At 39.4% G+C, this 72,089-nt stretch overlaps 1 protein-coding gene across 1 annotated transcript; it reads right to left on the bottom strand.

The window, feature by feature from the left end:
• Positions 1 to 12,618: 12,618 nt before the first annotated feature.
• On the bottom strand, positions 12,619 to 69,203 carry caln2 (calneuron 2). The gene is made up of 5 exons (XM_060935161.1): positions 69,088 to 69,203; positions 60,956 to 61,099; positions 50,828 to 50,940; positions 21,447 to 21,603; positions 12,619 to 14,778 (listed from the first exon to the last, which is right to left on the bottom strand). Exons 1-5 carry the CDS (start codon positions 69,200 to 69,202, stop codon positions 14,651 to 14,653), a joined length of 657 nt encoding a protein of 218 aa, XP_060791144.1. The 5' UTR covers position 69,203; the 3' UTR covers positions 12,619 to 14,650.
• Positions 69,204 to 72,089: the final 2,886 nt, after the last annotated feature.

The raw sequence follows: 72,089 nt of genomic DNA, 5'->3' as shown, positions 1-72,089 counted from the left end.
TCCCGGGTCACGCTCCCTCTGCTCTCTCTCAGCCTCCTTAAATAGGGAGCGGTTTACTGGGAAAACACACACAAAACACAGGTTAATTACCGTCAGGTGTAGCGATTCTGCCACTCACCTTCCCTGGCTCCACCCTCCTGTCACAGACCGGCACTTGACCACGCCCCTGCTGCCACACACATATCACTGGGCTGCCAACTCTCATGCAATGAGCGTGAGACACACGCATTTAATTGTCTTCCCATGCCCACACGCCATACCTCCAATTTCTCACGCTAGAAAAAAATCTAGTTTATTTATCTAATCTAGGCTACCCATTGCATTGCGCCAACCACTTGCGATTGATCAATTACGCCTTACGCATGGCTAAACAGGCAGAGAGGTGTTCCCTTCTGTACACACTCCCCTATGGTAGGTGGCGCATCTAATGATGCTGTACTCGCCGGAAGTTGGATAATTGCCTACCATCAATTTAGAGGAAGAGGGGAGAGAAGAAGGTATCCGAGTTGAAGACGGGTGTCTCAGACAGGTTTGTACATATGCACGCCAATGTGTGGTGTTACTGGCATAATTATGAACTTATATAAAGTTTCTTAATCGTTTTAGCCTATAAGTGTTGTGAGAATATTTAATGCCATATCGAGAGCTGTGTACTAGGCATGCTAAATCATTATAGGCCTACTGCCATGCCACAGCCTCTATCTTCCCCAACAAGCAGCACGGGAAAGCACCTCCTTAGCACACGTTTATTAAGGCGCATTTTTAGTTTGTTTACTGTATGTTATCATACTTTATGACTTTATTTGAAGCCATACTGGAAATGTTGTAAAATAAAGCAAGTAAGAGATAATCATACATGTCAACCTTTGGTCAATCAAACCTGTATAACCAACCTCCAAAATCCATATTTCCCTTATAAAATCCGTATAAGATGCAAATTAAAATAATTTACCTAAAATTTGAATGATAATTAACAATGATATATCCCAGTTACTTTTTATTAAATATTAATAACAATAAACCTTCAGAATGAATACAAAGCTCCAATGTTTGACAAAAACACAAAGTGTTATCAGCGTAGTTATGAAGGAAATACTTCGTTGTTTGGAGACAGGTTTCACCGAGCGGCTATTATGCACGAGACTTCATATTAGCCACAAAGTCAGAAAAATCTGTTTGTAAAATTACGTTATAATGACCAAATACAATGAAAAATATTTTTCCAGTCTCACCTGTGAAAGGTAATCCCATGTGATCTCGTTTGGATGGTAAACCTGTTGGTACAGTTAAACGCAGCACATGAATGAGGCATCTTTATTCTCGGCTACTGTCTAGACGCTATACCAGAGACGGGTGAAGAATCTCCACTTTGCCACATCCAATATGGCGGTGAGGATGACGTATGATTATACGCAGAAGGCAGCGTCTATGTTTATATGTCTATGACTTCACGGTTGGCGGGATTCTCGCAATGCGGTGTGCGCATGATCAAAAGTGGAACGAAGTCTCGCTACCACAAGATAACGCGCGATTTCATAAGACTCTTTACTGGCTGTCTGTGGTGTACAGTACGTTTGTAAATGTTATGCGCTCTTTTATCATCGTGGGAATTGATTATAGCTCTAAATAAATATTGAAGTTTTTTTAAAGAATCCGTATAACTTTATTTATACGCCCATATACTACGTTTATTGAATCAAATCCGTATAAAATACGGACATTCCGTATAGGTTGACATGTATGGATAATATTACAAATGCAAGAAGAGCCATTAGCCACCATACCTATTGTTTATTTACAGGGTATTTATTTTTAATTATTTATGATGTATGTAATTGCTCAGTTAAAGTAAATAAAGCATGGTCACCTGTAATATCAAAGAACTTGAACTTGTGAATAATTAAAAAAAAAGACAGAGAACAATATACTGAGGAGACAGGGTTTCAAAGAGGGCAAGACAGGTAGAGAATATTTGTCAGATAACAGGCCCTGACGAATGCTCTATTACTAATAAGAAACATAGATAAGAAATAAATTAATAAGAAATATATTAATATAGCTTATTTAAGTATGACCAAAATTTTTAAGCCCAACTTTGTGTGCACATTCCCACCTATGGCCAAGGTTCAGCTTTTTGTGTTTCAATACTGTTCAAACTTAATCATTTTAATGTTTCTTGTAGCACATGCACATTTTGCTTACTGTTTAAGCATTTTATTTGTTCTTTTGCTGTTGATATTTTTCCCCATGCCAATCTTCTGCTGAACCCGGTGGTGGGGAAAGCCCTTAAATGCATAATGAATAGTCAGTGAGGGACAATCTTATTTTTTGCAACAGTTATTAAAAACTTAACATTTAGTTTCAATTCAGAAGGTGTTTAGGCTTAGCTGATGAAATATTTTCAAACATGAACTTGCCTTTAAATCTGAAACACAGGTCTATAGGGCTACAGGAACATTGGCAGTCATCTGTAGTTTTCTAGTGTGGGGGCTTTTAAGCCAAAACTTGGTGCTTTTGTTGGCCACAAGCTGAAAGCCTGGCAAGTCAGGGTGTGTAAGAATGTAGGTATGGCACAGCAGGCCACTCCAAAAATCCACCAGAATGCAGGAACATCTACTAAATCCAAAATCTCAACACCCCCCCTCCCCCCTCATTCTCCATCTCCAGCTGGACGACCCACAAACAAAACACCAGAATGCAGGGGGACAAGTGAATATCAAACTGAATACAAAATTCCCACTTACTGCATGGTGTGCGGAAAAATTTTGCCGTTGACCCCCCCCCCCAAAAAAAAATCTCACTCCAAGGAATTTCGAAAGTTGGCAGCCCTGCATATCACATATTGTAACTTTACAAAATATTGGATATCGTGAGTCTGATGATATAACATATACAATTCTGTGCACACTCATACACACTCTCAGTCATATGCATACACACATACACTCTCTCACAAGTACGCACTCACATGCACACGCAACATCTATGAGCACACGCTCTCTCTTTCACACACACCCCTTCTCTCTCTCTCTCTCTCTCTCCCTCTGACAAACAGACACACACACACACACACACACACACACACACACACACACACAAACAATAATAGTGACCTGCTATCATTGTGCATTTTGTTGCAGACATATGAAAACTCTGCATGCGCGCACACACACACACACACACACACACACACACACACACACACACACACACACACACACTGTTACAAGTCACATGCCTGGGCATGTCCTAAACAAAATGTGGTGTCAACATGAGTTTCAGGCTTGTGACTTGTAACCCACTGTGATGAAAACAAAACACTACACCTCATTAAACTGCATTACAATCACATATCACATATTGTAACTTTACAAAATATTGGATATCGTGAGTCTGATGATATAACATATACAATTCTGTGCACACTCATACACACACTCACAGTCATAAGAATATTTATGCATACACACATACTGGAATGTCCTGGGTTGCGAACCCACACATGCGAGGGCCCATCAAGGCCGCTAGCGGCTTTAATTAGGGCCCGAGCACCGTTCGGTGCGAAGACCTTATTGTTTTTCAAAGGATTATTATTATTATTATTATTATTATTATTATTATTATTAGGGCCCGAGCACCGTTCGGTGTGAAGACCCTATTGTTTTTCGAAGGAAAACAATAGGGTCGAGCACCATTCGGTGCGAGATCCTATTGTTTTTCGAAGGATTATTCTTCTTATTATTATTTTTCTTCCGCGTTTGGCCTTATTTGAGGCATTTCCCATGTACGAAAACTCATGAACTTTGATACACACATCAGTCATTGTCACCGCTACTCAGCCTAAGACTTTTGGCCCCGGGCATGGCCCAGGGACTTCATAGCGCCCCTTTTTCCATTTCCCATTGAAATGAATGGATAGAACTTTGGAATGATGATGTCATAAGGCCATTTGGACTGAAATTACACATGGTCATTTTTAACGTACTCCTCCTAGATGGTTCATCAAATTCATGTCAAACTTGGCAAACATGATGCCAAGATATTGCTGAAGTTGAACTGCTAAGGGATTTTTGATATGTTGTAATATGTTGAGATATTATAACATATAATATGCCAAGATATTGCTGAATGTTGAACTTGATATCTTGTAATATGATTCTGATTCTGAGTGTTTTGACACATGATGAATTTTAACATGCTCCTCCTAGAGAGTTCATGAGATTCATGTGAAATTTGTTACATGTGATGCCAAAATGTCGCCGATATTAAATTGTGAAGGGATTTTTGATATCTTGTAATATGTTGAAATGGCCTTATGATTTTAATATCTTGACACATAAACAGGAAACGTGTCAGAAAGCCACAGTGCATTGACTGTATGGTCGGACACTTCTTACTTCAATAGATATTATTATTATTATGATAACCTGATGCAGGCGGCACGGTGGTGTAGTGGTTAGCGCTGTCGCCTCACAGCAAGAAGGTCCTGGGTTCGAGCCCCGGGGCCGGCGAGGGCCTTTCTGTGTGGAGTTTGCATGTTCTCCCCGTGTCCGCGTGGGTTTCCTCCGGGTGCTCCGGTTTCCCCCACAGTCCAAAGACATGCAGGTTAGGTTAACTGGTGACTCTAAATTGACCGTAGGTGTGAATGTGTGAATGGTTGTCTGTGTCTATGTGTCAGCCCTGTGATGACCTGGCGACTTGTCCAGGGTGTACCCCGCCTTTCGCCCGTAGTCAGCTGGGATAGGCTCCAGCTTGCCTGCGACCCTGTAGAAGGATAAAGCGGCTAGAGATAATGAGATGAGATGAGATAACCTGATGCCCAATGGGCCTGCCTGTTATAGCGCCACCACCTGGCCAAGCAGGAAATGTGCCAGAAATTGGCAATGCCTTAACTGATTGATCTGACACTTTACAAAATATTGTGTATTATGATTATGATGATATTCACATGTGTAATTCAGATGCCTAGCACAGCGCCACCATCTGGCCAAGCAGGAAATGGGGAAAATGTTCAATTCATTGATGGATTGATCTGAAACTTTACAAAATATTGGATATCATGAGTCTGATGATATAACATATACAATTCTGTGCACACTCATACACACACTCACAGTCATATGCATATTTATGCATACACACACTCTCTCACAAGTATGCACTCACATGCACACGCAACATCTATGAGCATACTCTCTTTCACACACACACTTTCTCTCTCTCTCTCTCTCTCTCTCCGACACACACACACACACACACACACACACACACACACAATAATAGAGGAGCTCCAGCGGAGCACCATACCTAAGAAAAAATGATAAACCCATTGAGTCGATTTTTTGTGGTTTGTCCACGTGTACCACCAGTCATACACACCGCCTAGTGGCCAGTGTTAGTAATTACCAGTCATACACACCGCCTAGTGGTGAGTGTTAGTAATTACCAGTCATACACACCGCCTAATGGCCAGTGTTAGTAATTACCAGTCATACACACCGCCTAGTGGCCAGTGTTAGTAATTACCAGTCATACACACCGCCTAGTGGCCAGTGCTAGCCAGTAAAGAAATAAAACAAAAGAGACTGGCTAGGATATAAGAAAATTCTACAACCCAGAAACAGATGGGAGGTCCGCTTTTAGGCAGTGCCTAAATCTATATAAGTGACCTGCCATCATTGTGCATTTTGTTGCAGACATATGAAAACTCTGCATGTACACACACACACACACACTGCAGACACAGGAAAGCCAAGATGACTTAAGATTACAGCGTCAGATAGAGATAAGGAGGAGACACATGTATAGTTTTGTACATAATATATATAAATGTACATTTTCACACCACAGAAACAACCACACACACATACTTACAGTCTTTGTCTATCTCTCATCCGTCAAGCAGTCATGGCATTTGCAACATGCACATCACCTTTGAACATTTGATGAATATATGACATGTGACTGTTTTGTTGGATAGAGGAATGTCCTGGGTTGCGGAACCACACGTGCAAGGGCTCGTCAAGGCCGCTAGCGGCTTTAATTATTATTATTATTATTATTATTATTATTATTTTTCTGTCATGCTAGGCTTTTTTTGAGGCATTTCCCATGCACAAAAACTCATGGAATTTGATACACATATCAGTTATTGTAACCGCTTCTCAGCAACAGACGTTTGGCCCCGTGCATGGCCCAGGGACTTCATAGCGCCCCTTTTTCCATTTCCCATTGAAATGAATGGGTAGAACTTTGGAGTTCTACCCAAAGTTCTACCCTTTGGATGATGTCACGCCCAACAGGAAGTGAGGTAATTGGGCTTATATGCGTTTGGACACATGGTCATTTATAACATACTCCTCCTAGACGGTTCATCAGATTCATGTCAAACTTGGCAAACATGATGCCAAGATATTGCTGATGCCAAGAAATTGCGAAGGGATTTTTGATATCCCTTTGGGATTTTTGATATAAATGACGGACCCTAAAATGCTTTGCAGAATCATAAAGTCAATCAAGTGTAGGTCATAAAAAGAATATTCTCCGACACCTAATTATTTTTGTTTAGTGGACCGAAAGCTACTGATAATATTGACACGTCTAATTCACATGCCTAGCACAGTATCACCATCTGGCCAAGCAGGAAATGTGCCAAAGATTTTCAATGCTTTGACGGATTGATCTATGACATGCCTGACATAGCGCCACCAACACACTCACAATCATACAACCCTGATTCCAAAAAAGTTGGGACAAAGTATAAATTGTAAATAAAAACGGAATGCAATGATGTGGAAGTTTCAAAATTCCATATTTTATTCAGAATAGAACATAGATGACATATCAAATGTTTAAACTGAGAAAATGTAGCATTTAAAGAGAAAAATCAGGTGATTTTAAATTTCATGACAACAACACATCTCAAAAAAGTTGGGAAAAGGCCATGTTTACCACTGTGAGACATCCCCTTTTCTCTTTACAACAGTCTGTAAACGTCTGGGGACTGAGGAGACAAGTTGCTCAAGTTTAGGGATAGGAATGTTAATCCATTCTTGTCTAATGTAGGATTCTAGTTGCTCAACTGTCTTAGGTCTTTTTTGTCGTATCTTCCGTTTTATGATGCGCCAAATGTTTTCTAGGGGTGAAAGATCTGGACTGCAGGCTGGCCAGTTCAGTACCCGGACCCTTCTTCTACGCAGCCACGATGCTGTAATTGATGCAGTATGTGGTTTGGCATTGTCATGTTGGAAAATGCAAGGTCTTCCCTGAAAGAGACGTCGTCTGGATGGGAGCATATGTTGCTCTAGAACCTGGATATACCTTTCAGCACTGATGGTGTCTTTCCAGATGTGTAAGCTGCCCATGCCACATGCACTAATGCAACCCCATACCATCAGAGATGCAGGCTTCTGAACTGAGCGCTGATAACAACTTGGGTCGTCCTTCTCCTCTTTAGTCCGAATGACACGGCGTCCCTGATTTCCATAAAGAACTTCAAATTTTGATTTGTCTGACCACAGAACAGTTTTCCACTTTGCCACAGTCCATTTTAAATGAGCCTTGGCCCAGAAAAGACGTCTGCGCTTCTGGATCATGTTTAGATACGGCTTCTTCTTTGAACTATAGAGTTTTAGCTGGCAACGGCGGATGGCACGGTGAATTGTGTTCACAGGTAATGTTCTCTTTAAATATTCCTGAGCCCATTTTGTGATTTCCAATACAGAAGCATGCCTGTATGTGATGCAGTGCCGTCTAAGGGCCCGAAGATCACGGGCACCCAGTATGGTTTTCCGGCCTTGACCCTTACGCACAGAGATTCTTCCAGATCCTCTGAATCTTTTGATGATATTATGCACTGTAGATGATGATATATTCAAACTCTTTGCAATTTTACACTGTCGAACTCCTTTCTGATATTGCTCCAGTATTTGTCGGCGCAGAATTAGGGGGATCGGTGATCCTCTTCCCATCTTTACTTCTGAGAGCCGCTGCCACTCCAAGATGCTCTTTTTATACCCAGTCATGTTAATGACCTATTGCCAATTGACCTAATGAGTTGCAATTTGGTCCTCCAGCTGTTCCTTTTTTGTACCTTTAACTTTTCCAGCCTCTTACTGCCCCTGTCCCAACTTTTTTGAGATGTGTTGCTGTCATGAAATTTCAAATGAGCCAATATTTGGCATGAAATTTCAAAATGTCTCACTTTCGACATTTGATATGTTGTCTATGTTCTATTGTGAATACAATATCAGTTTTTGAGATTTGTAAATTATTGCATTCCATTTTTATTTACAATTTGTACTTTGTCCCAACTTTTTTGGAATTGGGGTTGTATACATGTAACACACACACACACACAGTTGCAATCATATATACACACACATGAATACTCACGAGAATGGGTAACATATACAATTCTGTGCACACTCATACACACACAGCCATATGCATATTTATGCATACACACATACACTCTCTCACAAGTATGCACTCACATGCACACACAACATCTATGAGCACAATCTCTTTCACACACACACCTTCTCTCTCTCTCTCCCTCTGACACACACACACACACACACACACACACACACACACACACACACACACTAATAGTGACCTGTGATCATTGTGCATTTTGTTGCAGACATATGAAAACTCTGCATGTACACACACATACTGCAGACACAGTAAATGTACATTTTCACACCTTTGAACATTTGATGAATATATGACATGTGACTGTTTTGTTGGGTGGCGGAATGTCCTGGGTTGCGGAACCACATGTGCGAGGGCCCGTTATGCAGAATTTGGCATTTTTCGATTAAGACGTGGGATATACCGATATTATTTGTGTTTTAGGAGCATTCTTTGGACATGTATACAGCACATTCAGAATATACCTCTCAATTTGGGTTTTTACAGTAGTTTGTGACACACGGTCTCTTGTCTGTTTATGGTCACCTCTGGGTGTTGTACACCAACCAACTAGACAATCACAGCTGCATATAAATGGAAATATTAGTGGCTATTCATTTTCATTAGCCATGTAAACAGCTTAGTAGGAATAATATGAGTTCAGTGTTCTTCCGCGGCCTTCCCAGTCACTGGATCTGAATCCAACAGAACACCACTGGGATGTGGTAGAACAGAATATTAGTAGCAGGAAAGCACACCTGAAAAATCTGCAGGAATTGCATGATGCAATCATGTCAACATGGACCAGAGTCTCAAGTGAATGTTTCCAATATCTTGTAGAATCCATGCCATTAAAATTTGAGGCTGTTTTGAGAGTAAAGGGAAGCCCTATCCAAAAGTTTTACTTATCCAGTAAGTGCTCCGTGAGTGTGTAGACATGGCCTCAAACTTTCTGTAATCTGACACTCCTTTAACTTTAAAATAAATTTCAAGGATCACCTTATAAAACCTATATGTTTACTTCAGATTTATTTCAACATGATTTAAATGTGTGCAATGATATTTTGTCTATTTATTAGAACTATAGAGTTTTTGAAACCATCTGCTAAGCATAGATTGAGATTTGCAGGTCACTGTTGGAGAAAAAAGGATGAAGTAGTTCACAAACTGGTGCTGTGGGAGCCGACTCATGGAAGGAGAAGTCGTGGCAGACCAAGAAAAAAAAAACTACATTAATCAGCTTCAAGAAGATACAAATATGAACAGGAGAAACTTGATGAAAGCGATGGAAGATAGGAATTCATGGAGGCAGCTAGTCAACGGATTGGTTCTGAGTGAGCTTGCTTTGGTAGGTAGGTAGGTAGGTATAGAGTCTTTTTATTCATGACCTTTCTATTCACAAAACACGCTAGATTAATGCTAAAGTTATTTTATAGACTTGTTTTGGATTTGGATTAAACTCATTCAACTCAAGTGAGCAGTCAGACATACAAATAACTATATGAACTCAATAAGAAAGAAAGAAAGAAAGAAAGAAAGAAAGAAAGAAAGAAAGCGCAAATACAAGAGAAAAGAAGGAAGAAGATTCTGCATTGTAGTTGATACAAGGTGTTTATTTTAACATTCACTGTATAGGTCATTTACTCAAATACAAATGATACGTTCATAATTTCTTATAAGTTTTGTTTTTCTTATTTAAAAATCATATTGCTATAATTTTACTGCCAATCCATAACCGGCATGCAAAGTGTATACCATTATGCATATCTGCAACCCCTCTTACACTTCTTAAAAATAAAACGCATCATATACATAAGAAGAAATACATCATACAAATTTCTTCTGAACATTTCACTTGGCATGCTAAAAGAGAGGATTCTGGATTGAGAGCAAACTATATTCAAGAGCCCACTGTCCCTTTAACCAGATAAAAAAATTCCCAAAGTATAATAAAAATCTCGGGGAAAAAAAGCCAAATAATTCATAATAATTAAAAATAAAAACTGTAATAAACTGTAGTAAACAGTTATTTCAAAAACCTATACAGTCAAAAAAAAGAAAAAAGACAGTAGTAGCCTTTTGCTCAGTCTTTGTAACTGAAGACATTGACAGAAGTAGATTTAGTAGTAATGAGTAGATTAAACTCAATGATTGGGGAATAAACAAACTATTGCACTTGAAGTTTTGGCACATTTAGTCCACTACATGGCATCAACATGAATGAGACACGACAGAAGTATAGACCTTATCATAGCCTAATTTTTTTTCCTATGGACAGAACATTGCATATATTTTCAGTTGTATTTTTAACTGAAAATTTTGTTAATTTTAAATAGTTTTAATTAATTAAAATTTAGGTCATTTTAAGTAGACTAAGTGCACACAGGATCAACGTTTTCTTTCCCTCCTTTAAAAAAAAATCAGATTGCAAATTAACAAGGCTCACTAGATGGAGCCACTGACTGCTTATTCATTTAACAATAATGTGCAACTCTTCTCAGACAAAACCACTGCACATTAACAATCAAGCTTAGGAAAGATCTGACTATTCTAATTAATAATTTTAGACCAGTTTTGATGTGACGTAATGTGATTCAGAATTGTACAGAAACAGTTGGATAGCCTTGCTTCCTTCAAAGGAACTGACATGCACAGAGGCCACACCTTCACTGGGACTGGAACATTTCTACATAGGATTTTAATGGTAATATAAAAAGAGATGCACGTATAGTATTGCAATTTTTTCATATTCATTCGTCATTGCCTCCTGACTCTTGCTGAATTCTCATTATTTGGCATCAGTGCAGCCCTATCTTGGATATTCTGTAAATCTTTACACCTCTAAACATTTATCTGACCCTTGACCTTTAAAAAAAACCCCTAATTATTATTTCAAGCTTATACCACAGCACTATTGAATTCTCCAATCTCAGAGGTCATTCATTTTCTATACCGTTTATCCATTGCGGGTTGTGGGTGAGCTGGTGTCGATCCCAGCTGACATTGGGTGGGAGGCAGGATACACCCTAGACAGGTCACCAGTCCATCGCAGGGCTAACAGAAAGACAGACACCTATTAACACTCTCATTCACACCAGTTGACCAAATCTGCATGTCTTTGGACTGTGGGAGGAAACTGGAGCACCTGGAGGAAACCCACACAGGCATGATGAGAACATGCAAACTCCACACACAAGGGCCCCAGTCGACTGGCAGGTTTGAATGTAGAACCTGCTTACTGTGAGGCAACAGTGCAACCCACTGCACCACCGTGCTGCCTTCTCATTGGTCAGATGGTATTAACCGATTCATTTTCTCTAACAGGTCTGATAATGGTGTCAGCTGCAAAACAAATCACAGGGTTTTATTAATGCACTGCTTCCTAACTGGCATGGCAGATGGTCCACATAAACAGATGAGGAGTGCATGACGGGATGCTTATTTAACATTTTTCGGACGGAGTCTCCAGTGTCAGCACTTTGTAACAGTCAGAGGTAAAGCTGTAACTAAGTTTTCCAACAGGACATTGGGCTTTGCAGTTTCTCAGTAACAAATAGCATTTTGCTGTTGTTTTATTAACATATTGAAAGAGAAAAAGAGGCTTTTGAGGGAAGGAATAACTGGAACTAACTTGTTTTGTAACTATAAATGGATAAACAGTATGGCATATTGTTCTTTAATATTATAAAATTGTAATAGTTGGCAAAGTGCTGTAGTATAAGAGGAATAAGACACTTCAGAACATGCTGTTACTGGAAAATAATTAGCTTCAGAGTGGTATCACTAATCAATATCATCAAGCCGATCACTGATTATTATTTTCCTATAACATGATGCCCTGGTGTGCTTTTTTTCTTTACATAAATAACTGATAATGGCCCATTTCATTGAATTGTCATAAATTATTTTCTAACATGAGTGATAAGAGGAAGACAGCTGATCGCTTCCAAAAAAATAAACCCCAGCAAACCCAGTGCTTTACACAGATGTGTAGAAACAGTTCCTGACATGCATGGACAAGACATTCAGGTATGCATCCAACAGACAATTCTGCTATACAGCATTATATACACAGACAAGCATGCAGTGCTATATGAGAAAACATGACTTTGCTACACTACTACACGTAAACAGAGTGAACAGGCAAAGGGAATACTGACACATTTAAATATAGTCAAAAACAGTTAGAGTATTTTCACTACAGAGAAAGGGTTACATATAATAACAGGAGATAAAAAGACAAGGTTAAGAGACAGACCAGTTTATTTCAGGTGCAATTAAATGCTGCATTGACTGAGCCTGAGTCTGAACTGAATGAATAATCAAAAACGGACCAAAAACAGTCCAAAAACATGTCATAGACACTTCTGCAGAAGTGAATCGCTGTACTGGTAATCAGATAATGGTTATCAGATCTTTAGAAGACCTCATACTTGGTTTTGATCAGAATGAATGACTTTACCCCTGATATGTCTTTACATTGTTCCAAGTATGATGAGTAATTACTAATATAGCTATTAACTTTATTATAGCTACACATAGTTTTCCATTTACACATATTGGCAATTACCAATGTGTTTAATAATTGACCATATTTTCCAGACTATAAAATGCCCTCTACCAAGTTGCTGGATGTTTTGCGTTAAAGGTGGGCTCAGGGATTTGCAAATCTAGACACTAATATCTCGTCTCGTCTCGTCTTCTTCCGCTTATCCGGGGCCGGGCCGTAGAGGCAACAGTCTGAGCATGGAAGCCCAAACTTCCCGTTCCCCAGACACCTAATATCTATCTGTCTAAAATTCTCCTCATATTCAATTAAATATCTGCTCAGAGAAGAAACTCTTGTTCTCTGTAAATGAGAGAAAATTCAAACGATGTGGATCACCAACATCCAACCAATCAGGATAAGGAAGCATTTCTGCCTGTCTGTCAATCATGTTGCCTGTATGACCTAAATCTTCATGACTGCAAAGACACAATAAAATAAATATTGTCTGGCAGAAGGTTTCCCATTGAACTGTTGGTGCTCTTGGTGACTTAAAATCAAATAACAACTGAACTGCATAGAAAAAGATTAAAATAACACATCTGCTGTTTGTTAACTTGACCACCTACGTACTGCAGGTATCAGAAATAAATGATACAAATATATAATTTGAATTCTACAATTTCCTCATAGACATACCTTTTTTTTTATTCCAGAGCCACTTCATTTCTTCCAGCTTGTCCCACTTATGTGTGTGGGGTAGCTGCCATGTGGACTCTATTGAGCCACCTGTCATTGGAGCATAGATTTATGCCGGATGCCCTTCCTGCCGCAACCCTTCCATTTCCGAGCTTGGGAAACAGCCATTCACACCTACGGACAATTTAGAGTAATCAGTTAACCTAACTGCATGTCTTTGGACTGTGGAGGAAACCGGAGCACCCAGAGGAACCCCACACAGACACGGGGAGAACATGCAAACTTCACACAGAAAGGCCCCCGCCGGCCACTGGGTTTAAACCCATAACCTTCTTGCAGTGAAGCGATAGTTCTAACCACTACACCACTATTCCAGAGCCACTTATTGTCTGGAAAATATGGTATCGTCCTTCAATCATTGTGCTTTGCTACAGCTTGTGTGACTCCATTTTTTAATCAAGAAAAATCTCTCAGTAGCAAAAGCTTAATGCTGTTATTTGGACTGAAGCAAGTTTCCATGCACATGCGCAAATACAGACAATGAACTGAACTTGATGGGAGATACTGGTGAGTGGCGTCTTCCTCATGACTCCTGTTTCAGGTGGAATCTGAGTCGATGAGAAGATGAAAGAGAAACACATAAATACAGGAGGGGGCCAAAATCTTATTGCATTAAAGGGGCGCCAGTGAGGAGCCCTTGTATCTTCCTGTCAGAGAGATAAAGGGAGGGTAAACAACTGTTCTTAGAGTTGGCTCATGTCAAATTTGTGACTTTTATTCCATCTATGTGTTGGCTCCAGTTCTTCTGAGAAAGTAGTACTTCATTATATGCTTTAAAGCTGGATGCATAGAAGTCTTTAGAGTGCATTAAATCCAGAGAGTAGTGGGCTGGTGTCTTCTGCACAGTGGGACGCTTGCTCACTGCAAGTCCAATTGTAAAGCAATAAACATCAACAACATACAGTAGTTAGTTGTTTGTTGATATGTCTTGTTTGGCTAGATAAGTGGAGCAGAGGTAATATCACTCAGGGGTCACAGTGGACGGAACTAGTCCATACCCTTACGTAACATCTGGTTGGCTGCAATGAGCATGACGCTGATGATGAAGGCTATTGCGAAAGCACAGATGAGACTCTTGCGGACGCACGTCTGCCGATTCTTCCCTTTAGAATGCACTAAAGAAGAAGTCACACAGAAGAGAAACAAAAGTGTGGCTGGAATCCGATAGTGAAAACAGACAATCAGACTTTGTGAAGAGACCACATATCATCGTATTCCGTTTACTTTATGACTAGTGGTTGTAACACTGCTGTTTATTACCCAAGTTTTTTCCACAGATGTGGACTTGTGAACCAATCACATTCTTTCCTAGGTCCTCAGGTTAGCTCTGATTGGCTACTGATTAGCCAGAGAAGAAAAAGGCGACTTAAAGACAACAGAATTATCAGCCATAGGTGCAAATACTTTAACTGAAAATAGATGTACAAACATTGTCAGATGATGTTAAAAAAAGGGAAATCATTCTAAATATCAGTGATGTCATGTTTCAGACTTGACGGATATTTATAGTAGGATTGTTACTGAATATGAATACAGATAATGTGCTCTAAACTGATACAACTACAAACATGAATAAGAGAATAACTATTTATTTGTACGTTTGTTTTTGTGTTTTTAAAGAAAGCTTTCGGCCACACCCACTTCAGGTTTAAATATGATAAACTGATACTAAGCATGCACCGATACCGATACTGGCATCGGCATCGGCCCCGATACTCCACTAATATACTCATACTCGTACTTGTCAAACAGTTGCCGATACCATGAACCGATACCAGTGCCGATCCCATGCGCCGATACCAATGTTCCCCGCAGTGCTTTTTGTTCCATTCGAGAGAGAAAAAAAACCTGAAGCATTGTTGAGCTCAGGCTTGAGCATAATATGATAGGCTATACCATGCGCCGATAGTGTTCCGTGAAGCGCCTTTTGCCAGCATCCGTTCGAGGAAAAAAAGCCTCTCCCAGGAAAAAAATTGTAAATCTCAAGCATTGAGCGTAGGCTAATTTCGTCAGAAGACAAAAAAAATTGTTCGACAACAACCCATTTTTCCATGACGAAGATGTGTTTGCGTAGTCATGAAACAGTGCCGTCACAACATCTTTCCCCAACACTGTCATTTTAAACATCTCTCCACACTCCACTCCCTTTCGCTGCCATACGCAGATAGGCCTACGCTAAGATCCCCAACGTTGTCCTTTTTTAATGTTGGCTATTCGCCTAGGTAAGGGTTTTGTAGGACAGGCTACTCACTAACAAACAAATGAAAATCGGATTTTTGTATAGGTGAATCCAACCGGCAGAGTTTTTAAGTACGAGTCCAACCGGGAGAGTTTAAGAGTGAAGAGTGAGAGAGAGAGCTTTAAGAAATGGCTGATTGAGTTTTCCAACTTGTTTCAGTTGAGGGCAACGCTAAGACCAAGGAAATTGACGTCCCATCTACAGGTATGGAGCACCACGAGCACGGGACGCGATGTTGCGTTTGGTTGTAACGGCTGAGTCTTCTTCTCTATACACTCGTTCATGACTAGTTGTCTCCCTCTGCTGGGTACTGAATGTCAGTGCGCAGAGTTGTAGTGGGTGGTTGCGAGCATTGCGGCGGCCCGCGGGTGTTAGATTATAGATATGTAGGTAGCCTATATTTTAATAACATCAACAGTATCGGTATCGGTAGTACTCGGTATCGGCAAGTACTGAAATGATAGTACTCATACTCGTATCGGTTTTCACAAATGTGGTATCGGTGCATCTCTAACTGATACATATACAAACAGTGGCACTGGATTCTGCGCTAAGCTCATCTATTGCTGACTAGCATTTTTTTATTCAGCATTAAAACACATGTTGATCAATTCAAAAATAACTCTTCTGAAAGCACTTTTCATCTCTTATTTGGATTGACCCCTACAAATAACTGCAATGAGTGTGTTCTCCTTTGAATTGCCCTGCATAAGACTGTATTCCTCAGGTCAAACGGCAGCCTAGCATTCTCAATGAAGGTTTTTATCACCTGGTAACAGCTACTTAATTTTACTGCATCTCTCACCTATGGGGAAGCGAAAAGACCTCTGCTACTTTCTTATCTGTGAGGCTGAAAAAACGTAAACTCTCCTGAGCTCTGAAAGTGGGGCTGGAAGTGTATCTCCAAAATCCACTTGTAATTTACCTATTTGATTAAGGAATCAGATTTGGGCCTCCCATTCACTCTCACCAGGGGATTTTCTTTCATTCCCATTTTTCTTTTTTTTTTTGCTACTTCTCTAATATGGAGCCATATAAAGGAAAACCAGAGCTGCTCATGCGTCATTGTGAGGAAATAGATCACATTCCCTTCATTTGCCTGTCTGATCTCTGCCTTCCTGCCACATTCACTCTAATTTACTTATTATTCATCTACTGTAATGTTCAGAGTGAAACCAAAGGCCATTCTCCTCGAGCACATTGCAAATCCGAATGAAGATGAATTTAAAAAAAGCAGCATTCTGAGTAACGATGGAGGAATGAACAGTGTCAGATGAGTGTGTGAAACAGGAAATTATAGACCATAACACCTATGGCATTACTGCATGATGTAAACATCACAGTTTGAATGTAAAACTCTTTAACCTTTACTTTCTCTCTTGTGCGCGTATACTTTTTTGTTCGATTCGGCCCATACCTTTTAGTCAACTTTGAGAAAGTAAAAAAAGGCTCACTCTATTTCGCTCAAGCTAAGCAGAAAGGCAGTTCCCTGTTGATTTCTGAATTTCGTTACATGATTAGTTAATAATGCACATAATTCATCCTGGTTGGACTATGTTATTAAAGAGCAACGTTTAACTACACAGCAAATTCAGAAGTGTTAAATTTTGGGTGTTAGTGAAATTTGAGCAAAAGTAGAATTAATTTTACTTTGATAGAGTTAAATCCATTATATTTGACTTCAGTTGATAAGTAGTTGGTGTCAAAATCGGGTGTAAAAACAAAGCGTCACTAAATCAAACCTGTCAGTGTAATTGTATAAATACTAACTCTGAACTTCTAACTCTCAACTCCGATCCTGGGTTTTACACTTGAAGTGTTCATGTCACCCCACCCACTGCATAGACACACCGATTGGCTAAAGCCAGAAGATCTATGCGCGCTTCACCGACTGCTGCATGAGGGACCGTGCTAATGACCTGCGTTTATTTTGATGAACACTTTCATGCATACTGTATACAGGAACAAAGTAATGAACATGCTTTGATTTTTGTTGACCAGTTGACTTACTTTAGACCATTTCAGAAGCAATATTCTAATGAGAGTGAAAGGACATATATTGTTCCATATTGTTAAATTTTTTAATGTGACTTCATTTTTTTGGGGTGCAAATGTTTAACCTCCTAAGGCCCAAGCTGTTTTTTTACATGCATTTTTTTTATTTCTCTTTGCTATTTGGGCTTATTAGAACCTGATTAGAATAAAAACTAAGCATCATCTTTTGATAAGATGTACTTTTAGAGAAAAAGTATGTCCACATATGTGGATTCTTGTTCCGAATTTCTAAAAAGTGCTGTCCACGCATGTGACCGCTAAGCCCTAGGAGGTTAAAATAAATGTTTAATTGTAAAACACAAAATATGTCCACCTTTATTTCAGCAAACTTTAATTTGAAAATCATTTCCAGGAAGAGCTGTATTTACACCTTTTAAGTGTTATGGGGCTAACACTTTTATAGTCAACAAATGATCCTCTGAGAGAGTTAATGTCTAACACTACATATCAGTGTTGAGAAAAACTAACACTGGATGTTGTTAATAAGTGTTAACTTTTAACTCCAAAAAGAGTGAAAAATGACACCAAATTAGTGTTAAGGTACCAACACTGCAAAAAGAGTTAAATTAACACTCATGGGGTGGACCCATATAGACACTTTAAAAGTGTTGAAATTAAATCTGACAGTGTTAATTTGGGTATGCGGATTTTGCTGTGCAACATTATGTGTTAATTCTAGCCATCTAAAGAGCTTTTAGCTTAACCTGATCAGCTAATGTTATTCAGCTAGCAAACTGATTTGACTAGCAACATGTAGTTACAGGTAGTCTAGATTAAAAAAAAACTCATTGTTTACAGCCATCAAAAACACTCACATTTATATGTTCTCACATATAAATGCTAACGCATTTCTAGCATGTTAGCCTGTTATACACTACCGTTCAAAAGTTTGGGGTCACTTTGAAATTTCCTTATTTTTGAAAGAAAAGCACTGTTCATTTCAATGAAGATCACTTTAAACTAATCAGAAATACACTCTATACATTGCTAATGTGGTAAATGACTATTCTAGCTAAATTCTACTAAATGTCTGGTTTTTGGTGCAGTATCTACATAGGTGTATAGAGGCCCATTTCCAGCAACTATCACTCCAGTGTTCTAATGGTACAATGTGTTTGCTCATTGCCTCAGAAGGCTAATGGATGATTAGAAAACCCTTGTACAGTCATGTTAGCACAGCTGAAAACAGTTTAGCTCTTTAGAGAAGCTATAAAACTGACCTTCCTTTGAGCAGATTGAGTTTCTGGAGCATCACATTTGTGGGGTCGATTAAATGCTCAAAATGGCCAGAAAAATGTCTTGACTATATTTTCTATTCATTTTACAACTTATGGTGGTAAATAAAAGTGTGACTTTTCATGGAAAACACAAAATTGTCTGGGTGACCCCAAACTTTTGAACGGTAGTGTAGATGTGTTGCATAGTTCTTCCCTTACAAAAAAAGAAGTTTATTCATGTGTACTTCTAGCATACTTCTTTTAAACTAAAAATAAGAGAGTATGCTTTCAGTTTATTTTTTATTTACTTATCAGAGATATACTTAATAAAGTTATACATAAGTATACTTGGCTTATACTGAAAAGTATATAGAAAAGTCTAAGTATATTAAGCTTATACTTAAACTTTTGATCAAGACATACGTAACAAAAGTGTAATAAAGTATTAAAATATTTGTGCTTTATGTTTAAGTGTACTTGCCCTGGAGTTGTGCTTATCCTTTTGATAGTAGCCTATAAAATACTTCTTCTTCACAGATATTGGCTTCTTGTGACATATGGCAGCATGTTTTAAATCCCATCTTTTAAACCTACATGTACAATGGCAAAGAACTTGTAGTTCACACATTTCATAGTTCAGACATTTGCAATATTTCTTCCGCCTTTGCACTAGTTCTGTCACTGCTCTTTGCTGGGTTAGATGGCATTGTTGACTCTTAGGTATGTCTGTGGTTCCATGTGAGTTTTTTTTTTTCTTAATTTCTCTTGAGTGGGATAATCAAATTTTTTCTTTATTTCTTTTTCTTTAAAACTTGGATGTCAATTTCAGTTGTCATTGCCATGTTTTTATATAGTTTGGCATTTAATACAATGTTGCTTTAAATTTTGATCTTTAAAGAAAAATGAATATGTGCTTAATCCTGAGAATTTGTTGTTATTTTGTGAATTCTTACTTTTATAACTTCATTGTAACTTCAGGTACAAAACACTTAAGTTGTCTACTGGTCGTGTGCATGAGATAAGGGTTAGGGCTAGAAAACTGATAGTATACGGTACCTAGAAGGGTAATTGCAGTATACTTCAAAACTAAAAAGTGTACTAGATGTATATAACCAGTAACTAATAGTATATTTCAAATATGCTATAAAGTATACTTTTATAAACTAAAAAGTGGACTAGAAGTGTGTAACGAGTAAACCAATAGTATATTTCCAGTATTCTACAAAGTATACTTTAGTAAACTAAAAAGTGGACTAGAAGTATAAAACAAGTAAACTCATAGTATATTTCCAGTATACTATGAATATGCTTTTGTAAACTATTTATTTATTTTTTTTAAAGATATTTTTTGGGCCTTTTTCACCTCCACTGGATAGGACAGCGCAGAGACAGGACAGGAAGTGAGCGGGAGAGAGAGACGGGGAGGGATCGGGAAATGACCCCGGGCCGGAACCGAACCCGGGTCCCCGGACCCATGGCACGGCGCCCCAGCCACCCGAGCCACGACACCCCCTGCTTTTGTAAACTAAAGAGTGGACGACAAGTATAGAACTAGTAAACTATTAGTATATAAGTTTACTTGTGGTATACTTGCAGTGCAAAATAAAAAATACTAGTTGTATACTCAAAGTTTACTTCTCTTAGACTTAAAGTATACTTTTTATAAACTAAAAGTGGGCCAATTTGGTTCCAAGAAGTATTAGATTAGTTTACTTACAAGTATACTGTAAGTACATTGATATCAGTATACTTGGTACACAAAAGTATACTTCAGGAAATATACTTTAACTTTACTTAAGTATACTTAATAAAATGAACTTGAAGTATACTTCTTTTTGATAAGGGTGTGCAAGCTAAAGTCTGGTAGCGTAGCGTCTTGTGAGTGCTAAACATAAAGGCCGATTGAGTTTACAGGAAAAGCTAAAATATCCTCTTCAGCTGCTCTGAGGTCAACTGAGAACCAATAATCAAACTTCAAAATGGTTAGCCTTGGAATGTACATTTTTCCGCATTGCAGATTTCATATTTCCACCATGTTATCAGGACGTTTGGAGACAAGAAGCGATGCCAGAGGTAAAAGAACAAATGTTTCTGAAACTAGCTGGCTAGTTACAACCACGATCATTTACATTTACATTCCTATCACCAGTATTTGGTTTGCAGCACTTTCTTTTGTGCTGAAGCCATAGGCAAAAAACCTGATCCACAATCAGCCAGCGATCCTGCGAAACCAGTGAAATACTCGATCTTGCCAGCAGACTTTACCACTCACCTCCCTCAAATACAGTCTGGCAATTTCCTGAGTTGTCCTTCAGGCTCTCCTCCTCATTGACAATGATGCTTTCAATGTCCTTCATTGTCAGATGGTCCCGAAAGGCATGGAACAGGACTTGTTTCAGCTCCTCCAGAGACATCTGCTGCATGTCAAACTGCAGGGAGAGAGCACAGGCGAATGCCGTTACATCTCTCAGTAGACAGGCTACACGATAATGGCTAAAAAGATCACCACGATTATTTCGCTCAACACTGAAATCATGATGATTTCTCACAATGTACCCCATTTTATTATTTCAAATCAATAGGAAATGGCTTTTCTATCACAATGTGACCTATATTATAAGCCTGTGTTCTATATAACTCACACTGCTCCTTCATTACACTGACTAAGAGTACCTTTTAAATAATAAACATAATAAAAATAATTAGCTGATATTAACCTATCCCATCAACATTGACATTGATTACGCCTAAGTAATTAAGTGGTTGGCACAGTGGGCATCGTGGCCACCTCACTGTTTCAACATCCCTGATTCAATCCTGAGCATGTGTTATGGTCTGTTTCCCAAAAACCTGCTGACAGGCAACTCAAAATCCACCTCTAGGTGCGAATGTATGTGTGAATAGTGGTGTTGATACACTGGCATCCAATTCAGTGTGAATTCCTGCCTTGTGCCGAGTGTTCCTGGTTTTGCCTATGGATCCACCGTGACCCTGACCAGGTTGGAGTATTTACTGAAGATGAATGACTGTATGAATAATTGAAGAAACACTCAAAATATGATTAATAGTACAGCCTTACGAGAATGTACAGCAACATGCTTGTACAGACCCTGAGAATCAGATTTGCAGTATATGTAGTATTCCAAAAGGATTAATCATATCATGCCAAAATTCATTCTGAAAAGTATGAAATAAAAAAAAAAGATACTGTGAAATAAGTTATCCTGATTACATAAAATAATAGATAAGGACGAGGCAGAGAACGGTGCAATGTAATGTTACAGAAAGCAAATGGTATACTTTAATGGAAGCTATTCTGACATCATAACTGTGAAGCATGGAGTGCCTCAGGGGAGTTGCTTAGGCCCTCTCCTTTATTCCATATTTACTAATGATCTACCATTGGTGTTAACTAATGCTAATATTTCAATGTACGCTGACGACTCTACTATATATTTAGTTGCAGCAAATGTGAATGATTTAAATGCAAAACTAGCAAGTGAGACAGCAAAGGTTGTAGACTGGGTTAACAACAATAAATTGATTTTGAATGTGTCTAAGACTAATTGTATAGTAATTGGTACTAACCACTCTTTGAGTTCTAAACCAATGCTTAACATTATAATAAATAATACAGTGATAAAACAACTTGAAGTAAAACTTTTAGGAGTCATAAATGATAAATTATCTTGGGATAAACACATACATAAAGTTGTTACTAAAATGGGAAATGCATTGTCAATAATTAAAAGATGTGCCAAGTACCTTACGCACTTACTGGTTAAGCAAGTAATTCAGGCTCTGGTGTTATCAAACCTGGATTATTGTTCTATTGTATGGTCCTCGACATCTTTGAGTAATATAAGGAGATTACAATTGGTCCAGAACAAAGTGGCAAGAGTAGCTCTTTCTTGTAATTGGAGAACAAATGTTATTAAAATGCATAAATCTTTAGGTTGGTTAGATGTAAGAAATAGGTTTTTGTCTTTACTTATGGTTTTTATTAAGAATGTCATAATTACAAAATCACCGCTGATAATATATAGAAATCTCTATTTTAGCTCACTGGTCCATACTCATTCAACAAGACATGCAGTTGGTGGGTGTTTCACCTTACCTAGATCCAGGACAACATTGCAACGTTCAGTTATTTATAGGGCAATGCATGAATGGAATATACTACCTTATAACATTACTCAGTTAACCTCTCATACCTTTAAAATACAAATTAAAAATTACTATATGATTATCAACTTTAAGTGATGCAGCTGTCTTGTCTTTTTTTTCTTTTCTTTTTTTTTTGTTTTGTCTCTCATGTCATTTATGGTTTGTAACTTTTAGTGATGATTTATGAGAAAACGTTTTTGTATTGTCTGCGTTATTTATTTATTTATTTAGATATGTATGTCATGTCCATTGCCATTTTGTGTGCCTTATGTTTGTATTTGTTAATTGTGAATATAAATGACCCCAGGAAGAATAGCCGCTGCTTTGCAAAAGCTAATGGGGATCAAATAAAAACAAACAAACAAAATGTAAAGCTATTTAACAATTATTCCACAAAATCAAGTCATACATGAGCCAATAGCTATAAGCCATGTATGACGAGATTGAGTGGAATAAGTGTTTTATTCTATCCACATTCACTGGATTTTGAGAAATAGAGCATTTTTATTTTTTTGCAAATTTGATAAATTAAAAACTTTATATAAAACGTCCGACAAAATTATTTCAACTTAGGCAGACTTCTTAAAAACTTATCAATGGCTGCACGAATTGACTTTAGTGTTGTTGTTTTTTTTGTAGAAAGTGCCGTTTTGCTGTTGTGCTGAGGTATAGAATAACTTTAGACATTTATTTAATTCTTCCTTGGACATTTCAGTTCTGTAATTTTCAAACTTCTTTGAGCTTTGAACCAGTCTAAAAAGTTCAACAAATTTTCATGCTTAAAGATGAAGAATGTAAACAAATCGGCAAAATGACAGTAACAATTTGTGAAAAATGCTATAATAATTCTTGAAAAATAAAAAAGATACGTTCTTACCATCAAATACTTTCATTCCATATTTTGCTGCTTTTTTTTGTATTTTTTGGGATTTTGTTTTTGAGTAGAATTTTTATTTTGTCTTCGGTTGGTTCAGCAAAACACGCTGCCATTTTGTTTTTCTCTACTCATGGTATATGAGCTGATAGCCTAGTAGTAGAGTAACCAATCAGAGCGTGCGATTGCTCATGTCCAGTGAAGTGGATAGAATAAACTTTGATACTGGGATACCTCAATAAGAGTTGTTGCATAGAAATGAAAAGCTTTTAAAACAAACAAACAAACAAACAAAAAAAACAGATAAACTGAAGAACCTGAAAGTTTTTTCACTTTACTTCCCAACTGATTTATGATGTCAGTCGACCAGTCAACATTTCAGTACACTACACCTATGGGAACATATTCTCCTGGATGCCTGTCCATCACAAATCCACTTTCTAAGAAGAAGAAATATTGTAGGTGTTTAAATGCAGATACAAATTGCATTAGAGACAGATACATAATCTATATGTAAAACATGAAAAAAATGCATTTTGGTCTCATAAACAGGGGAGTAGCTGGGGGGGTCCTGGGGTGCCCGTGACCCCCCCTTTGTCGGATCATACATTTTTTCAATAGCTGCATAAGAATATTAGAAAAGCACCCACTGTAATTTTTCTAACTTTTTTTTAACTAGATTGTCACCTCAGCCTCATTAGGGTTTCTATAACCTTGTATGGACTTCCTGTGGTTTGCGCACGAAAACGCAGTTTGTCAGAGTGTGTGCGGGAGAGAGAGGCGGATGTAAGTGCAGATATGTTAAATAATACACAGTGCGATATGAGCATAAAGTGCATGAAACGCACGCAACAGGCAAACAGTCCGAAACAGCAGGCAAAGTCGTAATCGAGGAAACAGGCAGGAGGTCAATCGAGGCACGGAGAGAATATCAGAGGCAAAACTATACAAGGTCAAGGGACAAGAAACAGGAGTCAAAAAACCAGGAGGTCAACAAGGACAGGAAACACGGCTCTGTAAGACACACTAGACGCGGCGCAATACTTCGCATCGTCCTTGCATGGGCACAGTTCTTAAATAGCCCAAACATAGTTCATTGATTAAAGACAGGTTTTCTTTGTTAATGGTGCACATGCTGGAGCTCGTTAGGCGTGCGCGCAGCCCAAGGCGCACCTTCAGGTGCATGAGCCAAGGCGCGCAGGACTTAAACAGTTCTGCGCAAGCGCAACACAATTGCACTAGAAAGGATGGCCAAGCTGCCAGTGTAGTTGCAGTCTTTTTAGTTGTGAATTACGAGTATTTCCTCTTGTGTTAATAATTCGCCATGTCAAAACAAGCGAAACTTTCCTCCTTCTTTCGACGTGAAGAGAGGAAAGCAATTTATTATATATTTTTCCATCAAAGTTGCATTTTGTGGCTTCGAAGCTAAGTTTTAGTGTGCCGTTTCTAGAACACAACATCAAGAAAATGTGGAAGAAACAGCAATAATGGAAGAGCCGGTTTCTAAGCTGTCTAAAACTAGCAATGGTAATTATTTTTTGTTAAATAATGTACTCAGGCTGCCAGTCAGTGTGTGACCCCCCCTTTGAACAATCCTAGCTACGCCCTTGATAAAGGTTGAAGAGAAGAGACGTAATGGTGGGAGAATTTGAAAATATTTTGCAATGCTTCAATACTTTCTTACCAGAGTGAAACAGACCAGAACAGTTCAACATTCACCCAAACATCTCACAAAATCCTTGTGCCAGCCTTGCAGTGATTTCTGAATATTCTGTCCCCAGGCAATTGAGAACAGAGTCAAAAAGAGTTTGTTTTCTATGGTCTTCATTATCCACTAGCTTTACTAATGTATTCACTAATCCCTTCTCACACTTTCTGAAGCTTATATAAAGCATGCAAAAGAATCATGCACTGAATCCTTAAACGCTAAAGCACAGAGAATCCAAAGTCCTCACAGCAGCTCTTAGAATCTGTGCAGTAATTATAAAATATTGCAAACAAAGCAAGGCAGAGCAACAATCTGCTGAAATATATTGTTCTTGGGAAATCAGTGTTTTTATTATGCCATATATCTTTTTTTTAATTCAACTAGACACTTTTTATTTAGCTATGCACACATGCTGCTTTCAAATTTGAACTGAATCAGATTACATTTATTACATTTTTATCTCATTCATTAGCTCGCCATGAACATTCACATCAGCCCAACACTAGGGTCAAATCTAGTCCATATACCCACAAAGCATACTTTATAGTTTGCATATCTCAGCCTTTCACCTCGTCCTGCCCATATTCCATCATTTCCCAACTTCAATCATGTAAGAAATTTAACTCTAATCTTATCCAGTAATAACAAAGTGAAACATATCGTAAAGCCATCAGACTTTTTTTTTCTTGGTCTTCACAATACAAAACATACACTCACTGGTCACTTTATTACAGTAGGAACACCCAGCCACTTGCTGTTTTATGCAGTTATCTAATCAGCCAATCCCTTAACAGCAGCACAATGCATAAAATCATGCAGATACAAATCAAGAGCTTCAGTTAATGTTCACTTCAAACATCAGAATGGGAAAAATTGTGATCTCAAAATGTGACTTTCACTGTGGCATGGGTGTTGGTGCCAGATGGACTGGTTTGAGTATTTCAGAAACTCATACTTACCAACCCTCCCGATTTCGGCGGGAGGCTCCCGATTTTAGCCTCCGCCTCCTGATCGTACCATATTTGTTAAAAATTGGATAATCTCCCGGTTTTGGGAAATCCCTAACGCCAAGTGAAAAATACTCCTGATTATGTCCAATCAGAATCGTATGAGAAACGCTGCTGACGTCAACTGATTTTTAACCAATCGACGAACAAAATGACAGTCACTTCCATAATGTAGGATTCACCCAGGCTGTCCGACATTTTTTACAAGCAGTCATTCATTATGGCCACTAAACGGCAAAAATATGAATGCAAATACCAGGTTGCATGGGAGAATGAATTTCCATGGATAAGCAAATGTTCAACCAGCCAGACCAACGCATTTTGCAAGGTAAGACTGCAAAGCGATTCATTTATCCCAATTATTCAATTGCGGTTCAATTATCCCAATCTTATGGTGGGGTAAAAGCAGGTAAATTACATATTCTTCAAAACTACAATAGGTCATTCATACCCTTTTATGTAAATTCATAATGTTATCTTATTTTTTAATTAAAAATAGTTGAACATTTGTACATGTGTATGTAACAAGTACTTAGGAGACATTGAAATTAACTTAAGATTTATATTATGTTTTGTATTTTTTGTAGTAAGAAGTATAATTAAGGGCGGCACGGTGGTGTAGTGGTTAGCGCTGTCGCCTCACAGCAAGAAGGTCCGGGTTCGAGCCTCGTGGCCGGCGAGGGCCTTTCTGTGTGGAGTTTGCATGTTCTCCCCGTGTCCGCGTGGGTTTCCTCTGGGTGCTCCGGTTTCCCCCACAGTCCAAAGACATGCAGGTTAGGTTAACTGGTGACTCTAAATTGGCCATAGGTGTGAGTGTGAAAGGTTGTCTGTGTCTATGTGTCAGCCCTGTGATGACCTGGCGACTTGTCCAGGGTGTACCCCGCCTTTTGCCCGTAGTCAGCTGGGATAGGCTCCAGCTTGCCTGCGACCCTGTAGAACAGGATAAAGCGGCTAGAGATGATGAGATGAGTATAATTAAATTGCATATACAGTAAGATCTGCACCTCTGTACAAATGGAATATATTTATCATATTGAAATGTTTTTAACTCTTGAGAATTTATTTTTGCAGTTGTGTCACAGAAATTTTAACATCAGCCATGGTGGAAAAAAAATGATGCCAAAAATGATACCATTTCAGAAACAAACTGTACAACTTCTGAAGTGTTTAGTGAAATTTTGCATGACAGAGAATTTGTTTGGTGAGTGTATTTGAATAGTGTGGTAGTGTCTTAGTGCTATTTTGAATTTATGTTTGAAAGTTTTAAGTGAAAGTTTACAAGTGAAATTATAAACATTCTTCTAAAGCATCACTTGTGTTATTTTCTGTGGGTCTCTGTATGTATACAATATTCAGGCATGAGATTTTTCAGCTAAAAATCTGATTTAAGACTTCCCTTTCATTGTTATTATATTAAAATTCAAGACAAGAGTATTATTTCAGATTTTTCACTCTGAGCGCTCTCATGCCTGATACATGAATCCCATAACCTATAGTAATTGATAGAACAATATCAACAATTCAAAAACTCTTTAATTGTATAAATTTCAAATAGTTTGCAATTAATTGGGATCCACTGTTTTTATCGTTTCAACCGCGCATCAGACCCTCGTCCAATTGAAAATGTCGCTCACGCACTTTTCTCCCCCATGAGAATTTTTAAAAGTTGGCAAGTATGGAAACTGTTGATCTCCTGGGGCTTTCACACACAACAGTCTCTAGAGTTTACACAGAATGGTGCAAAAAACAAAATTCAGTGAACAACAGTTCTGTGGGTGGAAACACCTTGTTGATGAGAGGTCAGAGGAAAACGGCCAGGTTGGTTTGAGCTGCCACGAAGAATATAGTAACTCATAGCAACTCTTTACAACCGTGGTGAGCAGAAAAGCATCTCAGCATGCAACAGCAGAAAACCACATTGGGTTCCACTCCTGCAGCCAAGAACAGGAATCTTAGAATCAAGAACAAGTTCCTGTTAAAGTGGCCAGTGAGTGTATACAAAATTAAACACAATATAGTATACTCTTATAGGAAAATAATTAACGTATGGCGTATGCGCAGCATCCACAATATGAGTCCCTGTGAAGGAGTTGTTACCATAGAAACAACAATATATCATAATGATTTCTGTCACATTATTCACCTTCGATCCTGAGGTCGGTTTACTGTCTGTCTATCTGTCTCTGCTGTCCAAGTGCTGCATGTTTGGAGTTTAACATGTTCTTCTTGTGTCTGTGTTGAGTTCCTCTAAGTTTCCAATTTCCTCCTACCTCCCAAAAAAAACCCTATCACTATAGGTGGATTGGCTATGTGTTGCACCATACGACAGACCAGCATCCCATCCAGGATATATTCCCAACTCACACATCATATTCCCAGGCCTTGTCTAGGCTACTGGTCCACCACAAATAAATGAATGTTAGTCACGTTGTCAAATAAATAAATATAACCTATTCATAACCAACTAGTGCATCTACTAACCAGAAACCAAACTTAACACTAACATCTGCCTCAGCTAATCATTATGCAAACTGTACATCTTACTCAAGACGACCTTATCCAGACCTTTTTAAGACTTTGCAAATCAGGTTTGAAATCTAGAGCAGTATATACAACAAGCGCATGCAGAGTGATGAACCGAGAAGCACCTGCAGCTTTGCCTCTTCCTTTCACTGACAGACTCAGTGTTCTAACACAGGACTGGCCTCATGGGATGCAGCTAAGGTCTGACTTCATTTTGATGCAGAAAGCTGAATACGGATACTTACATTATGGAACGATGTGGCATAGTTGTAGATTTGTTTAAATCTGTGCAGTTTTGAGAGAGCTAGTCAGCAGTAAAGTGACAGATGAGTTGTCTGTTAGTAGAAAATTAAAGGAAAAAAAAAAACAAGACTCCATACCTCATAAGTGATCTCAATGAAATGTAACCTACGTTTTCCCCTGAATTCTGGTAGAGGTAGAACACACAAGAAAACTGCTCACAGCTTACTGAATAATTAATAACTCACATTCTGTTACCTTAATTAAGGTCATTTTGATGAGTTTTGATGCACCAGACAAAACCCTGACACTGGCCTTTGTGCACTTTTCTCTGTATGGGAATCAAACACAATGGTGCATGTTGTTATAGGAAAATAATCAAAGACAGGGTGGTGTCTAGGCATGAAAAGAATTCACGGTTACCATGGTAACAGCAACTCCAAAGTTGATTTTTCCCACATCTCGTGGTGCTTTATTCCTCTTATCCCAAAATTTTTTTAAATAATTATTTTTTTAATTAAAGATTGACACATGAAACAAGTTAATTCCTCTAATCACTTACAGTATAGTAAACAGTCCATCCTTCACTTTCTCATTCTGCAACATTGTCAATTCTTAGACTTTCCCGTGATGGAAGAATCCATTTATTATTAGATTTAGATTATGTGGAATGACTAGCATTCATGCCTCTGTGAATTAGCCATTATTATCAAACTGATAACATATTACAACACGTGCATTAATATAGATATTTATGCACTGCCTAAAAGCAGAGCTCCTGTAGAGTGTATGAGCAAAATATTTACAAGGGTACAAAATCAACCTGAATATAATAATAATAATAATAATAATAATAATAATAATATGAACCATTGAATTGTGTAGTGTTGTGTATTTCACATCAATAAATTGCTGCATTGTCTTGTGAAAGTGATTCCAATAATGAGATATGCACTGCAGTTATGAAAACACATTTATTCCTTTCTTTGACACCGCATGCCATGCGCCAGAAACAACACCACGACATTTATTATGGTGTGACTCTGCTGGGTGCCTGGTGGACAGCAGTGAACCAGCACTTTCACTTTACATCATTACTATATAGTTATGATCCAATATCAAACTTGATATGTCAAACAGTTGTCTGGTTACATCTGTCACATCCACATGCTTTGGCGATCAGAGCATGCAGATGCAGATTGCAAAGCGCATGTATGCCATTAGGACCAATTTCCATGCACCTGTTCCTGATTAGAGTGCAATCACAACGCATACATATAAGGACTCTCAATAACACACAGACTTTGCAAAAGCCTTGTATTTTATATCATTTTTCTGGTTTCGATCCTATTTCTGTTTTTGGACCGTGAGTATCGTATTACTTCTGATATCCTGTCTGTGCCTCACTCGACCACTGCCTGTTTTTCGACTCTGCCCTTGTCTCCATTTTGGATCTGTTTGCTAGTGTGTTTTCAATAAATCTCTTCCTACGATTATATCTGTCTACTGCCCTTACGTGACAGAAACTGTAAATTGTCCAACAAGCTAGTGGACTAATAAAACTGTTTTAACTAGTTTTATATGAAACTGTCAAGAATATTTTCTGTAAAATGTGTTAGTAAATAATCCCACATTAGTTTTAAAAAGCAAATTAAAAATAAGCACTGGATAAAAACCCATCTATCTTATGGAAATAAAGATACAAATTTCATTGTCTGGTGGTCAAGTGTTGATGAGATATGTTGCTTTGCATTTATGATTCGGTTCCCTGTGGTGGTACATGTTTGTTGTTCGTCGTATGTACGGACAGACATTGTATGGTCAAGCCATCAAAAATCAGGTCGATGCATTACCATATTCTCTTAAGTATGGGGCTCCGCTCCATGTGCTTTGCACACACAAGGAGTTCTGCTAATATAAAACCTGTGATTCAACTTGCAGCCAGAACTGTTGTCAGAGCTACTGATATAGAAAATGAAACACCTTCTGGCCAATCAGGGTCAAGAATTTAACGTTATGGTTATAAATATCAATAAAGTATATAAGATAGAAAAGTACATGCAATTATTTTTGTTTAGGATTAGTGTGGCTATTCCAGAGACTTTATATTGCTTTGAAAACCCATAAGCCAAAACAGAGCTGAACTTGTTCAAATTAAATTAGACACAGTCCTCTTGTGCTGAAAGACAATGAAGCAATCATTCACAAACTCAAACTCAGGATTCTTTTCACACACGTCTTTTCACAGTTATTTTAGAGGCTACCAGGTTCCCAAGACAAATTTAATAGCACACAGTGGAATCAGCAGTTTGATTATAGGAGGCTGTCTAATGTGTACTGTATGTCCAGGCAGGACTGTCATCTGTGCAGCACATGTAGCTGAGAGCACTCTCATTATTGACATCTTTTACATATTGTGCCACTGTTCACTGCAGATCATTGAGCCAACATAACTGCTCAGCAATGAGTGGATTCACACTTCAATTACCTGGGGAAAACCATGGCCTAAAGGTTAGAGAAGCAGTTTTGGGACCAAAAGGTTGCTGATTCAATTCCCTGGACCAGCAGGAATGGCTGAAGTGCCCTTGAGCAAGGCACCAAACCCCCAACTGCTCCCCAGGCTATTCTGGGTATGTTGTACGTCGCTCTGGATAACAGTTTTTGCTAAATGCCATATTCATGACAGTTTCATATAAAACTAGTTAAAACAGTTTTATTAGTCCACTAGCTTTTTGGATAATTGATAGATGTAACCAGACACCTGTATGACAGATCAAGTTTGATATCCGATCGTGACTATATAGTAATGATGTAAAGTGAAAGCGCTGGTTCATGGCTGTCCACCAGGCACCCAGCAGAGTCACACCATAATAAATGTTGTGGTGTTGTTTCTGGTGCATGGCATGCGGTGTCAAAGAAAGGAATAAATATGTATTCATAACTGTGATGCGCATTGGTTTCACTGTCACAAGACAGTGTCGCAATTTATTGACGTGAAATACACAACACTACACAAGTCAATAGTTCATATGCTACAATATTATTATTCTATTCAGGTTGATTTTGTGCCCTTGCAAATATTTTGTTCATACACTCACCAGGAGGTCTGCTTTTAGGCAGTGCCTAAACATATATATATTACCTACTATGTATCCTCACTTTTTCATTAATTTTTATTACTATTACTTTTTACAATGTTGTGCAAACTGTAGTATGCCATTGTGCTCATTGTTTAGTCAAATGGGAAGTACTGATATAATTAAATGTCTACAGTGCAGTTTTGAAGGCCCATCTTAATAAAAATTGAAAGAAACATGCACAATGACCTCTAAATCAGCTTGCCATGCATTAGGCAGTCTTCCCTGCATGCAACAAGTCATGACAGATCTGAGCGTGAAGAGAGATGGAGCATGAAGTGAAGTGTCAGAGGCAGATGTCTTTGGCTGACCTGCAGAGCAGGGACGAGTGTGGGAAGAGGCATGTCGAAGGTGTCCAGACACATTTATCATGTGTGAAAAAGGAACTCGACTCACTGGCTATACCATTCATTCCTGTCTGTCCTGCTCATAACTCACAGCCAAGTCCATGAGCATGGAGAGATACACTGAAAATAATCGCAGCTGAGTAATAATTTGGCCAATAAACCTTTCTACACCTTTACTCCTCCTGATTAAAAAATGCTGTAGTCTATGAATATGCATGAATACATGAATCGTAAACCCCTAAGTTTTCCAGGCATCCCAACCCCACCCCTTTCCTCTGCTACCTTGGGTAAACTGTTAGCTATGACATAAAGAGGAGACATCTGTTCACCAATATTCGACAATTATTGAACTGTAAAATGATTGAACTGTCGGTAAGAATAGTACCATAGCTAACTGGCGAGTTAACTACTCATAATCTTGCATTTGTCAAAAAATTTTGTTCATTCATAATTTTAATTAGGTTAGCTATATAGTTTAGGATGAAAGTTCAGTTCTGATTGCCACATCATATAATATTTACACATAGATTCAGTGCTGTGGAGCTGATTTTCTGAGATCACAAACCAAACTCTTATGCATTATTAACGGAATCAGCTTCTACAGATATACAGAAATATTTAGTTTTAAATGTAAACAATCTGAAAACCCTCTCTCTGTCTGTCTGTCTCTGTCGAGTTACATGTCAATCCTGAGATACCAGTTATGCTGACCTCTCTTGTTCTTCAGCCCTGCCTGATCTGTCCTGATGCCCTACTTTTGGCTGGAGTTCTCATCACATCGCTCCTGTGGAGGATGGACCCATATGGACAGACAAAAGACACACTTGGAAAACGGCTCTGGACACTTACAGTTTTGCTATGATGGCTGAGGACTACAAGTGTCATGATAACTTTAGGACTGCAGTTGTCATGAACAGTCTTGCACTCAAGTCTCCATCAAAGAACAGTTGATAACTTCAATAAAACAGACTTCATGTTAAAACTATAATGAATTTGCTGGCTACACAGTTATACTTTGTGACTATAGAGGACATAGTTATAGACGCGAATTATTTATAATCACGTTATCTGTTATCAGCCGGATGAGGATGGGTTCCCTTTTGAGTCTGGTTCCTCTCAAGGTTTCTTCTTCGTGTCGTCTAAGGGAGTTTTTCCTTGCCACTGTTGCCCCAGGCTTGCTCATCAGGGATAAATAAATTTATTAGGACTAAAATTAGCTCTTATGTTTAAAGTCTTTCATTTTCTGTAAAGCTGATTTGCAACAATGTCTGTTGTTAAAAGCGCTATACAAATAAACTGACTTGACTTGAAATTCTTTGCTCATTCTTTCTCATATTTTTACTGTTAGACAAGATCCTGACCTACACTAGGAATGTTTCCTAAATCTTATAATATAAATAAGTAAGTTATAATGTTCTTTTAATGTTACAGTGCTTGTGCAGTTTCTGGTTGTTTTGAAATCATGTAATTACTACTCTGCTAATGTTCTGTGCAGCAAATTCACTCTGCAAAACCTCTGCAAATTCACTGTTGGTGATCCCTTTATAACCTGTCTTGCACTTTTTCTTCATCTAGGTGTCATGTGTAGAAGTTTTGATCAGAATATGCCTGATATTTTCTTTCTTTCATGGCCACCCATGAGACGACTGAGGTCAGTTCTGGTCCATTACAATGGAGAACCATATGAAAATGGAACAGATCAGTCAAAATAATGTAAAATATAACTATTTTGACAAAATATCTTCAATTTCACGTTACAATTTATGAGCTATGGCTTAGAATGTCGCTGCATTGTTGAGTCTTCTGGGAAGGGTGAGCCAGCCCCTTTAAATTCAAAAAGTGTCTGGTGAGGCATTGACTGTTTAGAGCTGCTATAACAGAAGTTATTTATTGTAGGTTCTGCAGACGTTCTGGTCCACAGCATTACATGTAACCATATAGAGATAGTAATACTATATGTTGGTTTTTTAATAATTAAAAAAAAAGGGCAGCACTGAAACTACTATTGGATAAGAAGAATAAAACATTACAGGCATTTAGCAGACACTGTTATCCAGAGCAACAGACAAGAGGACCCTGACATACCCACAGCAGTATGCAGCTCAGGGATAGGTGCCTTGCTCAAGGGCACTTCAGCTAGTCCTGCTGGTCCAAGGAATTGAATTGGTGACCTTTTAGTCCCAAAGCTGTGCCTCTAACCTTTAGACCACAGATTCCTTCTTTACATGCTGTTACAGGAAAGTAATCAATGGCAGGGTAGTGTGAGCAGCCCGGAGATACTGTTCCACTTTGTTGTTGATTATTTTCCAATAACCGCACACTTCGTCATGTTTTATTCCTTACATTACTATTATCTAGGGAGCAGTTTTCTACTACGACTCTTTTCCGAGGCTAAATGACTCATCTGTTCATGTATATAACTGCAGTCGACCGCTCAGGAGAAGTTAACCATATAAAACTCGAGTTTTTAATTTCAGGGGTATGCGTTAACACCTGATAGGTGATAGATGCAGTAATACCAATCTCATGGTGCTGCTCTTTGATAAGACTATAGACAAAATTTAAGATATTTTTCATTCAGTTCCCATCCCATTCAGTCCACAGATATAAGTGAATTACAATAAACTAATCTCACCTCAAAGATACTGTCTGGAGATGATTTAGAGCTTCACATTCTAGCACAATTCTCTTCTTAATCTCATCATCCAATCAATACTGTATTATTCCATGAAGATATCAGAGGCTACCAGATAAAAATTCTTATCAGCTCAGACACAGTGACTCAACTGTTCATTACCATGTGATATTGCACCTGTATGTTTTGGCAATAACTTAATCTTTGACCTTGAATTAAACTCTCTCTCTCTCTCTCTCTCTCTCTCTCTCTCTCTCTCTCTCACACACACACACACTTTTCAGGAATCAATTTCCAAGGCAGTAGAAGCCCTGAAATTCAGTCCCTAGAGCTTCTACTGTCATTTGGAGAAGTGTGAGTTGGACAGATGGTGTTTCACAGTGCATGGTGTGGCTGGAAGCAGAGCTATTACAGCATTGAGTGTGAGGTTTATCAGCCCACCAATAACACTGCATATTCCCATTTTCATTCACATTTATGCTTATCATCATTACCCACACTTGCTCCCATTCATTACGATCTGACGCTGAGCTTTTGCAAACTGCTAAGTACTTTACACCCGACACTCTCACACATAACTAATATGACATCAACCAGCCGGTAACACTAACACATTAACACGTGCATGCCTACAGATGTAGTGCAATGCTAATGTTTCCATTATCAAACTTTATTACTGAAATGCACACTTGTTTGGTAAATTTAATTATCAACCTTCTGTGGGTTTATGACAAATCTCCATGAAAATCATTCATGTTCAGCATCAGTGCTAAGCTCTAAGTAATATCATGCTGATAGAAAACAAATGAAGCTAATTTAGAGCATGAATGCACAAGCAAACACAGTCTAATAAGTTACAATTCGTTAGCACATAATTTGGCACCCAAAATGCATTTAAAACAACAGAATGGTTCGTTTTATGACTCTGATTGCTTGAAGCATCTTGAATTAGACCAGGCGGTCTCACCCTTTTTTTGGTCAGTGACTTCATTTTAAGGAACTAAAATGATCTACACCTCACCCCTCACTGCCAGTTCTTCTTTAGTAGAGCTGGAATTATACCTACTGCTTTGAATATTCATGGTGTATTATACAAGGAATAAAACATGACAGGCCAAGCTGTTATAAGAAAATAATCAACAATGGAAGCCCACTTTACACCAGGTCATGGAACATTATTTCTGCATTCTGCTGCTTGAAAATACACTGTATGTCCAAAAGTATGTGCACACTTGACCATCAGACCCAATTGCGCTTGTTGAACATCTCATTCCAGATTTAGTCCCCCATTGTTGCTAAAACAACCTCTACTCTTCTTGAAAGGCTTTCCACTAGATTCTGGAGAGTGGCTGTGGGAATTTGTCCATTCAGCCACAAGAGCAGTAGTGAAGTCAGGCACTGATGGTGAGTAAGACTGTTTGGCGCACAGTTGACATTCCAGTTCATCCCAAAGGTGTTCAGTGGGGTTGAGGTCAGGGGTCTGTGCAGACCACTCGAGTTCTTCCACTCCAGTCTTGGCAAACCATGTCTTCATGAACCTCACTTTATGCATGGGGCATTGTTATGCTGGAACATGTTTGGGCCCGTTAGATTCAGTGAAGGGATATCTTAATATTACAGCATACAAAGACATTCTAGACAATGGTTTGCTTCACACTTTGTGGCAACAGTTTGGGGAGGAACCACAAATGGTTTGATGGCCAGGTGTCCACAATTGTTTGGCTATAAAGTGTATCTGTATTGACTGTCAGAGCATTATAACCATCTCATCTCATCTCATCTCATCTCATCTCATCTCATCTCATCTCATCTCATCTCATCTCATCATCTCTAGCCGCTTTATCCTGTTCTACAGGGTGGCAGGCAAGCTGGAGCCTATGCCAGTTGACTATGGGCGAAAGGCAGGGTACACCCTGGACAAGTCGCCAGGTCATCACAGGGCTGACACATAGACACAGACAACCATTCACACTCACATTCACACCTATGGTCAATTTAGAGTCTCCAGTTAACCTAACCTGCATGTCTTTGGACTGTGGGGGAAACCGGAGCACCCGGAGGAAACCCACACGGACACGGGGAGAACATGCAAACTCCGCACAGAAAGGCCCTCGCCGGCCACCGGGCTCGAACCCAGACCTTCTTGCTGTGAGGCGACAGCGCTAACCACTACACCACCGTGCCGCCCATAACCATACCAATTGCATAGAATTGCATAAGATTTTTTAATCTAAAGAGATTTTCACCTTTATGCTCTGTAATATACATCCCTTGTTCCATTTTGGTTATGAACTGCAAAAATTTTAGATTATACCCTTCTAAATAACACAAATATTGTAGCATTTCTAGTTAGAAACTACAGCAAAACCAACAAGACTGCATTTGTTTGGACTTTGACTAACACTGGACATGGTGCAGCTATGATTTGGTGCAAAATAGACTGAAGACCTTAAAATAAACAAATTGCAAAGTCAAATGAAATATCCATTCATCCATCCATCATCTATGTCCCTTATCTATCACAGTTGCGGGGAAAGCTGGAACCAATCCTAGCTGACAGGGGGTGAGAACTGGGGTACACCCTGGGCAGTTTGCCAATCTATTGCACGGCCAACAGTCAAAGAAACAAGAAGACAGAGTCATCTATATCCCCCGCTCTTTCAGTAGTTTTAAAGATATGACCTGGAAACAAAAACGTGACTGGATAGACAGCTGGATGGACAGACAAACAGAAGCTGTTTCTAAAAGGCACATCTACATCACCTTGTTAACATGTATACCAAGTTTCAAATCCGTATCATGAATAGTTTTGGATATATGCTCTGGAAATGAACATTGCTCTTAGAAACTAAGTCAAAATCTATTTTTTATGTAAAAATTTGAAAAATACTTTTTTCCAAAACTCTAAAATAGCAAAAGGCACCACTTCACATGTTGCTTGATATGTATACAGTTTCATGAAGATATCTTCAGTAGTTTTAAAGATATGGCCTGGAAATGTGACCGGACGGACGGAACCCATTTCTAAATCCCCCGCCAAATTTCGTTTGGGTGGGGGATAATAATCAATTACACTCACATTTACAGCTATGGGCAATTTAGAGTCATGATTTTGGACTGTGGGAGGAAACTGGAGCACCTGGAGGAAACCCACACAGACATGAGGAGAACATACAAACATCACACAGAAAGGCCCCAGTCAGCCATGAGGTTCAAACCCAGACACTTCTTGCTGTGAGGCGATGGTGCTAACCACTGCACCACCATACCACCCACTAATGAAACAAGGAAATTGGAATGACTGCTTGAAAATATTCCATAAGTCAAGTTAATTTGAATAGAACTTCATCATAATGTTTGGGGAAAATCACCTGCAATTCAGGCAAACAACAAGACTAAGCACCTATGAATTAGACAGAAACGTAATTAAAATTCATTAAGTGATTTCCTCATTGATTTGAAAAAGAGCAGTGAATGCCACAATAAGCTTTTATAATTTTCATATAATTGCTAATAGCCCATTCCTTTAAATGATACTTCATCACAGCTCAAAAAAGCCAGCTATGAATAAACACAACGGACTTGGTCATACTGTGATTCATCGCATTTCAGCTGAATGGTTTTATATTAATGAAGGACGTGAAAATAAAACACACTCCGCTGAGTCACTCAGACCTGTCTTTCTTTTGGTCTTGTGCAAGATATATGAGGAGAATGCAATTAGCAAAGTAGCTTTGAAAGCTGTGGAACCAAACACTGCATTCAGATCCCAATATTGTAAATAACACACATGCGGTGACTGCTTTAGGTTTTGGTTTAATGAAAAACCCTGAGCGTATTCAACATTTTCCAACATGTCTACAGTACTGGAGTTAGAACAGCATCCAAGCAGCACTATCCATTAGGTACAGTGAAACAAACGATAAAAGCAACTACAGATTAAAACTGAAGAACAAAATGTCAGTACATTATTTGAATCTCACATATAAAAAGCCATCAATTTCTGGTAATTTTTTTTTGTTGTTGTTCCAAAACGTGTTGAAAACAAACAGTGTCTCATTTGCCAGTTTCTGCTAATTAATACATTTTTGATATCAAGCACCTAAGCTAACACAAGCTAGTTACTGCAGTCAGCTATGCTAGCTAGCTAACTAAACTGCTAGGAAATGGTAGCTAAAGGTGAGCATTCTTAGATAGAGAAAATACTTCATAATATACATTAGCAATGTCTGATAACAGTCAGATAGAAGCTACAGCAACTGAATACTGTGTGAGTAGCCTAGGGTGACCAGATTTCCCTAGTCTGAAACCAGGACACTTTTGCGCGCAACCATGCTCGTGCACGCACACCTTTTTTTTTACGTAAACGTGACACTCAGGTGCTCTTATTTTGTTGAAGCTCACATTTATCAACATCTCACATGAAATAAAACAAACAGGCATTTTGTTATCTAGTAGCATAGTGGTATACAGATCAGTTAAATTATGGTCAGACAACAGATTTTGTAATGGCTGAGAATAGGCCAGGCTATGTCCATAGGACAAATTTAAACTGATGTATTTCACCTGTTTGTGAGAACACCAAGAAGAATGCATATGCACATGTAGGCTATATCTCTAAAATTGTATGCACTATAGCATGAACTTAAAAAGTAGATATGTGACCTCAACATAGCCTAGGTCAGGATCAACCTTACTAACCATTCCCCACAACTGAATGAATAAAGCAAGATGTGTACAAAAGTGAACACTTTAATGGAAGGTGCAACAAGCTGTTCAACACAGCAATATGGCCAAACTGTCAGAATGGTATGTTAAACAGAATCCTTTTTTTTATTCACCTTGTTATCCCGAGATAACGACATAATTAATTCAGGATGTCGAGAAAACAACACAACTAATTCGAGATCTCGAGAAAAAAAAACACGTTATTCCGAGATCTCGAGAAAACAAAACCGTTATTCCGTGATCTCGAGAAAACAAAACCGTTATTCCGTGATCTCGAGAAAACAAAACCGTTATTCCGTGATCTCGAGAAAACAAAACAATTATTTCATGATCTCGAGTAAACAGCTGAGAAATGGTTCATTCAGGTATGCCAAGAGACTTGTGATATGCTGACTTTGGGGCTATTTCTCATTCTGTATAGATGCAAATTTGGTCATTAGAATATCTGGAATAATCGATCACCTAATAAGGCAATATTTTGATCAGGGGTTGACACAGGGAGAGATTGCATTAAGCCTTTTATTAAGGGATAATTTCAAAATTAGTCCACGGCACCTCCGCAGAAGACTGGCCCAGCTTCGTCTCTATCGATGGAGATACAGTGATCCAGCTGAGATCATGAAATAACGTTTTTGTTTTCTCGAGATCTCGAAATAACGGTTTTGTTTTCTCGAGATCTCGAATTAGTTGTGTTGTTTTCTCGAGATCCTGAATTAATTATGTCGTTATCTCGGGATAACAAGGTGAATAAAAAAAGATTATATGAAGGGCCTCTCGCGGCTTCCGTAAAATATACACTCAAACAAAACAGCAGTAAAGGAGGAGAGGGGCGACAGCCCAAGGAAAGCCCCCACAGGAGCGCACAGCATTTGCAACATAGGCTACCCAACTCAGTACAAGAACAAAGCACTTATAGTGTGTGCAGTAGGCTTCGTGCGCATTGTTCTGCACCTCTCGGAGGAAGGGGTAGGTGCCCTGTAAATCTTTGGAAAAAGTACATTTTCTTTTCGGCATAATTGCTGCGCCATTACTGCTGCTAGCTGCTAGACAAAGAACATTTGCGCCAGTTAATGTTTATTTTATTGCTGCATGGCAACACGTTCTGTTGTCTGGAATAATGTGGCTAAATAAACACCCATGCCACAGGGCCAGGGGGCAGTAACCAGGAAAGTTTGCGATTCCTATCAATTCATCAAAATAGTAAATGCAGACATTTCTCCGCTAATGATTCCCACGCTGCTCAGTCGCAAACGTCACGAGTGGCGAAAACTGGGACATATCCGTGTCCCGACAGACTTTTGTCGGGACTCGGGACACACAACCCCAAATCGGTACTGTCCCGGTAAAACCGGGACATCTGGTCACCCTAGAGTAGCCATAACAGTGTTGCTGTTAGCTAATTCACAGTCTAACAGCTTTACAGCATAGCGGATTCTAAGTAGGAAGAGGTGCAGAAAGGCTTGTGAAGTCGTCCATGTGCTCTAAAAAAGCTTTTAATGTTTGCCTGTAGCATTTTTATTCCTTTCGGGCTTTCTGTTAAATGAGCTTGTTAGTTGTAAAAGCTCTCTTTTTGAAACAGGCCTGCTAATGAGTGTTTAATCTTTCATGTTCCACCAATGCTGTGAAATTCTCAGGATCAGACTTATCTTTAAAACACACAAATTTAAATATTACACCTGATGAAGCATATAAACAAGAGCATGGGCTTTTACACATAATGCACACATTAGCTTTTACACCTTTTTCTCTCCTCACTCTGTCTCTCTTATGCACTCTTTCACTCTCTGTGCATACATTACATACTTTGTGATGAGACAAAAGCGTTTTTATGGCAGACGAGCTACTCTAGCAGTTATGAAACGGTTCACTGCCAGCTTGGTGCCAGCATAACATCTCATAACAACTTGTGAATGTGGTGAAGCAACTGTAGTTTATGTGAACTGTAAACGGAGAAGAAATTATTCAATGTGATAAATTATACTGGCAACCCTTATTCATCTATATACTAGTTTCAAAATGTTAAATAAAAAGTCCATGTAAAATTGAAAACAAACAGAAGGTTTTAGAATTTTGAAACATTTAAAACATAGAAAGTAAATGTACAATATCTTGAATATTTAATGTTCATGATTCTGCACTATTTCTAGGTCCCTATTCAAATGTAAGCAAATTTGTGATATTGCTCACGTTAACTGCTTTGTACAAAAGGTCAGGTTTTCCTAATCTAGACTGAATTTAGACTGAAGCATGTGTTCAGATGACAATCTGGTGGCTTTGATCTAACCTGGATCATAAGGCTTTGCACAAGCTTGTGGAGTCCATGCCAGTTTGAGTGCACACTGTTATTAAAGCAAACAGAGGGGATGTACCAAATACGAAGAAACTCTGAAATTTATGTAAATATGTGAAAGATTTTACTTTCACTCATGTTTTGTCAATATTTGTAATGAAAATTACTATATTAAATTAGAAAAGACTGCAAAATAGATCTGTTTACACTAGTGCTTTCAGACTTTTGGACACCAATGTATAATTTATTGATACTGAGAGAAATTGAAGTTGCAAGGTTAGACCGTATTTATCAATGAGACTCCAATACATAGGCTTGAGGATTTGGCTTTAACCCCTTCAGACACAAGGAAAAATGCTATGGAACTTCATGTGTACAGTTGTACACATTATGCCCGAAGGGGTTAATCTTTTTTACCCTGGCTAAATTGTATAGTTGTATATGCCACTTTATCTAGGGATGGTCTCTCAATGGCAAAGAGTTTTCTGTTTTCAAAGCATAACAGACTCCACTTTGTACTGTAATTAATTTGGTCGGAACCTCATGAGGATTCAACAATCGCATCAGAAACGTCTGAATCAGGCACGTGCATGTCTGACCTTGTCTGACTTTGTCTGAGTGCTGTGCCTGAGACAAGATCAAAATTCTCTCTCTCTCTCTCTCTCTCTCTCACACACACACACACACACACACACACACATAGAGGTATATTAATTACTTCTGGAAATAATCTAAGTGAAAGTTCATTCATTTTCTATACCGTTTATCCATTGCGGGTCGTGGGTAGGCTGGAGTCAATCCCATCTGACACTGAGCGAGTCAGTGGGGTACACCCTGGACAGGTCACCAATCTATCGCATGGCTAATACAGAGAGACAGACAGACATTCGCATCTGTGGGCAATTTAGAGTAGCCAGTTGTCCTAATCCACATGTCTTTGGACTGTGGGAGGAAACAGGGCACCTGGAGGAAACCCACGCAGGTGCAGGTAGAACATGTCTGTGAAGGTTCTCAGTCATCCAGGTCATCTTTAGCATCTACGGTGTGTGGGTAGAATATGCAAACTCCACATAGAAAGTCTCCGGTTAACCAGCAGGTTCAAACCCAGAACCTTCTTGCTGTGAAACGACAGTGCTAACCATCATACTGCCCCTAAGTGAAAGTTTATGGTAGCAAAACAAATTTTTTTCATGATTTGCTGTAATTTTTGTGCATTTATGTTCTTTATCACAAATACTTTCTGAAAAGTTTGAGATTTTGGACCCAAAACGGAAAAAGTGCTATATAGCTGAGAATAATATTTGTTCATGATGGATGATGATGATGAGTGGCAGATTTAGGTATGGACAACACAGGCAGCCACCCAGGGCAGCATCCTGCCGAGGGTGGCACGGGGCGCCAGCACAAAAATAAAATCTGAATTTTGAGATTTGCATGATTAGTATTTTTATTGCTCATTTGTAAGTCACGTTAATGATATCATGACACTGTGTGGATCAATTAACTTGTTAGAGTGGCACCCTGTTTTCTAGTCTGTGAGCCAGGCAGCCTGGCTACTTCCTGGTCTCCTACTCAGAAGTATAACATGGGGAGGGAGGGAGGGGGGTGTGGGGAGGTTGACCTATGACCTCAGATCTCCCCAGTAGAAGTGAGGTAGGGGGAGTGGGAGAATCTATTAAATATCACGCATAATACAAGAGTAAAATCAGTCACACTATGAAATTCTATCTAATAAACCACAATTCATTCATAATATTGTAACTATATAGTTTCACTGTCACAACCCCTTTTCCACCAAATCAGTTCCAGGGCTGGTTCAGGGCCAGTGCTGGTGCTGGTTCACAATTCATTCAACTTGCGAGCTAGCTGAGAACCAGTTTGTTTTTCCATAGCTCGGGGTGCTAAGGGGAGCCACGTCATTACGTCGCTGTATACGTCAGTTACATCGCTGTATACGTCAGTTACATCGCTGCATTTGCATAAACCTTGGTGTGAACATCGAAGCAACAACAACACGGAGAAGAGAAGCAGCAACAACAGCAACAACAATAATGGATGACTTCGCGTTTTTACAGCTGCTGCTTCTCGTTGCTTAAAAATGGCGACCTTTCGCGGTCTTGCTATTGTTGTTGGTCTTAACAACTTGAGTGACGGGTAATGTAGTGATGCTTGAGTGCCAAATCAATACAGAAGGTCTAGGATCAGCCATCAGGTGCTCAGTTTAGGGAAAAGAGTTAAGAAGACGAGGACAAACACACAAAAGATAAAGGTATGCAGCTATGCCATCAATTTATGAGTAGAATATTCTGTATGTAATTACATAGTCAGGTATAACACATTTGTTAGCCTATGCTTACTTGCTTTTTTTTGCTTAGGCAGCTTCATCATCTGAGATGCTATGATACACCACCACACATGTCTGTATAGCATCAGGCGCTCTATCTCAGCAACACGATCAAGTTCAGTGTCTCTGTCAAGGAGGAGACGCCCGCGCCCTCACTCTCCATGCTTCGGGTCCCAGAACAGCAGCTTGTGCACCAGTATGTCATCATGTTGTCTTGTGGCCTGCGAGCTTCATCCTCCTCTCTTGGATTTTGGTGGTAGCTCTGGGTAGGTTTCCATAGACTATTTTGTTGTTGATCTTGTCAAACCAGCTGATGTTGAGTGCAATTCATAGCATGCTTGTATAACAGCTGTCGATATACTTAGCAAGTGCTTTAGGTATGGTCCATGTTTCCGACCCATACAGGAGAAGGGATTCTACTGTGGCCTGGAAAAGTCTGATCTTTAACTCTCTTCTCATTGATGACTTCCATATATTTTTTTTCATCTGACAACATACCTGCCAGGCCTTGGCTTTCCGGACTTCAAAGTCATGTTCAGAACTGTTAATCCAGGATCCAAGGTAGACAAAGTCCCGCTTTCTATGCTATTACCCAGAGGGTGACAATATTCTGTTTTCTGTCCAACTAGTTGACATAACATTAGATATAATTTCACCCAGTTTCATAATGATGTGTGTGGCCTGCAGCAAAAACCTCATCTCATCTCATTATCTCTAGCCGCTTTATCCTTCTACAGGGTCGCAGGCAAGCTGGAGCCTATCCCAGCTGACTACGGGCGAAAGGCGGGGTACGCCCTGGACAAGTCACCAGGTCATCACAGGGCTGACACATAGACACAGACAACCATTCACACTCACATTCACACCTACGATCAATTTTAGAGTCACCAGTTAACCTAACCTGCATGTCTTTGGACTGTGGGGGAAACCGAAGCACCCGGAGGAAACCCACGCGGACAACATGCAAACTCCACACAGAAAGGCCCTCGCCGGCCACGGGGCTCGAACCCGGACCTTCTTGCTGTGAGTCGACAGCGCTAACCACTACACCACTGTGCCGCCCGCAGCAAAAACCTAACTAGCACTATTATTCTAATAATTACATTCATTTTTTATTTGGGGCGTTGGAGGAAGGTTAAGGGAGATGGATAATCACACAATTTTTGTAATTATTTTTATTTTGGGGGGTTGGCACTAAGGGGGTGCAGGGTGCTGAAAGGGGGGTACGCCCAGGGTGTGATACAAGCTAAAACCGCCCATGATGATTGTTAATAATAATAATTCTTAATATGTCATCTATGTCATCTGAAAATGAACCGTATCCAATGAAAAAGGGATGAACCTTGCTTGTAATGAATGAATGACAAAGAGTGAGTTTTGGATGATATTTCCTTCATAATAACAGGAATATTGCTTGTCACTGTGGTGGCATTAAACCCAAATGGGAACTTCAGCTGCAATAAGAGGGATTGTTTGTGTGTTGAGGCTGCTGGGTGATTGGTATGCAGCTCAGCAGGTGTGAAGATATTACCTGAATTATACTTTCATTCATGACTCATTGTATCCCACTGGGTGTGTGCCGAGGTGAGCATTTATATAAATCCAGAGACATGCGGTGTCGGTGACCTTGCTGTTACACAAACACACACGTGTCGAGGTACTCGAAACGGCTGCATGTGAGAACAGGGAATTTTACTAGTTTCTTTTCAGCCATTTTTCAGCCATGATTTTGCACCAAAGCGTGTACTATGCTCATAAACAGTAGTGGGATTAGTTTCGAGCAAAATTCCCCAAGTTGCCCTGACATCCAAATCCAGATTCATACTAAATCAATGAACTGTGCAACATTCAGTTAATATGCATTCCACAACACCACTGGAATTCCCTCAGAAGAGCTCTTGGAAAGAAAACAGTGACTACTAGTATATGTCTGCCTAGATGTGCTTGGCTTTATACACTCTGTCCTTAGTTTGAAGCTTGGATTTGAGCAAAGAATAATTTTTGGCTGCTCGTCATGGGACACTGGGTGCAGGTAGGGGTGTGAGCGAGCTTTAATCCGTGGAAAACAGGCTTTATGTGGATGAAGTCTCTTTCACGTGCCCAGAATGTAAAAATGGATTCAAATAAAAGATGTTACACGCACGCGCACACACAGCTGTATTCACATTATGCATGAGTAATGAGGAGTAAACAATGAAATTGCACACACAGGTATTCAGCACAGTGTTCCCACGGGACATGGAATTTCTGGAATATGACATGGAACCAAGCCATGGAATATCAGGGAATTTTGTTTGTAGCATGTTTAAATTTAGCTGCCATTTATCAAAATGTAATACTCAACATGCAGCATATGAAGAGTTTGGTTCCAAAATGTGATAGATTTATGTGATAAACCTGAGAAAAAAAAAGTATTTTCCTGACCAAAAAAGTTGTAGGAGGAAAACCACTATTTTCTGTTTGAAACTTTAATATAACACTATGAGGTTGTAATAACATTAAAAATGCAAATCTTGATTTTGATTTTTAAAATTTGCTCTTAAAGGTAGACTGCCTTTCAGATTTTTCAAGTATAGGTCATAAAAATAATTTTCCATGACACCCAATTATTTTTGTTTAGTGGACCGAAAGCTACTGAATTCGAATCATAGACTTCCAATTTTATTATTATTTAAAAAAAATAGAACAATTAATGAATTTAGGGCCATGTGGCCCTAAATTGTCTGCTATTTTTCCTGCTTCACCATGATCCAATTCAAGATACTACATCATGCATCATGTGGTGGGCTTTCCCTGTTCATGCAAGGCATTGTGGGATACAAATTTGAAATGAGAGGAAAATGGAAGATGCGAGTGTGCGAATGAAACGTGAAAGACCGACTACAGTAACAGAAAGCAAGAAGAAAAGACATTATGTTGCGAAGGAAAGGAAACACAAGACCAAACTAATAAATATTGGCAGTCAGCGAGCACCTCGGTGTGATCAGCTGTTCATTTAGCGACACAATGATGTAACTGTCAGTGCATGATCAAGGTAAACCTGCGCATGCACACACGGACTTCCTCTGCCTGCTTGATTGCGCAAAGCGAGTGATTTCATGCACATTATTTGCTCAGGAATCCCCTCAAATTAAATAACTTCCCAGCCACAGAATGGCCTGATATTTTGTGAGATATTACAGAAATAAACATATCACAATGACCAAATTTCAGAGGGAACTAAATTTCATCGATTTTATGAAATTGAAAGGCCATCTAGCTTTAAAGCTGCTATTACTGTTTCCGTATTTGAATGGTGATTGGTCAAGCAGAGAAATCACGTTCTGCTGAAAATCAGTCGTGGCACTTGTCGTGGATTGGAAAGAAAGGGGACACACAATGCAGGGAAATGTGGCGGATATTGCGTTTTGCATAAAATTGATTTTGGAACATTGAATAGTGATCAAATGCCAAATTTCTTTTGGCAGGAACTTGAATTTTTTGAAAATGGTGCTGACGGCGTTTTGGAACCAAACTGTATTTTCTTTATCAGGTTATTTCATGATGTCTGTGAACTAGTAAATAAATCTCGCAAATTGATGGGCTTCAAATACCGTGGCTGTATTTTGTGTGATCAGCATGAAGGCGGCCTGTTTTTCTGTTCATTACAGGTCATGAAAATCCAGGTTATTAGTCAGGGAAAAGTCAGGGAATTAGGCATTTAACTTAGCGTGGGAACCTGTGTGAAGTTAGGTTCTACTTGGACAATTGCGCTAGAGTTACACTCAGGTGGTGTTTACATTAGACCATATCTGTCTCGTTTTCGTCGCGGATGCACTGTCTGTGCACATTAAAACGCCGGAAAACGACTCCACAGGCGGAACAACTTGAATCCGCCAGGGCCCACGTATTCAGCCCAGTTCGTATTTGAACCGTTGCTGTGTAAACATTGAGAAACGAGGAAACGCAGTGCTGAGCTCTAGCTGACGTCGTCATTGGACAACGTCACTGTGACATCCACCTTCCTGATTCGCTGGCGTTGGTCATGCCACGTTGGTCATGTGACGCGACTGCTGAAAAACTGCGCGGATTTCACTTCCTGCTATTGTTTCCGCTTTGTATCACCTTTTTGTTTTTCATTAAAGAGTATAAAAGTATGAATATAATGCTTTGCTTTGTCATTCTTAATGTTGTTCATGGTAAGATGCAAATACTGCCCATTGTGTAGTTATGATTGTCTTTAGGCTTGCCATCCTTCCACTTGCAAGTGGTAAGTGACTTGCGCATGCCCGATATGCACTGGGATCACACACACACAGCGGCTCAGTCCCGAATCACTGCTCGTGCGCTTCACTCGCGCGCTCTGTGAGCTGCGCAGGGCCGGGGAGTGCGCACCCTCCAGAGGGCACTCGCTGTTCAGGGCGGAGTGATTTGGAGTGCAGCCGCTGAGCCGCACTGAAGTTTATTTACACATTTCAACTTACGTGCCGTCTAATTAGTCATGTGATTAGCGTATCCGTGTATTGGTATTGCTGTGTGCACGCGAATCGTGTATTGGCGTTGCTGTGTGCACGCTAATCGTTTTAAAAACGTTAATCTGATGATCCGCTGATTCGAAGTAATGTAAACAGGGCCTCAAAGAGTGATATTTGCTGTAAACAGAGGCATGCTCTCAAGTAGTTATAAGCTTAAAAGCAAGTGCTTTGTGTTTAAAGGCAATTGTCTGTACACTACTGAAAAACCCAATCCTATGCATGAAAGAAACATTTAGAGCAAACAATGACACTTCTTACAATGGGACTAACAGGCACAAAGGCCACGCCTCCTTATCAGGGACTAACAGGCACAGAGGCCACCATTACAACACATATTACATCGTACTTAAAGGGATCCTCCAGTGGATTTATTCTCAAACTTATTTTAAGTAAAAGTAGTCGCAGATTTCAAAAATCAAACTTTCATTTTCAGAGATCAAATAGTGTTTGAGAAAAATGAATTTTCTTTAAAGTGCCAGATGGCCTTCCTGCAGTGGTGACATATACAATGACATCAGGTAGCGGTCGCTTGGAGCAACTCAGCTGTTGATCTGTTGATCATGTAAAAAAGATTTTGTAGTGCGAGGTCTCATGTCTGATCTGTCAGTGACCCTCTGCCACAGCTGAGTAAGCACACTTGGCATTTTATCTGCAGAAGTGCAGCCTAGTTCCAGCTTGTGCTTTCTTTTTAGCATCATTGTGGCATTTATATGCTACACAATAAGGCATACTTATTTAAAAACTGATAAATTTGATAAAGTACTTGTAAAACTAGCAAAACTATGATGTAAACAGAGAATATAAACAGCCGAGTTGCTCCAAGCGACTGCTACCTGATGTCATCGCATACGTCACCACTGCAAGATGCCCATCTGGCATTTTAAAGAAAATTCATTTTGCTCGAACACTAAACACTATTGGATCTCTGAAAATGAAAGTTTGATTTTTGAAATCTGTGACTACTTTTACTTAAAATAAGTTTGAGAATAAATCCGCTGGAGGATCCCTTTAAAGTAGGAACTTGAGAGAACGGTAACATAAAAGACAGACATCATGTCTTTTTCATTGGGACTGACAGGTACAGAGGCCACAAAAGTTAAAATAAAGCAAGAATATGAGTGAAAGAAAATTTTCCACACCTGCCAGAAGATACTGTCTATAGTGCTGCCGAGGAAGCCTTCTCTGGTGTCAGACGAGAGCAGCTTCGGTCCAAGTATCGTCACAAACTCATCAAAATCCACCTGTCCATCACCTGCAGCAAGAAAAACATATTTGAAAACTGTGCCTTCTTTCCCAGTAATGATGCAACCTACACAGGTCAACATTCATGACGTAATAATAATCACTCATGTTAGACAATTATTTGCCCTTGCTTACACAGTGCACATCTAACTGCTGTAAAATACCGCATAACCCAAAGGCAAGATTAGATTAGATTAGATAAAACTTTATTGATCCCTTTGGGAGGATTCTCTCAGGGAAATTAAGATTCCAGCAGCATCATTACAGATAAACAGAAAAAAGAAATAGAGAAAAAAATTCTAGATAAATTAAAATAAATTAAGTATTTACATATACAAATATAAAAAGAATAAGATATGGGGAAGAGAAGAAGGGGGAGAGAGAGAGGAGGGGAAAAAAGTTTCATTTTGCTATTAATACCACAGATCCCACATGACCTCATTAAACCTGGTGGTCCTAGCCCAGCCAACTTCTAATCCTGTGTCTTGTACTTTTGGAGGAAGAATCATCCAGCATGAAGCCACCTTCTAGAACAAATCACTTTATAAAATCCCAAACTGACAGCTCCACTAGAAGGTCTGCACGCCTCAAAATCTCACTGTAACCTCTAGTGTGCGCCTTGCCAGAACTCTTATGACTCCTACATCCTCTGAATTACACCATGACTCTGGAATCAGCAATATTTAAAGAAGTAACGGATATTTATATATTTCATGGGACTTTCACAGTTGTCGTGTTTGGTCTATTTAAGTCGAATCCTTGTGTGTTTTCCTCCTTGGGGCAGAAATCCTGCTCAAGTGCAAACCAAAACGAGCAAGGCAAAAAGTGATATTGGTCTGCTTCCAAGAAAAACATGTTTGACATGACTAAGAACACAATTCAACCTTGACTCAACACAAGTGCAGGAAGTGAAACTGACAAGGAGTGTCCTACAGGTTGTGAACAGCTTTTTTTTTTTTTTGGACAAACTGCTGAACTGATAAAAGATGAAAAGTGAGTAGCATGAGGCTGAGGAACACAAAAGAGAAATACTGGCTAAAGTTCACACACACACACACACACACACACACACACACACACACACACACACACACACACACACACAATCTTTGTGGGGACACTCACTGATATAATATATTCCCTAGACCATTACCCTAACCTTAAATGTCACAACTAAATGCCTAACCCCAAACCTAAGCCTAAACCGAACCCTAAAGCTAAGTCTTAACCCTCAAACAACCCTTTGAAAAAGTGAGGACCAGCCAAAATGTCCTCATTTCCCAAAAATGTCCCCCCCAAAACAAAACAAAACAAAACACGCATTCTGGTCCTCAGTATATATCAACTACACACACACACACACACTTCAGTCCCGGCTCTGATGTCTCCATGTTCGGATGACGTGTAGAATTAACAAAACATTTCTGGCTGTTAAAGAGTCAGTTCATGAATTGCTTTACTGTTAAATATATATTGTGATTTTTTTTTTGGCGACAAATTGAACTTTGCACTATGTGTATTCGAGCTTTCTTATTGTTTAGATTCAGAGATTACTTTTTTCTCTCTTTCTCTCAAGTTGTAGATCTCATCTCATCTCATTATCTCTAGCCGCTTTATCCTGTTCTACAGGGTCGCAGGCGAGCTGGAGCACATCCCAGCTGACTACGGGCGAAAGGCGGGGTACCGTACACCCTGGACAAGTCGCCAGGTCATCACAGGGCTGACACATAAACACAGACAACCATTCACACTCACATTCACACCTACGGTCAATTTAGAGTCACCAGTTAACCTAACCTGCATGTCTTTGGACTGTGGGGGAAACCGGAGCACCCGGAGGAAACCCATGCGGACACGGGGAGAACATGCAAACTCCACACAGAAAGGCTCTCGCCGGCCACGGGGCTCGAACCCAGGACCTTCTTGCTGTGAGGCAACAGCGCTAACCACTACACCACCGTGTTGCCCCAAGTTGTAGATGTAGAAACCTAAAATGTAGGTGTTTTTTATTGGAGTCCTTGAAACTTGCTTAATCCAGTTTAAGTCACTGCAGTTTGACTATTTGAAAAATCTGATAATATTGTCAGATTATGACCCGATTATTTGTCATTATTATACACACAGGACACTTTTTCGATGGAATAAAACATGTATTCTATTCCCTTCTAGCGGGTTTCATTCATTTGGTTTGATAGCATGCAATATTGTTAGCATATCGCTTATCTTACATCTATTATGTCATGCCACCCAATGGAGAATGAGCGTTGAATATGGTTTACGATGTTGCATGGTTGTCAAGACAATATGACGTCACACGTTGGAGATGTAAAACTTCTTTGCTAGCGAGCGATTGTGACAAGTTGTAAACAAACATGGCTGCCAGGTTTGCTTCATTAAATACAGAAGATTTTGAGAGAATTCTGAAAGAGAAAGATGCATTGAACACCCGAAAGGAATATGTATTATAATAATAATAATAATAATAATATTGGCTGGCTTTTTTTCATGGTATATCAGATATATTCCATTCAGCTAGCATGATATTGAACTCGTGATCGACTCGTTAAATATCATGCTTGCTGAATGGAATATATCTGATATGCCACGAAAAAAAGCCAGCCAATATTATTTAAATATACACAGGCCCTGATTTATCAAGATCTTAAGTTTAAAGACTAATTTGTGCATGAAAATTGACAAAATGCTGTTCGTGGCCATGATGCCAGTGATTAACAAATAATAATTATATAGGTGTCACGTGCAAAGTAGGAGTAGGGATCAAAATATCTCAATCAGATTTGTGTGTGTGCCAGTTGTTCCTGCAGTGAGTTTGGGATTTCACCAAGATTCCCAGAAGAGTAGAACCAGAGACATTATAAGTGAGGAGACAAACCACTTAGAAAATCCTTCATAGAAATCTATGGGAAGAGGGCGTCGTGGCTCAGGTGGATAAGGCGCCATACCATAAATCCTGGGTTCGATTCCGGCCCGAGGTCATTTCCCGATCCCTCCCCGTCTCTCTCTCCTGCTCATTTCCTGTCTCTACACTGTCCTATCCAATAATAAAGGTGAAAAAAGCCCAAAAAAAATCTTAAAAAAAAAAGAAATCTATGGGAAAAATCTGTAATGCCAAAGATGGTGGTTGTATGCACATATCCTGCCCCTCTCCACAAAAAGCTAATCATCTGCCAAACTGGGAAAGATATTAAGCCAATCATGTTGTTGCACTGATGCAAGCGCATAGTTGTGCATGCGTAGTAGAAGTATAGCGACTTTGTAGCAACCTTCTGCATGCGTAGTAGAAGTATAACTTGGGGGGAAGCTTTTTAAACCTTGTTTTGGAGCAAAGTCACAAAAGTTTTTATGCTTTTTTTTTTATCAGACTTGACTGATGATTCTATACATGCAGGTTTTATGTCCTGGGGGTCATTGAAAGAGCCGTTACGGCTCTCTCCCCCTTCATTTAGGGACCTGATCTTGTCAGCCTGAAATAACTGCTTGAGCGTATTACCAAGATGGCTGCTGAGTGGTGAGACTTGCCTAAGGATTTTGGTGTCAAGAATAAACTGGATTTTAAGTAGTGAGACACACCAAAAACTATTTACAATATAGTATGAGAGCAAAATTGAAAGACAAATGTACAGAAAGCCTTTTTAACAGCTCTCTGAATGTTGGTGGTATCTGAGTTGCACATGTGTGATAAATATTGAATATGAAACCAACTGTATTAATATGAAGCCATCATGTCAAGAAATTTTTAATCAAGACATTTTTAAGACAAATGATCATTTTATTTTATTATCAAATGGTGTAAACATTTTCCCACAATTTTAACACCTATCTTTTAATTGTATTAAATTGTGCAAACAATTGTGTAAAACACAGTGGGTACAAAATTAACAAAATGCACAAGTATCTTTTCTACCTTCAAGATTTTTCATGTGCTGTGTTCCAACACCGCAGCTGGACTGTACATTTGTCCCCACTGTCCAGTTCTGCTGTCAGGATTGATCACCTGTCTTAATGACTGATGAGACAAATCTATTCAGGTCCTCGATTCGTGGCAACATTGATCTGCCCTTAAGAATGAGGCCAGTACACACTATAGGGCGGATTTTTGTTTTGGACCTGTGATTGTTCGGTTGAGTGTGAAAACTGAAAGCTGCTTTGAAACCTAGGTGTACTTTGGAGAACTGACCTGTGGCCATTGTGAAAACAGTGTTTTGGGGGCAGCCATAAAGGTTAGAAAGGTTATCCTTGGGCCCAAAGGGTTGTCGGGTCGATTTCCTGGACCGACAGGAAAAATGTGGGGGGAGTGAATGAACAGCCCTTGAACAAGGCATTTAACCCCAACTGCTCCCTGGGCGCTGTAGCATAGCTGCTCACTTCTTTCGATATGTGTGTGTGTGTGTGTGTGTGTGTGTGTGTGTGTGTGTGTGTGTGTGTGTGTGTGTGTGTGTGTGTGTGTTCACTGCTTCAGATGGGTTACTGTAAATGTAGAGGAGGAATTTCGCTGAGCTCTAGTAGGGATCAGGACACTTCGTCCAATGACCATTTCGTCCAATAGTTGAAAGATTTCATCCAAATTCCACTGTCAGGGAGTGGTAGGAGATGGATGCAAGTGCAGAAGTAATGTTTATTAACAACTGTGAAAACACACAGGCAAACAATCCAAAACGGCAGGCAATCTCATAAACGTGAAACTAGCAAAAGGTCGGGCGAGGCACAAACAGGCTAAATCAGGCAAAGACAAAAACAGAAACTAAGAACAGGAAACAGGATCAGAAAACCAGAGAATCTACATGGGAGAATAAGGCTCAGTAATGTGCACTGATGTGGTGTAATACTTCGCACTGAACGTGCATTTTTCTCAGTCTTTATATAGGCACGCTGATGCTTCTTGATCATGTGCAGGTGAGCCTCATTAACAGCGCGCGTGCGAGAGTCCGCTCGGCGCACGTGCAGTCCAGCGTGTGCCCAAGAGTCCTTCAGATGCGCACACTAAAGCGTGCAGGACTGACATCCACATAATAGTTGGGGCCCCAAAAAAGAATATCAGGCAAGTGCGAGTCATGCGAGTATAGATTTTCTATGTAATTTAGTCTAATAAATACGATCTCTCCCCACAAGCAGCCCCAGCTGAATGTGCTTGAAGTTGACACTTCTGATTCCCATCATTTCCGGTTTCATTTTCATTTTGCAATGGCAGTCCCCAACATGCGTGAGGAAGGAGTTTTTGTCGAATATTTCTTGGATTTTACATGAATCCAAGGTAGGAACCCATCGTTTTGACCACACTTGCTGAGAAGGGCGAGTCTGGGGCGATCTTTACTCGCCATTAGATTTCACAACTTGCATTTGGCAAGTGGGGGGCAATTAAAGGCCCGGTCCCACTGGCCAATGGACACAAAACGTATGCAAAAAGGACACAGCGGACGAGCAAAATTTCGGGGGTGGCTCTTCATCCACTCCAGAAATGGACAAAATTGGCGAAAATTTGCGAAAACAGAACGGAAAAGAACGGACGTGGGTAGTATATAGCGGGGATGTTAAACGCATGTTCATAGGAAGCCTAGCGGATGAAAGCGGATGGAAGTGGATGACAGCTCCGAAGGGGTTACCAGTGATAACTGAGAAGCAGACGCATAGCAGAAAGAGCGGATGCATAGCGGATGAAGGGGATGCATCACGTACGCCTAACGGAAACAAAGGGGATGTTGCGCGGATGTATATCGGATGCAGACCGTTCACTGCGCATGCGGGGGGTATGAATTGCGTCTGCTCCGCGGATATAAAGGGATGCAGCACGCATGCCGTCAACATAAAGCGGAAAGACGTGCTGGTGGCTACATCGATACATCTCTACTGAGATCCAGATGATTTTCTCCCCCTTTTTATACAAAATATCGATTGTCCGCTAGGTGTCCTTCTACATACTCTAGACATACTCCAGACATCCTAAATATACGAGATACATCCCAGATATAAACGCTTTGTCCGTTTTGAATACTTTATATACGAGATGCATACGCTTACATCCTTTCTATTTCCGTGCTACTAACGATGAATAGACATTTCATGTACCTTATCTTTCCTCCCTCTTTCCGTTTTCAGCTGCAGCGGATGTGAGTTGCGAGGATGCCCAGAGGATGCAGAGAGGATACAGCAGACGTTTAACGGATGATAATGGACATAGAACGTTTGTTGCTCGTATATGTCGCGGATTTACATCGTACACGGCGGAAAGTTCATCCGTTCTAAAAGTTTTGTGCAGCTCAAAACTTTTTGCGCGGATGAAATCACAGTGGACGGATGCTCGATGGATAGAGCGTATGAAGCACGTATGCAATGAGTACACAACGGATGCATAGCGTTTTCCAACGGATGGCAAAGATTTTTTTACGTTTTACATCCTCTTTGCATCCGTAAGTGCAGTGGGACCGGGCCTTTAACTGCACGCTGCAGAAATGTGTTTTGCTTTGGTCAAATTCCATTGAGAATTCCTCCCTTTTTCGAACGAACAAATACCTGAAATATAAAATAATGGCTTTGGCCGAAATGTATTCACTATTGGACGAAAAGGCATTGGATGAAATGGTCATTGGACGAAATGACCTGCATCCCTCCAGTATACATGTGAGAAATAAAGGCTTCTTCTTTAAATATATGGACTGCATAATGTGCGAAAGTGACCTGCTTCAAAGTCCATGTATCAAATAACATGACTTGTGTCGCTTTATACAAGAGAGGGAAGTCTTTTTCATTAAAAAAACAAATCAAAAAAGCAAAAAAAAAACCAACACTGAATTATTTTGTATATAACTGAGTTGCTTAATTGAAAAACTTCACCCAAACCTTTGACCATTGTGGAACTGTGGTATCGATTATACCAGGGCTTTTCAAAGTGTGGGGCACGCCTCCCCTAGGGGGCGCCAGAGTTCTTCAGGGGGGGTGCAACGTGGGGAAAAATAAACCAGAATAAGTTACTATTGCGGACATTTAGCGAACTTCAGCTAGCCTTTGCCAGAGACAAAATGGACCGATTTTTAGTACCTAAAGCTACAGTGAGTGAGGAGACAGAGTCTGGGCCAAGCAAAAAAAAACCCAGACCCTCCAGGATTTCGCGATGTTGCGATTTGCAACTTCAATGCAAATTCAACCAATCCCCGCGAATTCAGGGCGGTGCTGCAATTATATCCAATCACCGCAACCTTCCTGCAAATTTGACCAATCGTTGGCGTCGTCTTGAGGTGACGTCGACAAACTACCTTCCGCCTTACTTCCGTGAAGAGAAGCAGCATGCGCACAGTGTTGCCAGATTGGGTGGTTTCAAGTGCATTTTGGCGGGTTTTGAGCATATTTTGGACTGGAAAACGTCAGCAGTATCTGGCAACACTGCATGTGTGAGTCAGTGTTTATGTAGGCTTAAATTCTGTTACCGAAAGTGTGTTATGTTTACAGTGAAGGATTGTATGCACGTTATTTTTTTACTTAATACAAGAAATTAATGGATGCCAACATTTTTGCCAAAATAGTATTTTATTTTCCATTGTTTAGGCAGCTTCAGCATCATACTGTGAGCTTCTGTCCAAATTGTTTTTTTCTTCTATGAAGCCTGAGCCATTTATTTTATTAGTTTATAATTATTGTTTAATTTAGTCTTCAGGAGAGACTGCCTGCACACAGTACTAGTATTAATAGTTTTTTTTCTTACATGAAAGCTGAGGCATTTATATTATATTTTAAGGTAACTTCATGTTGTGCTGTGAGGTTCTATGCACTTTAACTTTTGAACCAGCAGGTGCATTTGGATAAGTAAAGCCTATTTTTCTGCATTTTTGTAGTCCTGGTAATCTTTTATATTGGTAAAGTTGTTTATAGGACCATTTCTCAGTGTCTTTGTTTTTTTAATCAATAGTTTTTCAGTAATAACTTAATATTTAACATATCACTCAATTTTAATTACAAAAAGAGAAAATCGCAAGAATTTCTCGCAACTTTCACTTCCTCCCGCAATGTAATCGCAACAAAAACCTAAAAAACACCGCAACTTTCATCGCAATTTTTTGGAAAACCCCCGCAACATCAGACATTTTAGCCCGCAACAATCACAAAAAAGGCCCGCGGAATCCTGGGGGGACTGAAAAAAGAAGGAAGTATGACCACGATTATTTAAAGTTTGGATTTTCATGGACTGGATCTGAAGATGCTCCACTGCCACAGTGTGTTGTCTGCCAAGAGGTGCTAGCTAACGATGCTATGAGATGTTTAAAATGTGTAAAACAAGATGTTTAAAAAAAAAAGCACAGATGTTTAAAATGTGTAAAAAAAAGATGTTTTAAAAAGCACAGATGTTTAAAATGTGTAAAAAAAGATGTTTTAAAAAGCACAGATGTTTAAAATGTGTAAAAGAAAAAAATAAAAATGTGTACAACAACCATTTTTTAAAAATACAAATGGAACATTAAGTATAGCAACAACAAATATTGTAAGGGGGAGCGCTGTTGTTTATTTGCTCTCTGAGGGGGGGCTGACTCTCCCACACTGAAAACCCCTGGATTATACAATGCATCATTTTACAAAAAATCAATCCTGGGTGCAAACATGTAAAAATCTCAGGTTGTATGTTTAAACAAATCTGCGTTATGTTCATGCAGTACAATCAGCAGGTAACAGCAACATGCACTCACTGCCTGTCAGGTCCCATTTGTCATTACAAGACAGATCTCACCAAGAGCTCTATCCAGAAAGGGAGAATCTATATTTATTTATACCACAGTGCTGTTGAATTCTCAATTCACAGCTCTGACATTAGTTCCAGCTGCAAAGCAAATCCCAGGTTTATCAGGTTTATAATAATGCACTCATTCTAATATGTTTTCATATTGGACGTGCACAGCAGATACGCAACATAATCTAAGCCCAATAATAAACAAACCTAAAAGAAAATGTGTTATTTCACAAAGAAAAATGTATAATCACTGATAATGTAAAGTGTTCTTGAACATTTTTGGAAGGAGTCTCCAGTGTCGGCACTTTGTAACAGAAGTAAAGTGTTTCCTTTAAGTTTTCTGACATGGAAAAGTCTCCAGCACCGAGTGCCTTGTATGTTCAGTTTCTCAGGAATGTAACATGGATTTTTTTCTTCACTTTGTAAATGAAGGATAAAGTGAAAAATTGAGATTGATGAGGAAGCAACTGTTTATAGCTTTGGTAGTGTAAGTGCTAAGAGAAAGTAACTTGTTTGGTGGACGTTCCACAACATTAAATGGAACCATAAATCGATAAAAAGTACAATGTGTCATTCTTTAATGTTAGTTTTGGCACATCACAGTGGTATAAGGGGAATAAAACACTTTGGGACTTCAGGTAACAGTAACTCCACTTTGAGTCAGACCATTCCACTGCTGATTACTTTCGCCAACTTTGTTGGAGGAGGTTATGTTTTCGCCGCCGTTTGTTTGTCCCCAACATAACTCTAAAAATAGTGAACGGATTTTGATGAAATTTTGAGGAAAGGTGGGCCATGGGCCAAGGAACAATTGATTAGATTTTGATGCAAATCTGGATAAATATATTTGGATCCAGGATTTTTTTTTGGTCTGTTCCCAATGTAACTCAAAAAGTAGTGAACGGATTTTGATGAAATTTGGTGTACAGCTTTAGTATTATTCTAGATTCAAGTGATTTGATTTTGATGTTGCTAATATGTGGCTTGGCAGAGGTCTGCAGTCTACTGTGTGCCCTTTTAGTTTTTTTCCTCTGTGTTTAATTTCTTAAAAATCTAATGAATTCTCCAGACTTCTGAGCTACACTGACTTTATTGCAGAGTGCAAATGAGGAGCATAGCTCCATATGCAGATTACTTATCACAGAAATAAGGCTGACTACAATATTAGTGCTGATAAAGGATACTGTGAGATACAGAGAAAAAAAATACAGACTGGGATATTTCAGAGAACCAAAGACTGAGAGATAGACAGAGTCTGAAAGGGGATTAAGGACAGCAGAAAAGAGAAACTCACCATCCATGTCCAGGCGTTGCATAATGATGGCCAGCTCCACTTCGCTGGGCATGTAGCCCAGTGAACGCATTGCCACACCCAGCTCCTGTTTTGAGATGAATCCATTTCCATCCCTGTCCAGTACCTGGAACGCCTCCCGAATCTCTGCAGATAAGGAGAATCATAAAGAACATTTTCTGCAGAACTAAGATAGTTAACATAGTTTTGGGACTACATACATGCAAACAAGTGACATAAACAGATTTGCTGTAACTGCATGCTTGTTTTTTTTAACTTTAACATCACTGTAAACTTTTTTTTTAATTTACCTCACAGGAGATAGTACTTAGCATAATTGGGTATAATTTATTGATGGTATATAAGCATTTGGCAATATTTGCTAAGTGAAGTAGCTACCATGCTAGCTTACCTAAAATACCATGCCTAGCAATAAAAAAATAAAAATAAATAAATCACCATTTGGATTTAAATAATGAAATGCTTAATAATCTTTGATTGGATAATTACTGCAGTGATTAATATTTCAGCTGGCATCAATTCATTTAACCCTAACTAATGCAGTGAGTAGCTTCTCATTTTTTTAACAACCATGTCGGAAGTTGTATCCCATGGTCATGGAACAGATGTTACTGTGTTTCAGAAGGGGCAAATTATTAAGCAAAGAAAACTAAAGAGATTGATGAAATTACTGGAATTTTGTTAAGAACTGTCCAACACATTATTAAAACCTGGAGGGATAGTGGTGAACCGTCAACTTCATGGAAGAAATGTGGTCAGAAAAAAATCTTGACTGAGCGGGATCAGGGGCGGCACGGTGGTGTAGTGGTTAGCGCTGTCGCCTCACAGCAAGAAGGTCCGGGTTCGAGCCCCGTGGCTGGCGAGGGCCTTTCTGTGCGGAGTTTGCATGTTCTCCCCGTGTCCGCGTGGGTTTCCTCCGGGTGCTCCGGTTTCCCCCACAGTCCAAAGACATGCAGGTTAGGTTAACTGGTGACTCTAAATTGACCGTATGTGTGAGTGTGAATGGTTGTCTGTGTCTATGTGTCAGCCCTGTAATGACCTGGTGACTTGTCCAGGGTGTACCCCGCCTTTCGCCCGTAGTCAGCTGGGATAGGCTCCAGCTTGCCTGCGACCCTGTAGAACAGGATAAAGCGGCTAGAGATAATGAGATGAGATGAGATGAGCGGGATCAGAGATCACTCAACTGCTTGGTGAAGTCAACTTGTAAAAATATTGACAGTAGAACTCACGGCTATGTTTAATCGTGAAAGTAAGAGCATTTCCACGTGCACAATGTAATAACTCACAGGATTGGGACTAAACAGCTGTGTGGCCATAAGAAAACCTCTTGTTAGTGAGACTAATTGGAAGAAAAGGCTTCAATTTGCTAGGGAGCATAAAGATTGGACTCTGGAGCAATGGAAAAAGGTCATGTGGTCTAATGAGTCCAGATTTAGCCTATTCCTGAGTGATAAGTGAGTCAGGGTAAGAAGGGAAACAAATGAAGTGATGTATCCATCATGCATAGTGTCCACTGTACAAGCCTCTGGAGGCAGTGTTATGATCTGTGGTTACTTCAGTTGGTCAGGTCGAGGCTCAATGTTATGTGGCAATAAAATGAAGTCAGCTGACAACCTGAATGTACTGAATGACCAGGTTATCATATCAATGGATTTTTTTTCCCCTGATGGCATGGGCATATTCCAGGACGAAAATGCCAGGATTCACCAGGCTCAAATTGTGAAAGAGTGTCTTAGGGAGCATGAGAAATCATTTTCACACATGAATTGGCCACCACGGAATCCTGAGCTTAACCCCACTGAAAGTCTTTGGGATGTGCTGGAGAAGACTTTACGGAGTGGTTCAACTCGAAATAATGCCACAGTGAATGTATGCCATAATCAAAGCTAAAGGCTGTCCAATGAAATTTAAAGTGGGCAGCTTTTTTTTTTTGGCCAGGAAGTATGATATCACTCCAGCGAGTATAGAAGCAAGCTATATAATGTCAGAATTATTTTTTAATTGTGAAATAATAATAATAATAATAATAATAATAATAATGATAGATAGATAGATAGATAGATAGATAGATAGATAGATAGATAGATAGATAGATAGAATGCCTTTATTGTAACTGCACAAATGTACAATGAAATAATAATAATTATCTCATCTCATTATCTCTAGCTGCTTTATCCTGTTCTACAGGGTCGGAGGCAAGCTGGAGCCTATCCCAGCTGACTATGGGCGAAAGGCGGGGTACACCCTGGACAAGTCGCCAGGTCATCACAGGGCTGACAGACACAGACAACCATTCACACTCACACCTACGGTCAATTTAGAGTCACCAGTTATCCTAACCTGCATGTCTTTGGACTGTGGGGGAAACTGAAGCACACCCACGCGGACAACTCCACACAGAAAGGCCCTTGCCGGCCACGGGGCTCGAACCCAGACCTTCTTGCTGTGAGGCAACAGCGCTAACCACTACACCACCGTGCCGCCCTATAATAATAATAATAATTATAATTATTATTATTATTCATCTCATCTCATTATCTCTAGCCGCTTTATCCTGTTCTACAGGGTCGCAGGCAAGCTGGAGCCTATCCCAGCTGACTACAGGCGAAAGGCGGGGTACACCCTGGACAAGTTGCCAGGTCATCACAGGGCTGACACATAGACAAACAACCATTCACACCTACGGTCAATTTAGAGTCACCAGTTAACCTAACCTGCATGTCTTTGGACTGTGGGGGAAACCAGAGCACCCGGAGGAAACCCATGCGGACACGGGGAGAACATGCAAACTCCGCACAGAAAGGCCCTCGCCGGCCACAGGGCTCGAACGCAGACCTTCTTGCTGTGAGGCGACAGTGCTAACCACTACACCACCATGCCACCCCATTCTTCCTCTTCTTCTTCTTATTATTCATACCGCGCAAATTCAACTATACAGTTTTCAAAAGTGCCTAACAACTAAAACTGCTTACTAAATATAACTAATAATAATAATAATAATAATGTATAAAATAAACATACCTACATTTTAAAAAATTTAAAAATGAGTTCATTCATCCAAATGCCTGCCGGAAAAGGACTGTTTTTAGCTTACTCTTGAAAACATTAAAATCAGTTGTGCATCTGAGATTATATGGCAAAGCGATCCATAGTTTTGGTACAGCAGCCATAAAAGCTGTATCACCGAGAGTAGGCAGAGTTCTAAAGTTTGACGCTGACAGGACAGGGGCGTAGCTAGGATTTTTCAAAGGGGGGGGGGGGGGGGGGGTCACACACTGACTGGCAGCCTGAGTACATTATGTAACAAAAAATCATTACCATTGCTAGTTTTAGGTAGCTTAGAAACCGGCTCTTCCATTATTGCTGTTTCTTCCACATTTTCTTGATGTTGTGTTCTAGAAACGGCACTAAAACTTAGCTTCAAAGCCACAAAATGCAACTTTGATGGAAAAAATATATATAATAAATTGCTTACCTCTTTTCACGCTGAAAGAAGGAGGAAAGTTTTGCTTGTTTTGACATGGCGAATTATTGACACGAGGAAATACTCGTAATTCGCAACTAAAAAGCCTGCAGCTACACTGGCAGCTTGACCATGCTTTCTAGTGTGATCGTGTTGTGCTCACACAGAACTGGGTTTTCGAGCCCAAACCACAGGAAGTCCATACAAGGTTATAGAAACCCTAATGAGGCTGAGGTGACAATCTAGTTAAAAAAAAAAAAAGGTTAGAAAAATTACAGTGGGCACTTTTCTAATATTCTTATGTGGCTTTTGAAAAAAGGTATGGCCCAACAAGGGGGGGGGGGTCACAGGCACCCCAGGACTCTCCTGCTACACCCCTGCAGGAGGAACTTATTGTTGGATCTAAGACTATAAACTGAGTTAGACTTGAAAGTTAGCAAGCTAGAAAGATACACTGGGGCCATATTATGAATGCACTTAAAAGTGCTAATCTTAAAATCTATCCTAAACTTAACTGGAAGCCAATGCAAATCATAAAGAAGTGGTGTTGTATGGCAAAACCAAGGCACATGGTATAAAACCCTAGCAATTGTGTTTTGCACGCATTGAAGCTTTGCTATCAAGTTACTAGGTAGTCCATAGAGATTAAACCCAGTGTCATTGTATGCTATCTAATGTTAGGTAAACAATTGTCTTGTGTAATTACAGTTGTAAGACTGCTAAGTTTGTTAGCGGGCTAGCTAATGTAAAGTAAACTATTGCACTGTGCAACTAAAACCAGAACTGTATTCATTAAATAATGTTATGTCATGTTATCTATTGTATTACATAATCAAGTAGTCAAATTTGCTAGAAAGCTAGCTAATTTAAGGTAAAATATTTTACTCTATTTTTAGAACCAGGAAGTGAGCAAGCTTGTTTGATAAACAGTTTTAGTGATGATCAAATTTAACCTGCTTCACTCTTTCTGGGAGTTTGCAAAATCAGAATGCTCGCAACTGATTAACTGACATCCAGCAAATATGTACTAACTGTCATTGTTGGAATTGTTTGTGCTGCTTGTTGTTGTTTCACAGCTCCTTTTTGAGAAGATTCTCTACATGGAAAACACAAATAACGAGAACACCATCCATGTCTCCACTCAGCTCCCATACTTTTCCTCATTACCTTTAAAAAAAAGCCCATTAAAAAAAACCCCAGTGACATGATTGGAGTGGAGTGGCAGTGCCGTGTGCTGTGATTATAAGAGCCCTTCCTACTCCTGGCAAAGCCTACGGGAATCTCAGAATCTCATCATTAACGTGGCCTATGAGGCGATCTCAACTCTCCTTCAACTCCTCCAGCTTTCTACAGACCTGTCTAATCAGGTGATACAGTCATGCTCTTCAAAACAAAGCTTTGCATGCAGTGAAGCTTTGTCTGTGTACTGAAGACTGGCTTCTGCTCAGATATTGTTGCTTACTCTTTTCATCAATATCAATCCATGTGATTTCATCACATTAAAAATGGTTGAAAGATACTGATCAGGTAAAGTGATTATATATATATTTATTTATTTCACTGGTCACTTTATTAGGCACACCTTAAACCTGCTGTTTTATGCAGTTAACTAATCAGCCAATCCCTTGACCGCAGCACAATGCATAAGATCATGCAGATACAAATTAAGAGCTTCAGTTAATGTTCACTTCAAACATCAGAATGGGAAAACTTGTGATCTTAAAGTGCATATCCTGGACCAAATTCATTTTTTTTTATATGAAAGTATGTCCCTTTACACACTCATCCAGAAGGGTAATTTTGCACAAGGCCATCTGTCTACAGCAGAAAAAAATAAAATAACAAAACGTGTCTGGAAAAATCCCAAGGGAGTCTGGAGCCAGATTCGTGACGTTACCTGCGGAAGCGCCAGCAGGCTGCGAGAGCTTGCAAGGTTTCAGTGCACAGCCTTGGTCTCTGTGTAGACCAAGTTTAGCAGCTAGCGATTTTGCATTGAAATATGGACTTGTCACCTGAGCGCAATGTGGGAAACGATGAGTACTAATCCCATCAAGATTGGTGTTGCTACACCCTCCTACAATACATCTGTTAACCATTTTAATAATTACGTGATAACGTTGAAGAAATTTGCAGAAAACCACCAGGTTGTTTTCTCATAAACAAACAAGCGCTGACGTAGGATTCAGAGGGAGGCGTCCCACACGTGACGTCACGAAAATCAATGTTTGTCGGGAAATCCAAATGCCAAGTTTTTTCAGAGGCGGACCAATTCGCCTCAAATGGCTTGATTTCAACTGAATTTTTCTGGTATTGTGCAAGGTAAAAAAATTACACAAAATGCAAAATGTGACAGATATTTGACCAAAGTTTAATATAGAATTGACTTTAAAGCACTACTTCTTCTATTTAAAACATTAAATGGGATGGGACCCAGCTACCTATTGGATATGTTTCAATTATATGCACCAACTAGGTCTCTAAGATCACAAGAGAAAAACTTGCTAGTAATACCAGCTGTCAAAACGAAGTGTGGTGAAGCAGCCTTTAGTTGCTATGCTGCTAAGCTTTGGAACCAACTTCCAGATGATATCAAAAATGCTCCTACTGTTGTTAGTTTTAAATCCAGGCTCAAGGCAAAGCTGTTTTCAGATGCTTTCACTTGATTAATTTTTACCTAAGTAATTAATTTCCTTTAACATAATTTCTTTTAATTTTGATTTTAATGATTTTACTTTCTTTATTTTAATTTCTTTTTAATCTTGGATTTTAATGATTTTACTTTTACTTTAATTCTTTGTTACTGTGATCCTCATAGATTTTGTCTGTGGGACGATTTTATTTGGTGATCCTCGTAGATTGTGTCTGCGGGACGATTTTTGGTGATCCTTGTGGAAGAGCGCGCTTTATGTGATCCTCGTAGATTTTGTCTGCGGGACGATTTTTGGTGATCCTCGTAGATTTTGTCTGCGGGACGATTTTATTTGGACGATTTTATTTGGTGATCCTCGTAGATTTTGTCTGCGGGACGATTTTTGGTGATCCTTGTGGAAGAGCCACGGGAAGAGCGCGCTTTATGAGTTAAACCCATAATAATAATTAATCTCGAGGCTGATTCCTTTTTTGAACTTTTATTTCATTTTATTATTTTATTTCTACTATCGTTTAATTCTTATTATTTTTCTTCTTCAATTATTTTATGTAATTTTATTTTCTATTGTTTACTGTTCTGCTTTTACTTCTGTAAAGCACATTGAACTGCCACTGTGTATGAAATGTGCTATATAAATAAACTTGCCTTGCCTTGCCTATAAAATAGGAGAATTACATTGATCTTGCTCCTGAATTTACCCGTGATATGCACTTTAAAGTGTGACTTTCACTGTGGCATGGGTGTTGGTGCCAGATGGACTGGTTTGAGTATTTCAGAAAATGCTGATCTCCTGGGGTTTTCACACACAACAGATTCTAGAGTTTACACAGAATGGTGCAAAAAACAAAAAACACTGAGTGAGCAACAGTTCTATGGAGGGAAATATCTTGTTGACGAGAGGTCAGAGGAAAATGGCCAGGTTGGTTTGAGCTGCCACGAAGAATATAGTAACTCATAGCAACTCTTTACAACCGTGGTGAGCAGAAAAGTATCTCAGTATGCAACAGCAGAAGACCACATTGGGTTCCACTCCTGCAGCCAAGAACAGGAATCTTAGAATCAAGAACAAGTTCCTATTAAAGTGGCCAGTGAGTGTATATAGGGTCAGAAAAGTGTAGATAAACACAACACAGACACCAGGCTACAGGAGTTTTGCACATATTTCGCCGGTCCCCAAAGTTTGAAAATTAAACAGCCCCTCCCTCTGCGTAGAATGACTGTAGGAATTATATTGTCATTTAATATTTAAATAAGCTTGTTACAAGGCTATAAAATTTTACTGACTGAAAATTTCTTGTCAGAAACCCAAATTAAGATCGGTCACAGTGTTATTTTTATTTTATTTTCACATTATCCATATGGAGCTAGCATTAGACAGGCAGATAGACAGACAGAGGTAGTGATCTCATGGCACTATCCATCAAATGCAGAAAAACACCCACATTGCTGACACAACCATCAACACGATGTGTACAGTGTAAATCTCAAAAATATAAAATATAGAATGTCTTTTTAAAATGATACTAATGGACTTATCTAGATGGTTTAAAATATTTTTGTCTATTTTAATGAAATTAAATTTAAAAAATTTGATTTAAAAAAAATCACATTATTGACTACAGTCACAAAATGAAAATAATATTCTCTAGTATCTCAACCGAATTCAAAAGTAAAGACATGACTGGTGTCTTAAGGTTTCTTGAGTCCCAACACTAATATAGCTAACAAGCAAGGTAAGTGTATAGCTACCAGCTTAGGCCAGCAGGTTACATTCAGCAGAATCGTATTTGGAGAAATATTTTATATAATAGCATCAAAAAGTATAAGGCAAAAATATATGGCATTCAGAAAGATGAATGTTCTACTATATTTGCAAATCAGCAAGATAAAATTTAACCAGGCGATTTCATTTAAACCGTTGCTGTTTAATGTATAGAATACTGAAGGCTAGGGCTGGCTATGCAGACAGACAGCTAGGCAGACAGACAGACACACACTCACCATCGAGCTCTTCGGAGGAGATATGTGCTAACTGTTCGTCACTGATCTCAGAGAGCGAGTGGGCCAGGAAGTTGTCTGTGTACAGCAGCCCTGCTCTCACATGGTGAAAAGGCATCTTCACCCTAAAACACACAAACATACACCCACACACACATGGCATTATGAAACATACGATATACACATACACAAAAAGCAATGACGTACTACACACAGAATCAGAGCCATGGTGCAACACTTAAAACCTTACAATTGAGCAACCTTTATGTTCCTTTGTGGAACCAAGCACAACACCACTACTAGCTGTAAGAAAAACATACAGAATGATATGAAGAAGTGAAGCTGAGGGATTGTATCATTCGTGTAGCATTATTAACCCTAACAGTTTTCTTGCTGAGATATTGATATTAGGGTTTTAGTCTCACATTTGAAATCACATCCAGCCATCACTGCCTCCTACCAAAACACAACAACTCTCTTGGTGGCTGGAAATCCTTTTATAATCCTCAGAAATGAAGGCTAGAGAGTGGTGGAGAAGTTGCATGTGTGAATACACTCACTGGTGCCAGTTGCTTTAGGTACTGTGCCACAGACAGAGGTGGGTTTCCCAAAAGCCTTTTAACGCTAAGAGCATCTTAACTAGGAGAGAGAGTATTCATTGTGCTGCTCGTTCTGTGCTGCTCGTTCTACCATTTAACAATGATCTTTGTACTGCGATGCTTTTGGGAAACTCAGGCCAGGTCAGTAATTCAGCAGTAGTTTGTCCCAGGTCCTGGAACTCAGAACAAGAGTGGATGCCACTTGGTCACTCAATTCATCTTCCTAATCTCTATAACCGAGGCCCAGGTCTTTAGTTGGCCACAAACCAGTCAAATGATTAACGGCTTACCCTTGAACTCAGAACATACACATTCTAAGGTAGAACAAGAAAAGTTCAATAGTCTGAAGGCTTTCTTTGACTGAGCAGATCTGGAGAATGGTCCTTAGATATTTGTTTGTTTGTTTGTTTGTTTGTTTGTTTGTTTGTTTGTTTGTTTGTTTGTTTATTGCACATACAAGAACAAAATTGGCTTAACAAAATATAACAAATACAAGACATGCAGGGGAGGCCTGAAACCTGATGGTTTTTCGAGGGTCTCCCCTTGTTAAAATAAAAATGACAATATTAGGGTCAACTTATATTAAGTATAAAGTAAAAAAAAAACTTAATAATTTAAGTAATTAATCAACTAGATAGCCAGGAAAAACAAACATAGAATTTGCTACAAGCAAATATATGAATACATAGTAAAACAACAATGACATCGATTTGCTGAATAAAATGATAGGGCTAAGCTAAAGAACAACTTACTGAACAAATCTAATATTAAACATGAAAACATCATCAATTCCATCCCTCCATCCATCCATCCATCCATTATCTGTAGCCGCTTATCCTGTTCTACAGGGTTGCAGGCAAGCTGGAGTCTATCCCAGCTGACTATGGACGAAAGGCGGGGTACACCCTGGACAAATCGCCAGGTCATCACAGGGCTGACACATAGAGACAAACAACCATTCACACCTACAGTCAATTTAGAGCCACCAATTAGCCTAACCTGCATGTCTTTGGACTGTGGGGGAAACCGGAGCACCCGGAGGAAACCTACACAGACACAGGGAGAATATGCAAACTCCACACAGACAGGCCCTCACCAGCTGCTGGGCTCGAACCCAGGACCTTCTTGCTGTGAGGCGACAGTGCTAACCACTACACCACTGTGCCACCCAACATCGTCAATTATAAACAATTAATTGATAACAAGGATTTGGAAAAATAATTGCTGGGGCAATGACAAAAGACAGTTTAAATAAAAAAAGCACTAATTCATGAAAATGATTTGTGTTTAATAAATTACAACACATATTTGTCTTAGCTCTTCTGTTTTTAGTTAAGTGTTTGTATGTGTTTGCTCCCTCCTCCCCGATGTCTGTCTCTGTGAGTTATAGAACCAGAAGTCATCCATGCATGATCCTCTAGAGACTCTGGTTCAGTGTGTGACTCTCATACTCATCTTAGACCACTGCACAAATCCACAGCAGTGCTTAATACAGCCATCTGCCTGGCTGGTGGTTGGACATCTCGCTGAAGATTAAGAGACTGCCAAGTTCGTGGTAGTATCACGTGCAACAAAAAATATTAAGACACACACACACTCTTCTTACAGTATCTGGAACACTGGCCAAAAATAAAAGAAATAGTCAACAAAGCACTTTCATAGTGACCACAGTGGGGAAGCTTTTTATCGAGCTGCTCTAAACCTCTGCCTCAAATGTCAATATTTCTGACAGGGGGATTTAGCGATCTTTGTAGCAGAATGAGGGATAAACCTGGGGATTCCTCCTTTGGATTATTTCTATCTTCCCTGAAAGAGCTTCTCTGACACTTACAGTTGCACTCAAAATTATTCACCCTTCCACTGAGACTGTAAGAATTTACAAAGTCAAACGTTTCTAAAGCCCTAGGATATTTTACAATGGCCTTAAAATTAGTAGAGAAAACGTATTATGTCATACTTTTGAGTAAAATGATAACTTCTTACTTTTCTTCCTGATGGTAGGTCTGCTCTGACAGCTTCAGCCATTAAAGTTTCTAGGGAAGAACTACAGTAGTGGATTCCCCTTGCCTTCTACTGGATTATTATAGAGGTTTTCTCCTCTCAACCATTTACACATATTGACAATTTAAAGTAGCCAGTTAACTTGGCCACCGGGGGGGCCTGGAGCACCCGCATGCAGACATGGGGAAAACGTACAAATTCTACACAGAAAGGCTCCTGTCAGTCACTGGGCTTGAACCCAGAACCTTCTTACTGTAAGGCAACAGTGCTAACCACTACACCACCATAGGTTTTTCTTTTTTTTTTTTGCTCAGTCATGTCATAATTATTCAACCCTGCTGGTTTTTAAATCACTTGCTAGTCTGCAAGGCTACAGAATGGTATTTAAACACAATCAGGTCATTG

This window comes from Neoarius graeffei, chromosome 12 (genome assembly GCF_027579695.1).
Source record: "Neoarius graeffei isolate fNeoGra1 chromosome 12, fNeoGra1.pri, whole genome shotgun sequence".
Classification (NCBI taxonomy): domain Eukaryota; kingdom Metazoa; phylum Chordata; class Actinopteri; order Siluriformes; family Ariidae; genus Neoarius; species Neoarius graeffei.
The sequence above is the reverse complement of the archived record's forward strand: the minus strand, read 5'-3'. Positions and strand labels throughout refer to the sequence as shown.

Coding starts and splice junctions, on each gene's coding strand:
- caln2 (XM_060935161.1), bottom strand. CDS start 69,202: ATGCCTTTTCACCATGTGAGAGCAGGGCTGCTGTACACAGACAACTTC. Junction 21,604..50,827: donor TAGACAGTATCTTCTGGCAG/GTGTGGAAAATT, acceptor CTCTCCCTGCAG/TTTGACATGCAGCAGATGTC. Junction 14,779..21,446: donor CCAGACTGTATTTGAGGGAG/GTGAGTGGTAAA, acceptor CTTCTTCTTTAG/TGCATTCTAAAGGGAAGAAT.